Source organism: Capra hircus, chromosome 5 (genome assembly GCF_001704415.2).
Source record: "Capra hircus breed San Clemente chromosome 5, ASM170441v1, whole genome shotgun sequence".
Taxonomy (NCBI): Eukaryota; Metazoa; Chordata; class Mammalia; order Artiodactyla; family Bovidae; genus Capra; species Capra hircus.
In genome coordinates this window covers 58,981,404-59,053,492 of record NC_030812.1, presented here as the reverse complement: position 1 = coordinate 59,053,492, position 72,089 = coordinate 58,981,404, and the positions used below count along the sequence as shown (strand labels likewise).

The 72,089-nt window shown below is 42.2% G+C and overlaps 1 protein-coding gene and 1 non-coding gene across 3 annotated transcripts; one reads left to right on the top strand and one right to left on the bottom strand.

Moving 5' to 3' along the window:
• On the bottom strand, positions 32,593-32,664 carry TRNAD-GUC. Its single transcript has one exon. It is a non-coding gene; the product is annotated as a tRNA-Asp (tRNA).
• LTA4H (leukotriene A4 hydrolase) lies at positions 33,018-65,271 on the top strand. 2 transcript variants are annotated; one of them, XM_005680471.3, is made up of 19 exons: positions 33,018-33,312; positions 38,324-38,454; positions 40,253-40,373; positions 42,612-42,680; positions 45,452-45,556; positions 46,535-46,587; positions 49,658-49,730; positions 50,003-50,143; positions 50,972-50,995; positions 51,470-51,540; positions 51,964-52,075; positions 52,621-52,765; positions 56,006-56,109; positions 56,531-56,601; positions 59,260-59,314; positions 60,922-61,017; positions 63,484-63,566; positions 64,215-64,319; positions 64,984-65,271. In XM_005680471.3, exons 1-19 carry the CDS (start codon positions 33,154-33,156, stop codon positions 65,099-65,101), a joined length of 1,836 nt encoding a protein of 611 aa, XP_005680528.1. In that variant the 5' UTR covers positions 33,018-33,153; the 3' UTR covers positions 65,102-65,271. The 2 variants fall into 2 exon arrangements, with proteins under 2 accessions (XP_005680528.1, XP_013819443.1); XM_013963989.2 differs by having other exon boundaries at positions 33,056-33,312; positions 60,922-61,029.

Here is a 72,089-nt window from a genome sequence, read left to right as displayed (position 1 = left end):
GCACTGAGTGTTAGCCGCCCCGCCAGGTTCGGATTACCTCCGACGGCGACTGGGCCACAGCCTGCGGCCTGTATTTTCAGGGCTGCGTGGAGAGAAGGGGATGGCCGGTGACCCTGGAAAGGCTGTGCTGGGCCTGGGTGTGGTGGGAAGTCACCCTCCCTCTTCAGGGACAAAGCGTCCCACCCTAAGCCGGATGGTGGCATATCACAGCCCGGCCTCCCAATTTCACCCACCAGCCCCCCGTTTCCCATATCATCCGAGGTCACAGAGACCCAAGCCAACAGACGTGACTGCACAGCCCTGCAGGAAGTGAAAACTGTGAGAATAAGGTTGGGCCACCCCCCTACACAGCCCCGAGAAGCTGTCTGTGCACCCAGCCGGCCAGGGCTGCTTCCGGGCCGGCGTCCAGGTCTGCTCAGGAGACCCAGGTGGTGGTGTTGGAGTTGCCCCCCCGGCACCACCCTGCATCACACTTTCCAGGAAGGGGTGGGTGGGGACGGGTGGTAGGTGGGAACGTTGTCGGCAATGAATGTTGGTGTTTTTTGAGCCAGGGCCAAAGCATTGTGTGTTTCAGGGGGACTGGCCAACTGCCTCCACGAGGGAGACTTCCATGACAAGACCGCCGCCCCAGACTGGAGCAGATTTGTTTGAACTTTGCAGGGGTGGATGCGCTCAGGGATGAGTTCCATCAAGAGAGCCAAACCTTTATTTTTTTCTCCTTCAATCTTCAAGCGCATGAAGCACCAGGGCTGAATGGTGATCTTGATGATGTGGGAGGGTGCTATTACCAATCTTGTCAACTATTTGCCGGGGTTAGAAGTTGACAGCGATCTCTTTCTGTTTTATTGTCCTGGGGTCCAAATCTGAGCTGAGGCAAGTGGACTTTCAGAATGGCTGTCCAGCTTTCAGCAGGGGACCATCACCAAGCTGTGTTGAGTTCCTATCTACAAGAACTTCACACTGTGGCTAGACTTCCTCTTCCCATCACCTAGCCCTCATGGCCTAAGCTTAACACAGGAGAACAGAAGCAGGAGGAGAATGACAAAATCCAACAGGCCCACCTTGAAGCAACTCCCCAGGAAGTTTTCCACCAGAAATGGGTGAGGCCAAGACAAAGCACTTCTTAATGGAGCTAGGTTGCTGCTTCAAAGTGGGTTGAGCTCCACCCTTTTCATATTCCATCTGATCACAAACAACTTGTCTCCATTTGGAAGGTTTTATGCTGCTGGTGCAAATTATAAGGGCTACTGTGGCCACCAGCAGGGTATTAACAAACAAAACTAGCCACTGGTCATTTGCTACAAATTTGAGGCTCATGGTACTTGAAGCTGCACAATCATTTTGGGAGCCTGAATGTTCAGACGGGAGAAGACTAAAGTGGGGGAACGCATGTCCTAGAGGAGACCATACATTCTCCAAACTCGCAGCCTGGGTCATCTGTAATTCTAGAAATAGGATTTAGCAGATTTAGCACATAAAAATGCAGAACATCCCATTAAATTTGAAATTCAAATAAATAATGAACACTTCTTTTTTTAGTATAATTATAGACCAAATACAGCACTGGAGATACTTAGGCTTAAAAAGTATTTTTTCTTGATCTGAAATTCAAATTTGATGGGCACCTTGTATTAATATTTTCTCTGGCAACTTGAACCCAGGTACAGGATGCCTCCAGAAGCTTCTACTGAAGGCAGAAGTGGAAGGCAATCCTTTTCTGTGAAGTCTGCCTTCTTTATTTAATAGTTTAGCCTTTGAACTCTTCTAGGGGTTGGTTCTCAGACTCAAGAAATGTTTGTTTAAGGGATGAGTGATTTAGTATAGGAAACTCAAATGACCAATTATCACCAACTCAGTCAAAGGAACTCTTCACAAAAAAGAAATGTTGTTGTCCTATAATAATGAAATTACAGATGTTGAGAACAAACTTGTGGACACTGGGAGGAAGGGAAGGATGGATGAATTGATAGAGTAGCAGCAACATATACACTACAATGTATAAGACAGCGAGCTAGTGGGAAGCTGCTGCAGAGCTCAGGGAACTCAGCTTGGTGCTCTGTAATGACCTGGAGGGTAGGGGTGGGGAGAGAGGAGTTCAAGAGGGAGGGGATATATGTATACATATAGTTGATTCATGGATGAGAGAATTGGACTATAAAGAAGGCTGAGCACCTAGGAATTAATGCTTTTCAAATGTGGTGCTGGAGAAGACTCTTGAGAGTCTCTTGGATAGCAAGGAGATCAAACCAGTCCATCCTAAAGGAAATCAATCCTGAATATTCATTGGAAGGACTGACATTGAAGCTGAAGTTCCAATACTTTGGCCACCTGATGCAAAGAGCCGACTCATTAGAAAAGACCCTGATGCTGGGAAAGATCGAAGGCAGGAGGAAACGGGGAAGACAGGATGAGATGGTTGGATGGCATCACTGGCTCAATGGACATGAGTTTGAGCAAGCTCCAGGAGATGGTGAAGGACAGGGAAGCCTGGCATGCTGCAATCCATAGGGTCAGACACAACTGAGCCACTGAACAAAAGTTGATTCATGTTGTACAGCAGAAACTAACACAACATTGTAAAGCAATTATCCTCCAATTAAAAAGTAAATTAAAAAAGGAAATAGGAAAAAAAAATTAAACCTTCAAGTAACCTTATCTTGAGGGCAAACTGGTGCCTTAGTGATGCCCAGCCCAGCCCTTTCTACACCACAGGGAATGCATATGCAGGGCAGCCAACCGTGTTTTCTGTTTTCCTTATCCTATTAGCCTCTGCCTTGGAGCCTGAGAAAGGCAAGCCTCCCTTGCTCTCTCCGAAGTAGCTCCCCATTCTTTTATTTACAGTATTTCCCCTAAACCCATTTGCCTGAGAATCTGGGCCAATATTTGGTGGTAAAGGCAATTTAATTTTTTATTTAGGGCTAGCAAGGAAATGGCAACCCACTCCAGTGTTCTTGCCTGGAGAATCCCAGGGACGGGGGAGCCTGGTGGGTTGCCATCTATGGGGTTGCAGAGAGTCAGACAGGACTGAAGTGACGTAGCAGCAGCAGCAGCAGCAGCAGCAGCAGCAGCAGCAGCAGCAGCAGCAGCAGCAGCAGCAGCAGCAGCAGCAGCAGCAGCATAAAACTAGCCCTTTTAAAGTGACATTTAGTTTACTCACGATACTCAGCAACCACCACCTCGATCCAGTTCCAAAGCTATTTCATCACCCCAAAGAGAGCCCCAAACCGGTGAAACCACCCCAGCCACTTACTTTTGATCTCTTCAAAATGGTACACTTCCCTCAAGAGGCCAGGGTGAAGGAAGGAGGAAAAAGGCAGCAGGGACTCTCTGTGGAGTCCACACATGGGACCTGTTTACAAGTACGAGCCTCACAGCACCTTTCATTGGCTTATGAAATGGAAGGCTTCACAATTAAAAGGCTCCTGAGGGACAGGTATTAGGCCAAATGTGGCTCCAGATGAAGGAAGAGGGTGCCTGCTAGGCCAGGGTTCACCAGAGAGGGGTCAGGAGCTTCCAGGCTGTGAATCAATAGGGAAGGGAGTCACTGGGCATGGAAGGATGTCTTGTGAAAGGTGCAAACCTGCTTCTTGGGGAGAAGAGGGAGCAAAGGGTTCCTAGGAAGGGGCCCAATTGGTCTTGAGCTTCCGGGTTCAGTGGGAGCAAGTGAATCACTCAGGGGAGGTGCTGGGTCTCCCCTCGGCCAGTAAGTGCTTTGAGGTTTCCTGATTTACTGAGGGAGTTAGTTCCTTCTCAGAGGAACCCTTGACTCTCTCCTCTTGAGAGGGGCTGATCCTCCTTATTGTTTAGAAAATCTGGTGCAACTGCATTTTTTTTGGAGACAACTGCTCTTTCCTGCAGTGACTTGCAGCAGTTTTATTACCCAGCTGGGTCTTACTTCCTGTCTTCTTTCGCTGTCAACAGGGGTCCCTCGCTCACTGCAAAACCAGAAGCTTCCCAGCTTTGAGCAGAGGTGGAAGGATTGGCCCCTTTGTTCAAGATACAGGGGTCAGGTAGTGAGCTCATGTCCTTTTTTGTAGAGGATGCAAGACAAGGAACAGCCAAGAAGAGGATCATCCTGAGACTGCTGGAACTGCCAGGGTGGCACAGAGTATAACAGTCACTCATTCAACACACACGCAGTGAGCGCGTGTTTGCCTGAGGTGCTGCACTAGAACACAAGGGGTAACCGCTGAACTTTGGGTATGGTATCCTGCGTACCAGGCACGGTTCAGGTTGCTTCACTTTTACTAACTCATTGAAGTACCACCATCCTGCGACTGTTTCTGTTAAAACTGGCTTGCCTGCAACATGGTTCCTCCTGGGGCCAGGCCTTGTCTACCACCCCAAATGAAGCTGAGTCCCCCTAAAACTGAGTTCTCAACTTCCCTGGTGGTTCAGTGATTAAGACTCCACACTTCCACTGCAGAGGACATGGGTTTCATCCCTGGTAAGGAAATCAAGATCCTGCTGCCATGTGGAGCAGCCAAAAAACAAAACAAAACCAAGTTCTCTTGATGAGTTTATGATAAATCTCTCTATCCCAAACTGTATTCCCTTTCTTGTTCCGCCCCTGTTCCCCTCAAGATTGAGACGTATCAAAGAAAAGCTGGAGGTTTGAAACCCAACAGGGCCCTGCAGGCACTTCCTGGGTACAAAAGCTCCCCCGGGCGCCCCATTTCTTGTTGATAGAAAAGAAAGGGCTTTAGTCTCCTAGGCCTTCCCAAAGAGCAGGCTCAAGCAGCTAATGATTAGGACAATAGTCACAGGACTCCTAGTTCCCCTTGATGGGATACAGAAAGGCAATCTGATGCGTATCTTTGAGTTGTTCCGCAGAAACTAAGACCTTCACCCAGGTGGAGGAGGGTGACTACATGCTGACCACAAGCATGTGGACCCCAGATTGGTAGGAACCAGAAGGATGACAACCTAGATGCCCAAAAACAACACTCTATGACCTCACCAGTCACCAGTCAGAAGAAGGCCCATGAGCTGACCGCTCATCCTGACAGTCTTTAAAAACGCTCGCCTGTATACACTAACATATGTAAAATGGATAGCCAGTGGGAATTTGCTGTATCACTCCGGATCTCAAACCAGGGCCCTGTGACAACCTAGAGGTGTGGGATGGGGTGGGAGGTGGGAGAAAGGCTCAAGGCGCAGGGGACATATGTATACCTATGGCTGATCCATGTTGATGTATGGCAGAAACCAACACAATACTGTAATTATCCTTCAATTAAATAAATTAAAAATAAACCCTTGCTGAAAATCATCAAGAAGTTTGGGTCTTTGAAGCATGAGCTTGGAGCCCTTCAAACACTCATTGTCAGAGTTTAGTTTTCTGTGTCTCCCGGTACATGAATCCCTGCTTGGTAATAAAACCATCAATGAGAATTCAAACCCCTTCCTTCACTCTCCTGCATAAACAGTAATCACAGAATGCAAAGAAGTTGTGGTCACGACAGCAGAGAAGTGGAGGAACACAAATACACTCACCCCTCTGTGCACAGAGCTCGCCCCACAGAAACCTCCACTCTCCAAACATCTCTCTGTTACTCCCAGGGTCCACAGAGTTGGAGCATCTGTCCACTCCCTCCAGCCTATGCTCTGGACATTTTGCTGAGACATCAGAGAAGACACAGCATTTAAATGGATATCCTGAACAAGTACATCTACTTTGGACATCAGGCAGATGAAAAGGTGGAAAACCCTAGTGCAAATCACAAGGTTGTGTTTCCAAGAATAGAACTGGCCCAGCCTGGAAGGTAACCCCTTCACCCTGTGTACGAGGGGGATGAAGGATCCCACAATGTAATTATACTCCTTTCTAATAAGATAATTTGTTAACAGTTTGATTTTATGCTCATGAGATTTCTTTCATACTAACAAACCCGTAAATTAGAAAAGTCTTCATTGCATCCTGTGGTGAGAATCAGGAAACAGGCATTGTGCTTTACTTTTCCATTGTGCTTAAATAGAATTGTGTTCTCTTTTACTTACAATCCATCTGAAATTCTGTCTCACTTTTAAATGCATTCTTGAATACCCCGTCCTCTCACCTTGTTTTGGGGTGTGTGTGTGCGTGTGTGTGTGTGTGTGTAACTCAAGTCTTTCAAGGAAGGATTAAGGAGTCGTGCTAATTAGCTTCTGCCCTCCTACCCCACCGCTCCCCCGGGGAGCAGGGGTGGCTCTTAGAATCATAGAGTTAAAAGGAGTGAGATAATGAGAGAGTCGATGTTGTAATATTGCTTCCCTGAAAAGCTTCAGGAAGGTGAGGGGACTAATTGGGCTGGTCTGGCAAAGAATTCAAGAGGAGTCTAAGAGGAGGAGTGGGAAGCTGGGAGGAAGTGAATGGAACTTCACCTCCGCACTTGCCCTTCAGAGATTGGTGCACAGATGATAGAAAGCAGAAGTCCTAGCGAGAGAGCAGAGGCCTTTCTCTAAATTGTCTGCCCAGAGGGAAACAAAGGGATTTGCCATCACCTCCAGGGAAGAGTCCTAGCTCTCCTTTTAAGATCATTGGTGATGGACAGGGAGGCCTGGCGTGCTGCGATTCATGGGGTCGCAAAGAGTCTGGCACCACTGAGCGACTGAACTGAACTGAACTGAAGGAGTTCGTTAGTTGCTCAGTCATGTCCAACTCTTTTGCGACCTCACGGACTATAGCCCACTAGGTTCCTCTGTCCATGGAATTCTCCAGGCAAGAATAATGGAGTGGGATGCCATTCCCTTCTTCAGGGGATCTTCCTGACCCAGGGATCAAACCCAGGTCTCCTGCATTGCAAGCAGATTCTTTACCATCTGAGTCTCCAGGGAAGCTTGCCCACCTTGAAAACCTGTTAGTATGAGCTTAGTGGCTTCAGGGAGTGTTCAGGCAGTGCAACCAAAGGGCTGTGGCTGTGGCTTTAGTGGCAGCAAAGTAGGAGGAAATAATTGGTGTTAGATACTGGGTAAGCATCCCCTGATCTGGAGTGATCCAAATGCTGGTTATGCCACTTTCTAGATATGCAACCCTGGGCAAGATACTTTCAACCCTCTGAGTTTCATTTTTCTTATCTCTTAAGTGAAACTATTAATACTATCTACCTATCTACTTCTTGGGGTTATTTTGAGGAATGAGGTATATTCCTTAGCCAAGCACCAAACACACAATTGTCTCTAAATAAGTATTAGCTGTGTTACAACAAAAGAACCATGGACTGGGAGTCAGAAGTTTCTCATTCAACGAACATTCGTTGAGCATATACTATGTGCCAAGCTCAGTTCTAGATATCGGGCATTCTGGAGAGCTAGATAATTAAGACATATACTCTGTCCTTAAAGGGGCAAGTTCATCATTTAGTGGAGTGGTGCTGGGGTGGGGGTGGTGAGTGGGAAGATGAATATAACCTAGGTACAGGTTCTGGTTTAGGTCTACAGTTTTCTTTTCAGCTTTTGGATCAATGCCTGGCACCATGCTTGAATACAGGCTTAGTCGCTCAGTCTTGTCCAACCCTTTGCGACCCTTTGGACTGTAGCCCACCAGGCTCCTCTGTCCATGGGATTTTTCTGGCAAGGATACTGGAGTGGGTTGCTATTTCCTTCTCCAGGGTGTCTTCCTGACCCAGGGATTGAACCCATGTCTCCTGCAGCTCCTGCTTTGCAAGCGGATTCTTTACCCTCTGAGCTGAAGGAAGCCCATACCTTATTGGGTATGACTTCAGGGGAAGCCCATATAGGGAAAGCCTGGCATCATACTAGATGCACAACAAAATATTTGTTGAATGAATGTCTCTATACAGTGAGAATAAAAATTGTGATTCACAAAAATGTTTTGAACTACAAATTCAGATTAAATGTCAGTGAAGTCAGGGACATTGATAATCATTAGTCATTAACAAAACAGTTGATTTATATACAAATTAACACTCTCAAGGTTCCTTCAAGTGCTTGGAAGCCATTTGACTTCTTAAATAGATTGAAATCTTATTTACATTATTTTCCTAGTAAACTCTTCCCCCCGTGGACTGGAAAAGTAAACTCTGAACAAATTCATATCCCAATCATGGCAAATATAGGTAGGATCCAAAGGAATTGGATTCCATTATGTAATTGTTCTGTAATTTCTTTCAAGTTGTGTGAAATTTATTGAATTCATCTACAAAAATAGTCAGATTTGTTAGAACTTGTTTTGGCTGAAGAAGTGGAAACAGAGTAATAACAAGTGACAATATAACAAATTCTAAAAATTATTGGTGACAAAATTGAGTCTGTTCTTCCAATTTGCTTGTAATTATTTTATTCTGACTTTTACAATTTGTATTTTTTTAGAGCCTCAAGCTGTTTCCACTTAAGTTACCTCTAAATCTTCCAGTGTAGCTGTATTTAATATAAGTCAGGGGGCAATTGAAAGTTTGAGAGAAAACAGAGACCCAAATTAATGTCATACTATAGAGGAGAGCTGCAGGGACTGTTATCACATGCCTCATTTCTCTAAAACATTTAATTTAAATCTGGGAAAATATAAAAAAGCAAAGTGTTTGTTGAATGCCGGAGGCCAGAAGTGGAAAAAGCAAAGGTAAGCTACACAGAGAACTGAAGTTGGCAGGAAATTGCAAGATGAGATTTGGCTTGAAAATATAAGTTTATTTACCGAGAAGGAAACTATGAAAAGATCAAAGTACCCATTCCCCTTGCACATTCTCCCAGTTGATTCTGGGTATGATTTGTGAGATTAGGGTAACCACTACTATATTAAAACTAGAGGAACTTTACATTTTCCCCTTGTTGCTTTGCCTGAAATATGGGTCACTGCCCCCAGATGCACAGTGGTACTCAGTTTATAGCTTCTGCCAATTAGATGAGCTTTTGCATGCGTGGATAACTGCATTTCCTTTGTACCCTAGGCTTCACTGATATGTTTTTTCCATTAAGAAGATCTGTTGAAGTAAGGAGCATAAATCATAATCACTAAGAGCATTTTTACATATTCAAAACAAAGTAAAAGCTAGTACAAGAGTTAAGTTACACAAATAAGCAGGTCTAATGGAGTTTCTTCCTCATTAAGTCAACTGTTAACATCATCTGGTTTGGCCTCAGAGGATAAGTGAGGAATTCATTATAAGTCTCTGGGACAAAAGCCTTTTACGAAGAATTCTTCACTGATGGAGTTTATTATACATAATGGAAAATTTGGGGAGATCTGCCACCCAGAGCCCCATCTTTGTGGCCACAGCTTCTGTTGGGCATCTTCTTTGTGACCATAGCTCTCGCTGGTCCTCAGTGACACCTTGTCCTTCGGGCCTCATGGTGGGATCAGCTCCCCTCTACTGTTAATCACTTAAAGCCTCCTCACTCTTTTTCGTGCCCTTAAACCTGTCCATACCTGCATAAGACATAATCTATTAAACTCTTGATACTTAAGCCCTATATGCATGCCTCTTGTTTCCAGCAGGGACTCTGACAACCACATTCCTTGTACTATTTCCTATTGATATTCTAAAAAATTCCCACTTACATGTTCAGGTCAGTTGCTCAGTCGTATCCGACTCTTTGTGACCCGATGAACTGCAACACGCGAGGCCTCCCTGTCTATCACCAACTCCCAGAGTCCACATAAACCCATGTCCATTGAGTCGGTGATGCCATCCAACCATCTCATCCTCTGTCATCCCTTTCTCCTCCTGCCCTCAATCTTTTCCAACATCAGGGTCTTTTCAAATGAGTCAGCTCTTCACATCAGGTGGCAAAAGTATTGGAGTTTCAGCTTCAACATCAGTCCTTCCAATGAACACCCAGGACTGATCTCCTTTAGGATGGACTGGTTGGATCTCCTTGCAGTCCAAGGGACTCTCAAGAGTCTTCTCCAACACCACAGTTCAAAAGCATCAGTTCTTTGGCGGTCAGCTTTCTTTATAGTCCAACTCTCACATCCATACATGACTACTGGAAAAACCATAGCCTTGACTAGATGGACCTTTGTTGACAAAGTTATGTCTCTTCTTGTTCCTAGATCCAGTTTCAGTGTGTGTGTACTGGAGGGAAGGTGGTTTCCCCACACCAACAAGCAAGTCTCCAGACAGCCGCTGAATGTCCTACCATTCAGCTCAATTCTGACACTACCTAAGCAGAAATAGGATCAGGTCCCACAGGTTAAGGTCTCAGTCCCACAAGACTGACCACCCAGCTTCAGATGCCAGTGACAAGCCTGGGTTATCCCCTGGGGTTCTGACCAACTGGCTACAAATCAGTGGTTCCCCATGACCCCATCCTTAGATTTGATTAATTTGCTAGGGAAGCTCACAGAACTCAGAGAAACAGTTTTCTTACTACATCAAAGGTTTTTTGGTTTGTTTGGTTTTTGGCCACACCATACAGCATATAGGGTCTTAGTTCCCCAACCAGGGATCAAACCCATAGCTCCTTGGGTGGAAGCACAGATTCCTGACCACTGGAGAGCCAGGAAAGTCCCTACATCACAGGTTTATTATAAAAAGATATAACCCAGAAACAACCAGCAGGAAGAGATGCATAGATCCAGGCATGAGGAAAGGGGGCGGAGCTTCCATGCCCTCTACATGCCCCACCCCCCAGTCTCCCAAATGCCCACTAACCCAGAAACTTGCTAAATCTGGTCCTTTTGGATTTTATAGTCTTGATTGATTAGGTCACTGGTGACTGATTCACCCTCCAGCTCCTCCCTGCTCCCTGTAGGTAGGGATGGGACTGAAAGTTCCCATCCTCTGATCACAAGGTTGGTTCCACCGGTTCATCCGCAGGTACTTTCCAAAAGTCACTCATTCACATAACAAAAGAGACCTTTATTGCCGCACTTCGGAAATTCATAGGATTTGAGGAGCTCTGAGCCAGGAACTGTGGAGGAAGACCAAATGTATATAAGAAATATATTTTGGTGATATGAGTGACCAAATAAACATTTTCCCTGTAAATTGCAATAATCACAACTGCAAAGTTGATAGTATTTATTATCTTACAGCTTTGGAGGTCAGAAGTCCAAAATGAGTTTGACTGAGTTAAAATCAAGGTGTCAGCAGGGCTTCATTCTTCTGGAGCATCTAAGAGAAGAATCCATCTCCTTGCCTTTTCCAGCTTCCAGAGACTGCCCACATTCCTTGTCTCATGCCCATTCCTCCCTTTTCTAAGCCAGCAGTGTAGCATACTCATATTTCTCTTCCTCTCGCTCTTGACTTCTGCTTCTGCTGTATATTGCCTTCTCTGACTCTATCTTGCTTCCCTCTTTCCCTTACAACATTAGATCAGACATGAGTGGGTCCCTGCCCTGTCCTGGATAGAGTCATCTCCCCCCTCACCCACCCAGACACTGGTGATCAGAACACATCCAGAGACTCTCCCTCCTGTAGCCAAGGACCACCCACTAGGTGTCCAGCCACATCAAGACTGAGCAAGATAAAACTTACCAGCACAGGTTGGCACAAAGGCACCAAGGCCTAAAAGGTAACTCAAAGTAACCTGGGGTTGGTTCATTGTGCCATAATTATAATACATTAGCATTGTGGTTTTGTACCCCCCTCCCCATGGGTTTTGCTTGGGTGTTTATGGTGAGTGCCTGTGCACCAGGAGAAAAGCTATATAACCTAAGACTGTCAATCAATCTGTCAGTCAAATGATTCAGGACACAGGGAGCGGCCACCACTCTACAGAACCCAGCCCTACCCCGCTGCGAGGCTGCCTCTGATTTCCAGACAGCTCACACTCATCCTTTCTCAGGAGTGTGCTTCAGCTCTGCTTAATGAAACTCTTGCTACTTAAAGACGCTCTATGTCTCTCAATTGAATTCTTTCTCTTTGAAAAGACAAGAACCAAGGACTTGCTATTCTGCTGTTGACAGTAAGGCTTCCAGAGATTAGGTTGCGCCTGTCCAAATAAGCCAGGATAATCACCTCATCTCAAGATCCTTAATCTGCAAGTTAGCATATTCACAGTTCCAGGGATTAAGACATGGACATCACTGGAGCAGAAAGAATATTATTCTATGTACCACATCTTCCTTTAAGGCAAAGGGTCCCTCTGTTTTTCTTTCCCATACTCTATTCCCCTATACTCTATTTTAGTGATACCTATCTCCCTCACAGCATTCCATTAAATTTTATCAGTCCTGTGTCTTACTTTATCTCAACTCTGGGAGACTAGAAAGTATGAGGAATTAACTAGTACCAAATGGCCCAAGGGGCTTCCCTGATGGCTCAGACAGTAAAGAACCTGCCTGCAATGCAGGAGACTTGGGTTCAATCCATGGGTCAGGAAGATTACCTAGAGAAGGAAGGGAATGGCTACCCACTCCAGTATTCTTGCCTAGAGAATCCCACGGAGAGAAGAGCCTGGTGGGCTACAGTTCACAGGAGCAAAATGAGTCAGATAGGATTTAATAGCTTTCTGTGTTGCTTACACCTCGTGTTTACATTTTAACCCAATTGTTAATGCCTCAAAGAAGAGAATGATGATAATAGGGCTTTCAGATACTCGGTGAGGAGACTATACAGATGGTATTTTAGAGTCCACTTGACTGTCCTTCAAAGCTCAGCACAGGATGTTGTCTTCCTGGAGATTAGGAACTTCTGCAGGAGTAAGACATTATTATCGAATTACTGGCTGGGAGTCTGGGCTCCGGATTCAAACCCTGCCTGAGTTTAAATCCTTTTCTTACCATTTATTATCTGTGTGATCTTGGGCATGTCATTTAAACTCTTCATGTTAGCTACAACACAGGCTATGCTGCTAAGACATCCCAAAATACATTGGTTCAAGCAAGATAGGAGGTTAGTTCTTATTCACATAATAATCTGAAGGTAGATTTAGGGTAGGCATGTGCCTTTGTCCCATAAACTTATCCAGGGACCTACGTTCCTTTTCTGTTCTTCACAGTCTTGTTCTTACAGTCAAAGCTGGCTTACTACTGCCCCACCCTTGTCTAAGCCTGGGGACGGAGAAAGGAGGACACAGACAGCAAGAAGCTCCCTTTCAAGAGTGGGAACCCTGAACTGCAGATGTCATTTCTATTCACATCTAAGTGGCCAGAATTGAGTCAAATGAGACTATTCTTGGGGAGCCCTGGGCCCAACCAAAATTCCTGGGTTCTATTATTTCAAGAAAGAGAAGCTGGAAATGAGAAGTCTCTGCCATGTTCTCTGCAGCTTAGTTTTGTCATCTACAAAATAAGAGCATGGTTTTAATGTTTAATACATAGAGAGGGTCTAGAACTGTCTGCAGCACATGGCATGTGTTCAGTAAATGCTAGTTTATATCATAATACTATATGCCTCCCTCCCAGCCCATGTTTGGTCCTAATGTCTGCTCCAAGGTAAGAGAAGGCCTTGAATGATCCAAGGATGTTGGAGGCTAATTCCATGGGGTAACAGTCTCTTGGATGTGGAAGGACTGGCTGGTTTAAAGGAACCAGGGCAGGGTGCATCATCTGGCACTCACAGAGAGCCCAGTTCCCCCAAGGTACCGCACAAACGTGTGCTGTGATGAATTTCATCATCTCTCTATGAACACGGAGCAGGTTCAGCCTGAAGAGGAGAGCAAGGAAGGAGGGAAGCCAAAGAAACAGAATGACGCTGAGAAGGAAAGGAAGACAATGGAGGAAAATGAGGAAAGCCAACCCTTAGTGTGAATTAGAAAAAGACTCCCCTGTCTATGTTACACCATTTGTCTCAGTTCAGTTCAGTTCAGTTCATTCGCTCAGTCGTGTCCGACTTTTTGCGACCCCATGGACTGCAGCATACCAGGCCTCCCTGTCAATCACCAACTCTGGGAGTCCACCCAAACCCATGTCCATTGAGTTGGTGACGCCATCCAACCATCTCATCCTCTGTCAGCCCCTTCTTCTCCTGTCCTCAATCTTTCCCAGGATCAGGGTCTTTTCAAATGAGTCAGCTCTTCACATCAGGTGACAAAAGTGTCGGAGTTTCAGCTTCAACATCAGTCCTTCCAACGAATACCCAGGGCTGATCTCCTTTAGGATGGACTGGTTGGATCTCCTTGCAGTCCAAGGGACTCTCAAGAGTCTTCTCCAACACCACAGTTCAAAAGCATCAATTCTTCGGCACTCAGCTTTCTTCACAGTCCACTTTCATATCCATACATGACTACTGGAAAAACCATAGCCTTGACTAGATGGACCTTTGTTGGCAAAGTGATGTCTCTGCTTTTTAATATGCTGTCTAGGTTGGATAACTTTCCTTCCGTTAATCTCAGCATAGTCATAATATATGAATATATGTTAAATATGATATGAATGGTGCCCCCCCTAGAGGTATTCAGTTTACAACCTGTACAACCAATCCTAGAAAACCCATGCAAAGCTTGAGGGAGGGCGAGGGTGAGGATAGGAAATAAGAAAGGAAAGTCACATGGGTAACAAATACAAGAACAGAGGAAATGGCAATGCACTCCGATATTCTTACCTAGAGAATCCCCATGGACAGATGAGCTGGTGGGCTACAGTCCATGGGGTTGCAAAGAGTTGGACACGAATGAGCACATATGCACAATAATAGAGGTTAGAAATAAATGTGATGTTATGGAAGAAAGTGAAGAAGAACTAAAGAGCCTCTTGATAAAAGTAAAAGAGGAGAGGGGAAAAAGTTGACTTAAAGCTCAACATTCAGAAAACTAAGATTATGGCATCCTGTCCCATCACTTCATAGCAAATAGATAGGGAAACAGTGTCAGACTTTATTTTGGGGGGCTCCAAAATCACTGCAGATGGTGACTGCAGTCATGAAATTAAAAGACGCTTACACCTTGGAAGGAAAGTCATGACCAACCTAGACAGCATATTAAAAAGCAGAGACATTACTTTGCCAACAAAGGTCCATCTAGTCAAGGCTATGGTTTTTCCAGTAGTCATGTATGGATGTGAGAGTTGGACTATAAAGAAAGCTGAGCACTGAAGAATTGATGCTTTTGAACTGTGGTGTTGGAGAAGACTCTTGAGAGTCCCTTGGACTGCAAGGAGATCCAACCAGTGGAGATCAGTCCTGGGTATTCATTGGAAGCACTGATGTTGCAGCTGAAACTCCGATACTTTTGCCACCTGATGTGAAGAGCTGACTCATTTGTAAAGACCCTGATGCTAGGAAAGATTAGGGGCAGGAGGAGAAGGGGCTGACAGAGGATGAGATGGTTGGATGGCATCACCAACTTGAGGGACATGGGTTTGGGTAAACTCTGGGAGTTGGTGATGGACAGGGAGGCCTGGTGTGCTGCGGTCCGTGGTGTCGCAAAGAGTTGGACACGACTGAGCAACTAGAACTGAACTGGTGGACTGAATTGTGTCCCTGTCCCCCACTAATTTGTATGCTGACTGCATTTGAAGATATGGCCCTTAGGGATTATGATTTAATTATGATTATGGTTAAATCAGGCCAAAAGGGTGGAACCCAAATCTAATATAACTAGTGACTTTATGGGGTGGCGAAGAGTCAGACATGACTGAGCGACTTCACTTTCACTTTTCACTTTCACGCATTGGAGAAGTAAATGGCAACCCACTCCAGTGTTCTTGCCTGGGGACGGAGGAGCCTGGTGGGAGGCCGTCTATGGGGTTGCACAGAGTCGGACATGACTGAAGTGACTTAGCAGCAGTGACTTTATAAGAAGAGGAAGAGATCCCAAAGATCTTTCTCTGTGTGCACGCACAGAGAAGAAGCAATCTGCAAACCAAGAGAGAGGCCCCACTGGAAACCAACGCTGTAGACACCCTGGCCTTGAACTCCTAGCCTCTAGAACTATGAGAAAATAGATGTCTGTCACTAAGCCACCCAGTCTTTTGTTATGGTAGCTTGAGCAGAGTGATACAGTAGGAAAATGAGAAAAGGGTCATCACAGTAGAGAGAGGGCAGAGATTATAGAAAAAGCAGGGGCAGGAGAAAGAAGAGGCTCAGTTCTTCATACTGTGCCTCTGGGACTTCAGGAGGGAGGTTCAGTGAATCTCCTAGAAAGCACAGCCCCTGGGTGTTGGTTCCGTCTCTATTTGTAAGGCGTTACTGCCACCCCATGGCCACATACTTAATCCAGTCATTCACTCATTCAGCTAATTTCTGTTGAGCCCTTGTTCTGTGACAAGAGAATATGAGTAAACACTGATTAACACCTACTATGTGCTAAGCTCTGTCTCATTGCTTTGCGAAGAAAAATTATTTAAGCTTCACCACAACCCTTTGGGTACTATTATCTCTTTCCTGGAGGAGGAAACTGAAATACTGAGAAATTCAGTAACTTGCCCAAGAGCCTTTAGCTCATAAGTGAGACTGTCATCTTGAGCCTGGGAGTCTGGCTCCAGAACACTTTATAGACATGTTCTTGGCCCTTAAAGTTTTTTCTTATTAAGAGATAAACAATCTAGAAAGGGCAGAGGAACCAGATATCAAATTGCCAGCTTTCACTGGGTCATAGGGAAAGCAAGGGGATTTCAGAAAAAACATATACTTCTGCTTCATTGACCACATGAAATCCTTTGACTGTGTGAATCACAACAAACTGGAAAATTCTTAAAGAGATGGGAACACCAGACCACCTTACCTGCCTCCTGAGAAATCTGTATGCGGGTCAAGAAGTAACAAAACCGGACATGGAAAAATGAACTGGTTCAAAATTGGGAAAGGAGTACGTCAAGGCTGTATATTGTCACTCGGCTTATTTAACTTCTATGCAGAGTACATCATGTGAAACGCTGGGCTGGGATAAAGCACAAGCTGGAATCAAGATTGCCAGGAGAAATATCAAAAGCCTCAGTTATGTAGATGATACCATTCTAATGGCAGAAAATGAAGAGGAATTAAAGAGCCACTTGAAGGTGAAAAGCAGAATGAAAAAGCTGGCTCAAAACTCAACATCTGTAAAACTAAGATCATGGCATACGGTCTCATTACTTCATGGCAAATGGAAGGGGAAGAAGTGGAAACAGTGACAGATTCTATTTTCTTGGCTCCAAAATCACTGTGGACAGTGACTGCAGCCATGAAATTAAAAGACGCTTGCTCCTTGGAAGGAAAGCTATGATGAACCTAGACAGCATACTAAAAAGCTGAGCAATCACTTTGCCAACAAAGGTCCATATAGTCAAAGCTATGATTTTTCCAGTAGTCATGTATGGATGTGAGAGTTGGACTGTGAAGAAGTCTGAGTGTTGAAGAATTGATGCTTTTGAATTGTGGTGCTGGAGAACACTCTTGAGAGTCCCTTGGAGTCAAGGAGATCAAACCAGTCCATCCTAAAGGAAATTAGTCCTTCATTGGAAGGACTGATGCTGAAGCTGAAACTCTAATACTTTGGCCACTTCATGAGAAGAGCCGACTCATTATAAAAGACCCTGATGCTGGGAAAGATTGAAGGTGAAAGGATACAGGGCAGCAGAGGATGAGATGGTTGGATGGCATCACTGACTCAAGGGACGTGAATTTGAGCAAACTCAGGGAGACAGTGAAGGACAGGGAAACCTGGCATGCTGCATTCTATGGGGTCACAAAAAGTCAGACACAGCTTAGTGACTGAACAACACAACAACAGCAACAACATAAAATTCTTACAATAAAAAATGTCAGCATATTGTTTTATTCCTTATAGATTCTATTGTTGCTTCACTGTCAAGAATCTTCCTCGTCACATTCAACTGACTCATTGTGTATCCGCTGGGTTAGGGCACTGGTCCAGACGGGAAGAGTTTTAAAAAATAGAAAGTCCACATTCCACAGGAGCTATTTTAGCAAGAGAGAGAGGGATGGGTCAAGAGATAAGTAGAAGGCAGAGCAGGAGAGGGGAGGGAGAGAGAGAAAGAAACTGGAGAGTTGAATTATCTAACAGGGCAGCCACTAGTCACTGCTTACATTCTAGCTAATTAAATTAGATTGAATTAAAAATTCAGTTTCTCAGTTATACTCAACACATCTCAGGTGCTCAATAGCCACATGTGGCTGCTGTTACTACATGTGGCTACCATCATGGACTGCATAAGTACAGAACATTGCCATCATCACAGAAAATTTCACTGGAGAGTTGTGCTGCAGATCCCTTATCCTGGAGAGTGGGGTCTTCCCCAGGGATAACCTGAGCATGGGTCACACAGTGACCTCACAGCTGGGAGCCTGTAGATCAGTGACAAAGTCGGAGAACAGAAGAGCAATAATCTCAAAGCAAAATAGACAGTGCCCCTCCTCCTCCTGACCCTACCAGGCTTGGGCTGAAAATGATGTCAAATCTCAATAGAACTCCTTTTTAAGGTGATGGGATAGAAGAAAGAGGGGTCCTGCTCCTCCCTTCCACTGGGTCCTAGAGCTGGTGGGTGGGTCTGTTGTTCATCCCTTCCACAAGTCTTCTTCTTGGCTGATGGATCCAGAAGGTAAGTGAAACCTCGCCTCCCAATCTCCACTTCGCTCAGGGGTCTTTGCTTGCAGTTGGTACTCCTTTAAGTTGTCCAGAAGCTGCCTGTCATTGCAAACTGAGCTGTTTAGGCCTCTAAGCTCTGGCCGTGCCCTTATGAAGACCTGACGGTGCTTGTTTCGGAACAGCTCTTTTTGTGTGTGACCATCATGTTTATTTGCCCATATGTGAGCCTCTGATTCTCCAGTGTGAATTTCCCCACTTGTGATAAACTGGTGGAGATAGATGATTCAGACAGGCTGGTAAAATCCAATTTTAATTTAGTCTAGAGAGAACCTTAAAAACAACACAGACACAAACACACAGAATTCGGTAGCACCTAAGCCAACTATTGCTCTGCCCCACTCTGCATCACTGCCTCACTAATTCCTTGTTTGGCATCTGTCCCTTCTCTTTCAATCCCACTCCAACCTGAGTCCCTTGATCATATCTTGCACCAAGTTCATTATCTTCCCTAAAGATGTCCCTGCTCTAGAACTATATTCAGTATTTCATAAGAGCCAATAATGAAAAAGAATCTGAAGAAGAATATATACATATGTGAAACAACTACATTTTAATTAAAAAAAAATGTCCCTGCTCTAGGCTCAGTCCCCTTCAAAACATTTTTCAACTAAATTCATTCAACAAATACTGAGCGTCTACTGCCCTCAAAGAATCATGGTCAAGTAGGGAGACATATTCATATAATGAAATAGATAGAGACATGTAGATATATAGTGGAATATATCTGATGGTTAGTGTTCCTTTGGTTGCAAATGATAGAAAACTCCAACTGGCATAATATGAAAAGGGACTTCATTGGCACATGAAGTCCATGAGTATATCTTGGATTTCAGTGGGTGTGATCCAGGAGGTCAAACAATGTCACCAGCAGACCTCTTCTCTTGCATTCCTTTCTTACTCTCTTTATTCTGGTGTCATTCTCAAACATAGCATGATGACAAGAAGGCTGCCGGCAGCTTTGGGCTTATGACGGGGATGTCTAATGCAGCAAATATTTGGTTTAAAAAAAAATACAACAACAACAACAACAAAATAAAGCTTTATCTTTCATGTGATCACTTATACAGATGACATTTTATAGCATATATAATCCCATTCCTTCTCATAAATGAATTGGCCTCTATCCAGTCACACCGTTGTCAAATGTGTTATCCCACGGTTACGCACTTTATAGGAAATGTAGTTTCTCATTCCGGCTTTTGTTTCCTAAGATCTAATCTTGCAGACTTGTTTTAGCAAAATGCTGCTCAGTGGAGCCCACCCAGCCTCATGAGACCACAATCTGACCCAAACAACCACAGAGAAAAGGAGCTTAACAGAATGTACACACAACCCACTCTGCCTGGGTATGGTTTGTAAATTTCAGGCTCTGAAATTGGGTCATTGGTCTTGTTATTTGTAGTCTCTGTGTTGTGTCTTCTTAACTAATTAATAAATATGTATACATTAGGGACTTTGGCCAGATGTTCTGATTATATTTTTTCTTTGGAAACTCTCCAAGCTCCACCCTGAAGAAACAAAGACCTTCCAAATGGTCTAAGCAAAAGGAAATATACCTTATTTGCAAGGCTTGGTGCAGTGGGAGAAAGAAAGGAAGTCAGAAAAAGGCTTGTGGTGTAGCCAGGGTACAGGGCAGTGCTCAAAAAGGATGTGCTCTGGGGTCTCACTGCCTGGGTTTGAGCCCCAGCTCTGGCTGTTCCAAACTGAGTGACTTGAGCAAATTACCTCTCAGAGCCTCGTTTACTCTGTAAAACAGGGGCGATAATAATGCTGACCTCATGGTAGTAGCCAGTCCCCAGCAACCCCCACCTCCTGCTTTTCCGGCTTTGTGCAGTTCCCTCTATCGTATCAGGGTTTTCTATGTGACCAATCAAACATTGCAAAGTGTTGGTATGTCACTTCAAGGCTCAACGATGCTAGCTTAAAGCTAGGAAGATAGCTGTCTAGTAGCTGCTAATTTCTCTTCCCCTAAGAGACAGGAAACCTCAATGAGTCCCTGCCTTGGTCATCAGACCAGAGTGGAGTGGACCCTCCCAGGGCACACAGGCATCTTGTGCAAAATGCAGTGGGCTCATTCTTTGGAAATGCATCCAGGGGTTCAAGAAGTGTGAGCTATTTTTCCGAAATTGCCTTTGGTCTCTGATTTTGCTCTTAACCACCAACCTCACTGGGAGTCCTTTCCCTTTCAACCTCCCTTCCAAACTTGACACATTCATCCAGGAAGGGGTTTCCAGAGTGGGCTGGACACACGCACATCGCAATCATGTGGGTTCGGGCGTCAAGCAGTAAATCTCGAATATTATTTATGTATTTGCTGTTTCACAGGCATGACTTCTGAGATATGATCATAAGCAATTATATCCTGTTCTTCTACTCTTCCTATAACTTCTTTCAGTGGGTAGTATCGCCCCTGTTAAAACCTCCTGCAGCCTCATGACTTTTCTAGACACTCAAGCTACTCAGAGTTCTAGAATCACATTCCACAAATTGCAACCTCAATGCAGAAGGTAGAATGTAGCTTAAATGAGCACCAGGAAAATGACAGAACTAAAGATTCTCCTACTCCAGGATAAAGTGGACACGTTGATCTGATGAACAAAACAATGATGATTAGTCAGATAAGAAGGTAGCCCCCCACCATGCCAAATCAACATTATTAAGATGGCTATTTTATTCATATTCATGGTCATTAACAATGAACCTTGCCCTTGATGTATTTCGCGCCTTTGTTATTTTTTAGTCACTAAGTCATGTCTGACTCTTTTGAAACCCCACGGACAGTAGCCCACCAGGCTCCTATGTCCATGGGGATTCTCCAAGCAAGAATCCTGGAATGGGTAGCGTTTTCCTTCTCCAGGGGATCTTCCCAACCCAGGGATCAAACACACTCTCCTGCACTGGCAAGCCGATTCTTTACTACTAAGCCACCTGGGAAGCCCCATTTTGTGCCTTAGATATTCATTAATTATATTAACACATGTAGAGAAGTTATGAATATTTACTGAAGGTGTGTCCCAAATTTTTATTGTTATTAGTAATTTAAAAATTTAGAGATCCCTGCTTTACGGTTCAATGCAAGCCTCACTGCTTCCAGGAAGGTGCCCACCGATCTTCCTATTGGATTCTACAGCATTTGCAGGCTGGTCCACCTGAGTGCCCTTTTATTAGTCAGCCTCCCACACTGGTCTTTGGCGGCTTCACTTTATCATCTCCGTTTTCCCAATAGGTGTATTAACTTCCCAGGCACAAGCAGGCGTCCGTGAGGCTTGATGCCCATGAAAGCTGGCTGATGATGTTGCCATGTTGTGGTTATGCCTGCTGCGAGTGCCCAGGTTTAGGAGTTCCGTGGTCTCTCCAAGTGAAGACCAAGATGTTGGGGGGATGTGTGTGCATGCTCAGACTGAGCAGCTGATTGAGTCAGTCGTGTTTAACTCTCTGCAGCCCTGTGGACTGTAGCCCACCAGGCTCCTCTGTCCATGGGATTCTCCAAGCCAAAATCCTGAAGTGGGTTGCCATTTCCTATTCCAAGGGATCTTCCCAACCCAGGGGTCTAAACTGAGTCTCCTAAGTCTCCTGCATCGGCAGGCAGGCAGGCAGGCAGATTCTTTACCACAAGGGCCTCTTGGGAAGCCCTAGGGGGAGGGAGTGAGGAGAAGGAAAATGGAAAAACACAGCAAAAGAATCTGGATGATCTGCCCTGTTTGATTCCTTAAAGATCAGAAAAGGACGGCTTTAAGACTTCCATACATCAAATCTATCACAAAATACCACTTAATTTCTAATTTTATATTATTCTAGTTTAATATTCTGCTCAGAAATAAACAGGAAGCATTTGAGGACTGAGAGATTGAAAAATTCTGGGAACCCAAACCGTCTTAGAGGAAGCAATCGCCTCTGCTTCTGTGACTGGGGCTTTTGTTTCTGCCCTTCTCCTTGTTCCTCGTCACCCCTCCATCCCCACCCCCATACCCTCGCTTCTTTACTCAGTCCACACCTGCTGAGGACCCAGTATGCTGTTTTGTACTGGTGCTTCAAGACAGTTAAAGTAGGCTTGGAAGAAGCTTGCCACCTTTATTACTTTGGGAACAGAGGGAGAGAGGTTGAAAAAAACAAATGCAAACTAACTGAAGGACAAGAAATATATACAGTTGATTCCCCTTATTTGTAGCAATTACGTTTCATAAAGTCACCTCAAGTACTGAATTAGTGAATCCTGGTCCCTGGCTCCCAGGAGAAATACAGTAGGGTCCCGAGAGCCTTGGACCATAACATTTTCATCAGTCAGTCAATAGGTAAGCTTGCTTTATGTGTGTTTTTGTCTAAAGGTACCTGTACTCCTACAAATACCATACAGCTTCATTAACCCTGAACTAACAGCTGACAGCATGTGAACTGTGCTGAGCGAAGACCTGAGTGAAGCTAACCTGTGTACATTGCCTGTGGGGCACATCACAGCTTTCTCATGTTTAGGGACACTAGACACCATTCCAGCATGAGCTTGGAGGGCTTCGTTTTAAACAGTGGAATCACCAACAAAATGCATGAAAATGTGAAAAACGTGTCATTAAATAGCCTACGAAACTGACACATGTTCACAGTATAGCAACAGAAGCAAGAAGGCTAAGCTCAACCTCAGCTGCACAACTTGAAATTTCCACAGCTCTGGGCATACACAGATGACCACAAGTGTTGATTTGTGGGTAAAAAATAAATTCTAGTGAGTAGACAAATTCAGAAACATGAAATCTGCCATTAATGAGGGTTGACTGTGTGTGTGTGTGTGTGTGTGTGTGTGTGTGTGTGTGTGTGTGTGTAAAACTTGCATTGAGAAAATGTAAGGACCCAAAGAAAAAGGAAAATACTTTGGGAAAATATTCGTGGAGGAAGCGGGTGGTGAAGAGAGGTGAGAAAAGGGGATTTTCTAGGAACCTGATGAGGACAGCTAACCATGGTGAAGTGTGTCTAGGAGCCAAGAGGAAGCGGCTTGAAAGGGTGGTGGGAACCAGATGGAGGAGGAAGTCCACACCTCAGCTTGAGAAATAATCAAGGCACCTCTGCTGGAGAAGGTGAAAAGCAAGTCAACTATGGGAGCTTACTTGAGTTGCTCAACTCCAAATACTAAGTAAGAGAGGCCTTTCAAAAGAGATGACAAAATAAGAGTTACTTCCTCAAACAGATTTGTAGATGAGAAAAATGTTTAGAAAGAAAGCCTGTGAGAGGATGGGGGAAAGTCTTTGGTCAACACATATATCACCAGCAGGTAGTAATAGCCTGCTCTGTTGGCAAAGCAAGAGAAAATGGGCTCAAAGTCAACCAATAAGAGGCAGAAATACTTTTGAAAGCATGCTTTAGAAAATGCTTTTGAAAACACAACCCTGTAGACACTTGTCAAATCCCACTCATTCTTTAGAACAAAAGGTGGAAGTACCTGTTCTGATGAAATACCACTGGCTACTTTGTCGGAAAAGTATAACTAGACCTGGAATCTCTGAGTCAGGAAAAATTCCAGTAGAGCTGAACTTTGCAATCAGTCACACCTAGAAAAGAAACAGAAGTGACTGAGGGGACAGTGAAGTATGATTTGATCCAGTACTTGTGATAGCAACCATGGTTCTTGGCCTTCTCCAATCAATAGAAATTGGCTAGAGGCCAGACAAGAAATTCAGGCAAGGATTTCTGGCTGGAGGGGTGGCTTAGCTGGTTTTCCAACCCCTTAGGTAGTATTGTATGCAGGGGGGACATTCCCAGTACCCATATTTTGTACCCTGCTCTTCAGAAATGTCTTTGTATCTTTTGCTCCAGAATTTGCCTCAACTGTGTGCACGGAGTTAATTTTAATTTCCTGTAGTTTCTTTGTATTTTGTAGCTCAAGGAGAGGCATGTACAGGTGCAAGCTTTGCAGCATTGCAGCAAAGGGCCCCAGGTTCCAGCCTGTCTCACTTGCAAAGAAATCTTTTTCTTATAACTGGAAAACACCTTTCCCCATGCCTGATCTATGAGTTGAGATCCTGGGTTGCCCCAATGACTGATTTTTGGCTTGGTACAAGGGTCCCAAAGGAAATTTCTGGAAAAATGCTGTCCAAACTTAAAAGCAGCACATCAAAACTTAGCTATAATGTGTTCACCAGAGACATGTTCTGGAATTGTCCCAAGCAGTATTAAGTCCCAGAACTGAAAATCACTCTAATGTGCATCCATAGTAGAATGGATAAGTAAATCATGGTCTGTCCACACGTGTCATACCACACAGCAATGAGAACTCACAACAGTGTGGAGGGTCCACAAATGTGAGCTGCAGAAGTCAGGCTCAAGAGGACCTCTCCTGCATGTTTCCATTTGGCTCAGTGGTAAGGAATACGAGTGCCAATACAGGAGATGCAGCTTTGATCCCTGGGTTGGGAAGAGTCCCTGGAGAGGGAAATGGCAACCCACTCCAGTATTCTTGCCTGGGAAATCCCATGGACAGAGGAGCCTGGCAGTCCCCAGGGTTACAAAAGAGTCAGACACGACTTATCAACTAAACAACAAAAGGAAATATAAAGAGCTCAACAGTAGAAGGAATGAGTTATTGCAATTCAGGCAGCAGTTATCCCTGGGGAGTGAGATTTATAGAGACTGGAAGGGAATTTGACAAGGCATCTGGTGGCGGGGGAGGGGTGAGTGGTCAGGCTCTGTGTCTCATCTAGCTGCTGTTTGCACTGGGTGTGTTCAGTTCAAGTTCAGAGGGTAATGTACTTATTTTCTTAATTGAAGTCTAATTGCTTTATAGCACTGCGTTAGTTTCTGCTGTACAATAACAAGAACCAACTATATGTATGCACATATCCCCTCTCTCTTGAGCCTCCCTCCCACCCACCCCATGCCACCTCTCTGGGTCATCACAGAGCATTGAGTTGAGCTCCTTGTGTTATACAGCAGCTCCCTACTAGCTATTTATTTTACACCTGAACATATAGTGTATGTATGTCAATGCTACTCAGAGAATAATATACTTACGAGAGGTGTGCTTTTAAGAATGGAGAGTTTGCTTTAAGAAAAGTGTTTTTGAAGTGTTTACCATTAGCAAGCGGGTGGTAAGGGCACTCCCTGTTGCAAGCAAACACTCTGCCTTTTGATATCACAGGACGAGGAAGGGCTCAGAGGGCAGTGAGCCCTTTTTGCTCCAGAGTCAACACAGATCAACACACCGAATGCAAGGATGCCTGGAGCCTCATATGAAATCTCATTCATTCATTCATTTACACAGGTATTTATTCACACTACACACATGCTCAGAGAGAGAAAATACACCATCTGGGACTTAAGTAAACAGACATTTATACACAAGGTGGGAGGTGCTGTGCTGGGGGTGACAATAGGGTGTGAAAGGAGTATTGACTGGAGGGTTCAGGGCTGTCAGCTCCAAGAGGAGGGGTCTTGCCAAGTTTGATTAACTCTGGAAATGAGCTTCCTTGACTTCCAAAGTATCCTTTGAGCCTGTAATATGTGCATGAGTCACCTGGGGAATCTTGTGAGATGCAGAGTCTTATCCTGTAGGTGGGAGTCCGGGGTGTTGTGGAGCGGTGGAGTGGTGGCTGAGGTCTGTTGGTGCCGGAACCACTGTGTGAGTTAGGAGGGTGACCAGCAGTGACTCTCCAGCTCCAGCCCAGGCACAGCTTGACAATCTATCTTTTTCAGGCTGGTCCCTCTGAGGGCACAAGCAGAGAAACAAAAGATGGATCTAGGTGGGAGACCAGCTCCCTGGCGAGGTTCTCCAGACCCTGCCTGCCAGTCAGCCATGTGAGGGCCCTCCTCTGCCCCCTAGGTCTCTTCCTCTTTTCCCTCCAGTCTGGGTCTGGGCAGGAGTCTAAGGGAATCTCTTTCCCTTAAGGAACCAGTCAGTCCTAAAGGAAACCAACCGTGAATATTGATTGGAAGGACTGAAGAAGAAGCACCAATACTTCGGCCACTTGATGCAAAGAGCTGACTCAGCGGAAAAGACTTGATGCTGGGAAAGATTGAGGGAGGAGGAGAAGCAGGCAACAGAGGATGAGATGGTTGGATGGCATCACCACCTCAATGGACATGAGTTTGAGCAAATTCTGGGAGACAGTGAAGGACAGGGAAGCCTGTCATGCTGCAGTCTATGGGGTCACAAAGAGTCTGGACACAACTGAGCGACTGAACAATAACAAGGGAACAGGTGGTTGTGATGCCCTTCACATCCTGCCAGTGAGTGAGAAAATCGAGGAAATGATTTCAGCCACCTTTAGCTCCCAAAAGAAGGGCCCTGCCATGGAGCAATGGAGGTGGGTGGGCTGGAGGTGGAGGGGGTGGGGGTAGGGGTGGGGGTAGGGTAGAGGCCTCCAGCTCCAGGGAGAGCAGAGGTCTCCAGCAAGGTGTATTCAGCACTGCTGAAGCAGAGCAGGCGGAGGTGAGACTGCAGGGCTCCCGTGCTAGGGAGCTTCATAGAAACAAAAGTCACAGAAGGCTATTTCTGGTTCCATTTGCATATTTGAGTTCTGGTGATAATATAGATATTAAAATATCTACAAATAATCTTTTTTAATAAATAGGTAGTATGTTCACATATATCAAAATTCAAAGGCTTAACTGGTTACTTGGGCTTCCCTGGTGGCTTGATGGTAAAGAATCTGGCTGGATTGTAGGAGACCTGGGTTCAATCCCTGGGTTGGGAAGATTCCCTGGAGAAGAGAACGGCTGTTCACTCCAGTATTCTGCCTGGAGAATTCCATGGACAGAGGAGCTTGGCAGGCTAGTCCATGGGGTCGCAAAGAGTCAGACACAACTGAACGACTTTCACTTTAACAGGTTACTTGTTTGAAATACCTACCTCTCACCTCTGTTTTTTAGCCATCTCATTTCCCTCCCTCGTAGCAAACCATGCTATGAGTTTTTTGAGATGCTTCCAGAATACAAGCAAATTTTACCTATATTCTCCTTCCCCTTTTATATAAAAAGAGGCAGTCATCCATAATCTTATTCTGTCAGACTCCCTGATCACGCCCAACCCCTTATCTTTTCAGCTATGAACTTTGATTTCAACTGCCCGTGGCTCCCCAGGAACTCCCGTCCCCTGTCTCTGCCTCTTCATGGTCTCACACCTCTTGCGTCTGTTCCTTGCTTCACTAAACCACACCTAGGCCACATCTACCAAAAAGTAGAGAACATCTAGAGCAAACATTGATGGGAACTTGAAGGCTTTTAAACAGGGTAGTGAGATGATTAGAAAAAATGTTGCAGCAGAAAACACAAGATAGAAGAAGAAAGCCTATCTTGATCACTTTTTTCAAACTTATGTAATAGCTCAAAATAAGTGGTAACAAATGGATGGACAAGGGTAAGTGTCTGGGGCAAAACTGAAAAACTCATCCAACTGAAACAAGGTGTCTTGGTAAAGACTGAATTCCCAGGAGATGACAGAAAACCCAAAATAACTGTCTTGAAGCAGAATTTTATTGCTCTTTCAGGGAAAAGAATCTAGTCCACAGGGGCCTTCCATGATCACCAGACAACTGGCTACTTACAACCCACGCTTTCAACCCCTTCTATGCTGCAGCTCCACCACCTTCAAGAACGGTTCCAACCTCATGATACAATATGACAGAGTGCCAGACAAGTCTGCATTCCACATAACAGAATTTAAAGAGTGCTTTTTTAAAAGTCTTTGTTAAGGACACTTTCTTAAAGTCGTAATTGACAATTCTGCCAGAACTTAGTTACATGGCCATGACTTCAAAGAAGGCTAGAAAATGCAGTCTTCTGAGAGGCCATGTGTCCAGCTAAACATTGAGGGTTTTACCACTTAAAGATGAAAAGAAATATATATATTGGGGAATGGCTAATGTTCTCTATGTGTCAGATGTATAATCTTGAGAGGAAAGAAGCAAGGCAAACTGTTAAGGAGTGTGTGCAGCGTTGAATTAACTTTGAGAATTCTCTACTCCCAGAATTTTTCTTTCCAATACTTTGGCCACCTGATGCAAAGAGCCGACTCATTGGAAAAGACCCTGATGCTGGAAAAGATTGAGGGCAAGAGAAGAGGGTGGCAGAGGATGAGATGGTTAGATAGCATCACTGACTCAGTGGACGTGAGTTTGAGCAAACTCAGGGAGAGAGTGAAGGACAGGGAAGCCTGGCGTGTTGTAGTTCATGTGGTCCCAATTTAGCGACTAAATAACAACAACCAGGTAGAGTCATAGAGCAGCAGAGATGAAATACCTACTGTTTGTAATGCTCTGTAAATATGTGTGCATTTCTTTTCATAGAACTTTACATTAATCATCCTTTTCATCCTTAGTAAAATCTCCTTTTGATGGGAGTTTGGGATTAGCAGAGGCAAACTATTATATGTAAGATGGATAAACAACAAAGTCCTACTGTTTAGCACAGGGAACTATATCCAAAGTCCTGTGACAAATCATAATGGAAAAGAATATGAAAAAATATATATATACACATATATACATATATGTGTGTGTATACATATAACTGAGTCACTTTGCTGTACAGAAGAAATTAACACAACATTGTTAGTCAACTGTCAGTTCAGTTCAGTTGCTCAGTCGTGTCCGACTCTGCAGCACGCCAGGCCTCCCTGTCCATCGCCAACTCCCAGAGTTTACCCAAACTCATATCCATTGAGTCGGTGATGCTATCCAACCATCTCATTCTCTGTCGTCCCCTTCTCCTCCTGTCCTCAATCTCTCCCAGCATCAGCGTCTTTTCAAATGAGTCAGCTCTCTGCATCAGGTGGTCAAAATATTGGAGTTTCAGCTTCAATATCAGTCCTTCCAATGAACACCCAGGACTGATCTCCTTTAGGATGGACTGGTTGGATCTCCTTGCAGTCTAAGGGACTCTTAAGAGTCTTCTCGAATACTACAGTTCAAAAGCATCAATTCTTTGGTGCTCAGCTTTCTTTATAGTCCAACTCTTACATCCATACATGACTACTGGAAAAAACATAGCCTTGACTAGATGGACCTTTGTGGGCAAAGTAATGTCTCTGCTTTTTAATATGCTGTCTAGGTTGGTCATGACTTTCCTTCTAAGGAGTAAGCGTCTTTAAATTTCATGGCTGCAATCACCATCTGCAGTGATTTTGGAGCCCCCCAAAATAAAGTCTGACACTGTTTCCACTGTTTCCCCATCTATTTGCCATGAAGTGATGGGACCAGATGACTTCAATAAAATTAAAAAATATAAAATTAGGACTTCCCTGGTGGTTCAGGGGTTAAGAATCTGCCTTGCAATGCAAGCAATACTGATACAATCCTTGATCTGGGAAGACCCCACATGCTGCAGAGCAACTAAGCCCAGGTGCCACAACTGTTGAGCCTGTGCTCTAGAGCCTGAAAGCCACACTACTGAAGTCTCCTTGCTTAGAGCCTGTGCTCTGCAACAAGAGAAGCCACCACAGTGAGAAGCCGGGACACTGCAACGAACAGCAGCCCCTGCTCACTGCGACTGGAGAAAGCTTGCATGCAGCAACAAACACCTCCCACAGTCAAAAAATAAAATAAACCTTAAAATATATATATATATATATATATATATAATGTAAATCTCCTGTTGCATATACACCCTCATAGTATCCTCATTTTAGAAAAGCAATGGAAAGCTTCATTTAAAAAACTCAATCCATCGTTAGATATGAATGATACTCCTATTTGTGAATTGCTATTATTGTACACTTTATATTTAGGTGTCTGTGGGTATCATAGAAAACAATTATATTTGTCTTTTGATTAATCTATTAATCTGTTTGAGGGGTTCATATGTGGTTGTCTGTGGATATCTCTTCTTGAACACAGAGGCATAAACTCTGTGCGTTCCTGGTGATTAATAATGGAAGATGATGATATTGACATTTTCTTAGTAAAACAAACTATCCTTTCTCCACTGGGAAGATAATTTGATTGTATATTCTTTTGCTAAATCAATTCTAGTGCATTGTATTTGTTACTCTAGATTTGGTGACACCAGGAACACTTTTTAGGCCTCAAAATGCGTTCGCAAATGCCAATCATGCCATGGATTCTTAGGCTCTATGGAGTTAGGATTTATGCATGTGTAAGGTATTGGATTTCATAGTTTGAGAGGTTTCATTTTGTTTTCCTTTGGCTTGCAGGGGCCAACACAAGGATACCCTACTGAATAGCCTCTCTATCTGTGGCTGGGGCCAAATTTAATTGCTAGATCACTTTGATACAGATCGGAGAGATGTAGTGCTCTCCAACTGCTCAATTCAGCTTCTCTAGAAATCCTTTCACCTTTAAACATGTTAAAGTTTCCCTCTCTCTAAAGACAAAACAACGTTTTCTCAGCACAATACTCCTATACTCCTTCCTATTCCTCATTTTTCTTCCCTTCTCACATTGGCCACAGGTCTCGAGAGAGCAGCCTCTGTTCTATTTCCCCTCTACTCTTTTTATTGCTCAGTTGCTGCTCTCTGTCATCCACCTTCAACTAAACCACAAAAGTCAACAAAACCACCATCTTCCTACCTCCATCCCATTGCCAAATTCAAGGAAGACTTTTTACTTCCTATTGTAATGGCCCTCTAGGCTGTATTTGACATTGCTGGTTGGTTCTTTTTAGTTTATTTCATGAGTTCCTTTTATTCTAGCACCACCATCCCCCACCTTTCAAAAAATGCAACTTTATTGAAGTATAATTGACAAATAAAATGTTAAGATATTGAAAGTGTGCGCGTGGTGATTTGGTATACATATACACCGTGAAAGGATTCCTCCTATCCTCTAGCTTTTTTCCTTAAATTCTGGCATGCTCCAAGCTTCCCAGCTGTTTTCACTGCTCTTTTTACACATGATCCCTGGGCCGAGTTTACTCACTGTCATAGTTTCACTCATCACATGATGATACTCTCATATCTACCTGAACCTTCCCCAGAATGTTTCAAGGATGCCTCCACTCTGACTCCCATGCACTCTCAAACTCCATTTGTCCCAAGTTAAACTTACATCTTTCCCACTTAAGTCTGTCCTCTTCCCATAGTCTCTACTTCTGGTTAACGACTACCCAACCACTGAAACCTAGAATCTGACAAATCATCTTAGGCTCCTTCTTAATGTGACACCACTTATCTCTCTTAAGTATTCCTTCCATTCTTTCCTCTCCATCTCTACTTATTAGATACCTATGTCAGGCCCCCAGCATCTTCTTCCTGAACTATTTATTTTAGCAGCAGAAGTGAAGTGAAAGTCACTCAGTGGTGTTCCACTTTTTGTGACCCCATGGACTGTAGCCCCCAGGTTCCTTTGTCCATTGAATTCTCCAGGCAAGAATACTAGAGTTGGTTGCCATGCCCTTCTCCAGGGGATCTTCCCAACTCAGGGATTGAACCCAGGTCTCCCACATTGCAGGCGGATTCTTTACCATCTGAGTCACCAGGGAAGCCTGGCCATTTCCAAATCTCCTGACTCTGGTTTTGATGCCTCATCCCCATTTTCTGGGGCTTCCCTGGTGGCTCTGACTGTTAGGACTCTACCTGAAATGCAGGAAGTCCAGGTTCAATCCCTGGGTAGGGAAGCTCGCCTGGCGAAAGGCATGGCAACCCACTCCAGCATTCTTACCTGGACAATCCCATGGACAGAGGAGTCTGAGGGGCTACAGTCCATGGGGTCGTAAAGAGTCAGATAGGAGACTAACACACACACAGTCATTCTCTGAATGCTACCAGTGTTCCTTTAATAACATGAGTCTGACCATGTCATTCCCTTGCTTAAAATTCTTCTGTGAGTACTCCATTCATGCATTCAAGATTAAAGGTCCAGCTGTTCAAAGTCCTTCGAGACACATTCTTCTCCAATTTTCCCAGTTTCAACTCTGAGGTTTCATTTTTTAGGCAAGTCATCCTTCAACCCCTCCTCACATTCAGTATGCCCCACTTCTGTATCCCCTATGCACCCACTGCACACTTTTATCATAGAATTCTCTCACTACAGTATACTGAGGTAATCGTTCTAAGATTCTAAGATGAGAATGTGGTTTATTTTCATTTTGATCTCTAGGGCCTGGAAATGTACATACGAGGTTGCTGACATGGAAAGCAGACACAAAACGGTTTTAAAATATAAACCTTGATGTTGACTCTCTTTCACGGTAGCCTTTGAAATGTTTGCCTGAACCCTGCAAAGAAAAAAGAAAAAACTTCAATGCCTCCCCGTCGGGGAATCGAACCCCGGTCTCCCGCGTGACAGGCGGGGATACTCACCACTATACTAACGAGGAATTGCATGAGAAGCCTACCTCTGACAGTTCCCTTATCTCTTTTTACCCCGCCCCTCTCATGACCCACAATCATCAGTAGGCCTGGCATTTCTTCTACTGCTATTGCAACTTCCATTGAAGTTGAATGGAACTAAAATAAAAGCCTTCACTTATTTCCATCTGCTTACCCTTCCTCTAACTTCCATTCCCCTCCTTTTCTCCCCTCCTCCCACTTTGGGAGAAATATCGATCCACTTCTACACCCCTTGACACACACACACACTCCCAGAGAGCAAAGCGCACGCCTTGTCGCACTGCACCATGGGACTTGTAGTTCCACCAATGCCACACCCTACTCTTTGCTGACTTCAAAGAACTTCCTTTCCCAGCGGACGCCGCGAATTCCTCCTCCTCTCTTTACCTCACTCTCCCTTTCTCTCGCGCTCAGCGGAGTAGTCTGGTTGCTGAGAGCTGGGGTGCAGGTCGCGTGCATCGGGACTCCTCACAGCCATGCCCGAGGTAGTGGATACGTGCTCCTTGGCCTCCCCGGCGTCCGTCTGCCAGACCAAACACCTGCACCTGCGTTGCAGCATCGACTTTACTCGCCGGGTACTGACCGGGACCGCCGCGCTCACCGTCCAGTCCCAGGAGGACAATCTGCGCAGCCTGGTACGGTGGGACATGCTCCCGGGTGCCCGCCTCTCCCTGGCTACACGTCTCCCGTCTTTCACCCCGCTTCGGCCCCTTCCTCGTGCCTGCCCCCCGCCGGCTTCACGCATCCGTAGATGCTCCTCCGCAGCCCACAACCCTTGTTGTACACCTCCTCTTGAGCCTCCACTCATTTCTCAGTGCCCAGTCTTCAGCCCCCTACGCATCCATCCCATACCAATCCCTCCCAACCCAACTGGAGTCTCTGCACTCCTTCGTTACCCACTTTGTATACCTGCCTTCTCCTGCACTGCTTTCCCCCAAAGCCTCCTTCGCAGTTCCTGGGCACATCCTGGTGCCCATTCCACGCCCCGCTCCTCACCCAGCCCTCAAGATTCATCTTAGCAGGAATTCTCCTTTCCCCGCTAATCCTAGCTCCCAGCGCTAAAGCCGCCCCCTGTAGTCTCCCCATTTCCTCGGCCTGGAGCCCAGAACTCCCTCCTCAGGCCCCAGAATTCTTCCAGTCCCCAGCCCACTTTCCTCAGTCCACACCCTCAGCTAAGTCTCAGGCCCTCTGTCCTGCAGATTCTCAGTCCCACCTCTCCCTCCCAGGCCCCTTTATTTCAACCTGCAGATCTACAGGATATGACCGATTACCATCTCCCTGCCAGTTCTAAAACCCCCTAGAATTCCGAGCCCTGCTGTAATACTTTCAGTCTCTGTTTTATAACTCCAGGTGCGGCTGTCTCCGATTCATGGTTCCTCCTACCTTTGCTTCTTATCACCCTTCTCTGAGAATAATTTAAGGAGGGGTGGGACATTCAAGCTTTGATTAATAGTTGGTTCCCAGCAGCAAGTAATATTGCACTTTCTTAGAAAATAAGGACTTCTCCAAGCTCTCTAGCCACCAGAATGATGAAAAACTTGATTGGCTTTGTGAAGTGTTATTATTTTATCTGTACAACATAGCCTATTTTCAGTGTTCTTACTCAAGCTGTCTGATAATATTTGAATTTCAAAGATAAGGATTTTTACAAAAAAGAGGAACAAGAAAACTAGCCACATATATTGCATAGTGTGGTGATAGCTACTGCTGCTGCTGCTGCTAAGTTGCTTCAGTCGTGTCCGACTCTGTGCGACCCCATAGATGGCAGCCCACCAGGCTCAGCCGTCCTTGGGATTCTCCAGGCAAGAACACTGGAGTGGATTGCCATTTCCTTGTCCAATGCATGAAAGTGAAAAGTGAAAGGGAAGTCGCTCAGCCGTGTCCGACTCCCCGAGACCCCATGGACTGCAGCTCACCAGGCTCCTCCATCCATGGGATTTTCCAGGGAAGAGCACTGGAGTGGGTTGCCATTGCCTTGTCCAGGTGATAGCCACTACAGCCCAGCAATAAGCAACAGAGAAGGTATATTGTAAGCTTGATAGGGGGAAATCTGTGGGATCCACTAACTGGGTTTATTAGTAAGTTTAGATAAGAGTTGGTGGCTTTTATGACTTTTACCTGCTTGAGTAATAGACCTGTATTTTGAGTTCATTGATATGAATCAATAAAGCTCCTAAACTTCTTACTTTGTTATTTAACATTTTCCTAGACTAATTCTGGTTTGAAAAACCGGTGGACTCCTCTATGTATTGTAGTCCCCAGAAGTACTATAAAGAAATAAATAAATCAAAGATCTTATAAGCAAGATCACAACTATTTCCTTATAGGCTGTACTTTGTCTGCTTGAAATGCCAGGCTGTCATTTATTTTTGCAGACAGCTTTGCCCAGGCAGGATTGGCTGAACTGAAGTCCTCTTTCAAAGCAATCTCTCCTTTTAGTAAAAGAAAGTGAATTTTGATAGTTTGTCACTGCTTAATATGACCTTGCACTCCTATTTATAAAAATTAAACCTTTACCTCTGTTGCCTGAGTAAGCTAGAGTTAGGACGCTTAAATTTTATGTCTGTTCAAAGTTCCAGTCTAAAAGCCTGCCTGTTCTTTTGCATTCTGCAAATTTCAAGAGAAGATTTTTAGATTGCTAATTCCAACTAGCCAACTATCCAGTTTCCTTTGTTTTTCCTTCTTATTTCTATTTTTGATCAATTGCTTAATAACACTTATCAAAGAAATTTGAAGGGGAATTTCTTAAGTAATTTGGTAATGCTAGCTGAGGTTGGGACTTGAGATACACAGCTTAAACATTGCATTTCCTATTTTCTCTTGGTCCAGGACTTGTTTCATGCATTAATGGGCACCTGCTGTTTCTCTGGCACTGTGTTAAACCCTGGGAATGCAAGCCTAAGTAACATTCTTTTTCTTTTGAAGAGCCCTCAGTCTAATGGATAAAACAAAACCTTGTAATGTGGCACAGTAAGTGCTGCTGGAGAAAGCTGGGCCAGCTGCTGTAACAAACACAGAGGATACTGAAAAGGTTTCACAGAAAAATAGTTAAAACAGTCTTCTGATTCAGAACAGACTTGAAAAGTTTAGGCAATACAGAAAATAGAATATGTTCCACTGGGAAATGACCCAAATGATTCACCCTTATGGATATAGTGAAGTGAAAGTCACTTAGTTGTGTTCGACTCTTTGTGACCCTGTGGACTGTAGAGTCCATGGAATTCTCCAGGCCAGAATACTGGAGTGGGTAGCCTTTCCCTTCTCCAGGGGATCTTCCCAACCCAGGGCTTGAACCCAGGTCTCCCATATTGCAGGCAGATTCTTTACCAACTGAGCCACCAGGGAAACCTTTATGGTTATAAAAGTAGTATAAACATAAGTAGTTTATATACATAAGATACTCCCATCAAGTTTTTACAACAAATCAGATATTCAGAAACAAGTACTGGAATATGAGCAAAGGAGTACCTTTATTATTCTTAAGCTATAAAATCCAGTATTTCTGAATATTCAAGAGTGGGAAGATAATTTAATTTAGAGTAAGGGCAACCATTGAGGGACTCCCCAGAAATAGGGAGTACTCCAAAAGAAATAATAATTGCCCATTGGAAGGAAAACTGATGATACTCATAACAAATTTGGCTGCTCTTAAAAAACAAAGAAAAAGAAAGGGAAAAGATAATAAAACCAGGATGGAAATTTCTTCCCAGCCAAAAACTCTTGATTCTAGATAAGAGTAAAATTGTTGAAATTTCCTCAACTTATCACCCAGTTAACTGATCCAAAAGAGAGGGGACTGGAAAGTGACTGTTTCTTGGCAGTCTAACTCCCCATGCTATTCTAGGCCAGATTGCAAGGGAAAGATGTCAGAGGTAGGAAGGTTAGATAGTGAGCAGTTCTGAAAGTCCACAGGGCCTGACCTAGGGTGGTGGTAGAAGGAAAAAAAAAAAAGTATGAGGACAGTGTGAAAGAAAAATTTGTTAATTGGCTATGTGGGATTGGGAAGTGGGACCAACTGGATTATTTGAATGTTTCAAACCTTGGGTAAGTTGAGGAGTTCCATCAATGGACTAGAGACAACAGGAGAGAAAGCAAACTTAGGGTACAGAAGGGTGGCTTTTTAAAAATCTTTAGGAGCCTACTGAATATGAGATGCTATTTCCCATGGAAATGTTAACCAGGCAGTTAGAGATACCTGCTGAAGTCCTGGGGAGGGGAGGCAGCTGCGAAAGAGATGGGTAGTCACCTGTACAGAGGTTCCAGGTGAAGATGTGAGAATGAGCAAGAACTAAGGGCTGAAGAATACGGTAAGTAAGCTGAAAGCCCAAGGCTAGTGCATGGGGACATATCTAGATTTTGTAGTTAGAAAGGATGGGGAGGAAAAAAGTATTAGACAAAGAGGAGAATCATTGATGTGTGAATTCAAAGCAGCCAAGGAAAGGGCTTCAAACAGATGGTACAGTCCACTGGGGCCATTAGCAGCAGAGTCCAGGCTACTGAACAGAAAAGACCTATTGATCAGGAGGACTGCCCTTCTTGTGGCACAAAAACTAGAAGTCAGACTGAAGAGGAGAAAGGGAGGATAGATTGATGAGAAAGTAGAAATAGCAGCCATAGATAACCCTTGGAGTTTAAGGAAGGAAGGAGAAAAGTAGAATAGTTATCAGAGAGGGCAGAGGATTGAGTGAAGTTTTAAAATTAATACGGGAAGCTGGAAGCTTTAAGTTGTTTGGAAACAGGCTTGTGGCATAGGAAGATTGAAAATTCTAGAACAAGAGATTAGTTGAGAGATAATGAAAGGGTATGGGTTCTAGAGCTTAGATAGAGGAATATCGGGATGGAAAATCCTCAGACACTTGTTGCCACTCCCTTCCTGCCCAAAGCAGATAATCTGCCTGGCAAGTAGATATGCACTCCCAATCTCCCAGTAGCGGGGGTCCCCAACTTCCGGGGTCTAATGCCTGATAATCTGAGGTAGAGCTGATATAATAATAATAAAGTACACAATAAATGTAATGTGCATGAATCATCCTGAAACCATCCCCACCAACCCCCCTGGTCCATGGAAAAATTGTCTTCTGTGAAACCAGTCCCTGGTGCCAAGAAGGCTGGAGACCACTGCTCTGTAGGGCCATTTGGTCAGAGTTGCCGTAACCGGGTTGGACTTCTCTAGACACACAAAGCAGTGATGTACAGTCTGCTTATTTGCCTAATAAGCACCAAGATTTGTTTTAATTTTGGGATCTATGAAAGTAGTACAGAGCAGTAGGACGATATGAATTGTAGGAAGAAATACAAGGTAATATATATTGAGGAGTCATGATGAAAGACAAGTTATAGATGAGATTTTTCATAGTAGAGAAGTTTTAGGAGACAGAAGCAAAGGCATTTTCATTTAGATCTGACTCTTACTTAAAGCCAGGGCTTCCCCGGTAGCTCAGACGGTAGAGGGGAAGTTTAGAGAAGGTGGATTGGGACCTGTGCTAACTGCCAACTCCTTCAATTCCTGTCTTTCACTCTGTATCTTACTCTGTCTTAAAGCAACTAGTTCCAATCTGAAACTGTAGTAAGGCTGTAACTATCATTTAGTTTTTCCAGTGCATAAAACAATTTTCCTATCATCTAAAAATACTGATTTATTTCTAGATTCTGGATACAAAGGACCTCACAATAGAAAAAGTGGTCATCAATGGACAAGAAGTCAAATATACTCTTGGAGAAAGACAAAGTTACAAGGGATCACCAATCGAAATCTCTCTTCCTATTGCTCTGTGCAAGTATGGATATTCTCATCTTTCTCTTTTATGGCTAAATAAGGGGAATATGTATTTTTATTTTAGTTTTTTTTTCATTTCCTATTTTTAGTTTGTGTGTATGTAGTAGTTGGTACACTCCTCCTACCAATCTGCTGTTCAGATCGAAGCTTATAGTGAGAATTATATATTCCTAAGATACTAAAGAAATTCACTGTATAAAATACTCAAAAATAGGACTTGATAACTGTTACTTCTTCACTCATCATGTTAGTAATACCTAGAGTGATGGTGGGAATGCCTTAAGGAAGCATTTCAGGGTCACCTGGGAAGCTCTTACAAGCTGTGTATTTTTCACCTCCTCGCTGGAGGCTGGCCAGTTTTATTAATGGAATAACAATGACAAACACGTAACCATTTCTATGTACTAATCTTGGGATAAGTGCTGTAGATGTATTCTTTCTTATAATCCCTGTAGTAACCCTTTGTGGCATGATCTACATTATACAAAGGGTTACTATAAGGGTTTGGGCTTCCCAGGTGGCCCTAGTGGTAAAGAACCTGCCTGCTTATGCAGGAGATGTAAGAGATGTAGGTTCGATCCCTGGGATGAAAAGATCCCTTGGAGGAGGGCATGGCAACCCACTCCAGTATTCTTGCTTGGAGAATCACATGGACAGAGGAGCCTGGTGGGCTACAGTCCATGGGTCACAAAGGGACATGACTGAAGTAACTTAGCACGCATGCGCTATAAGGATTAAAGACTACATCTACAGTGCTTATCCCAAGATTAGTATGTAGAAATGGTTAGGTGAAATGGTTATGTGTTTGTCATTGTTATTCGATTAATAAAAGTGACAAATGAGGAAAGGGAACCTCAGAGAGAGAAGGTAACTTGTTCAAGAAAGTTAGCCAGAGCTGTCATATTGGGACTATATCCCACTCCTTGGTATATTGGGGAGGGAATAAATGGTGGAAAACCATTGGCCTAGAACAAAGTCAATCTAATCCCACCTGGTAGCAGCCAGTGTTTTCATATCTTCTCTTCCCATTTAAGAAAAAGAAGGGAAACACACATAATTTGTGAGGTATGTCATTAACCATATTCCACAGATGAAGCAACTATGGCATAGGAAGGTCAAATAATTTGCTCAAGTTCATAGCTCAGCCAAGTTCACAGTCAGTGGTAGAGTCAGGACTCAAGCGCAGCCACTGGTCTCCAGGGCTCCTGCTGTTTCTTCATTAACAATGCTGCTCAATCTATCTGGGTGAAGGACCCAGTTTTTGTTAGTTCCAGTCCACCACAGGCTAATACTTGTGTAAAATGCAGTAAAAACTAATTACTAGGAAGAAGAGATTAAATACAAACACATGCTTTTATCATAGATTTAACAGACATGAACATTTACTCTCAAGTTCTTGACTTAACTCTTCCAGCAACAGTTTGCAAACTAGCACTGCCCTGTGCTATGCTCTGCCACCCCTGCAGTGGTCGTCAGCATTCCAAAGTTATTTCTTCTACCTTCCCACCACTGTAAAAGATTACCTGGTATCACAGAAAAAAAGCTGGGGTATTCACCTAGTATTAGTTCCTCTTACATCTTCATAAGCAGTTACCATGTAGAAAAAAAGACTCACAGGCTGACATTCAGGTAAGAGCATGCAAGGCAAACATTCCTAGAAGTTACTCTCAAGCAGTAATGAGACCTCATAAAATTCTGTTTATATTATTTGGTGTATATCATGTTGTTTATGTATTATGAATTAAAATTTTAGTTAGATTGAATTGTATACTACTAATGTATTTGTTCCTTTCATACAGAAATCAAGAAATTGTTATAGAGATTTCTTTCGAGACATCTCCAAAATCTTCTGCTCTTCAGTGGCTCACTCCTGAACAAACTTCTGGGAAAGAGCACCCCTATCTCTTTAGTCAGTGCCAGGTAAAAAGGACTTGGGATGGTTTGTTATTCCCAGCTCATGCAACTGACTGAAGCAAAGTGGACAGTGGTCTTACAGATACTGGGGTCTTACCTAAGATAGTATTTCATCTTATAAAGACTACGTACATTTTCATTTATCTCTCTCACCATTAATACATTTGTATATTACTTTTAAAAAAAACTTCCTTTCATTTGAAATATGTCTAGCTAGGCTGGACTATCTAGGTCATATTATTAATATATTCATATCCTCAACACCTACCATAGAACTTGGCATAGAGTGGGCACTCAATAAATGGTCTTAAAATGAAAGGAAAACACTGCTAAACAGAATATGTACTGGTTATGAAAACTGCTTAACAATAAAGGGAAGGATCAGATTTCCCATTCCTCTCGAGATACCATTGTCCAGAGATAACAACTGAGTTGGTCTGTAGCCTTTCCAGATTTTTCTTACACATTTACAAATGTACACATTATGTATATATATTAATGTACCATTAAGATGATATGATTTAGACTATATCTATTTTCTGTTTAAAAACTAAAAATAAAGAACATACTTAGAGATAGTCTGTCATAAGAATGATACGTGTCAAACTCCTGAAAGAAACAAAACTAATTCTTTTAGCAATCAAATAGTTTACAATGAAAAAAATTTACTTCATTAAACATTGACTATATTTCTAAGCATTGTGTAAGGTACTCTGCATATTTAATCCTTTAAATATTCCTCTGTGTAAGGCACTATGCTAGGCTCACATTTGAAAACAGGTCTGTCAGAAAGGAAGCAATGCTGGCAACGTTTACTTTTTATTGCCAATTGAAGTTTTATTTTTTGTCTAAGAAACCCTCAGTTCACTACTCTGGAAGAGATACCATGTTCTAGGCAAGAATGTACCAATTATACACTCCATCTCTTATCTGATTTTCATCAGTAATTGTTACGAAATGTCCGTAAAGATCTGTGAGTCACAAGAATGTGAATTTTGAACATTCTATTCCATTTCTTGTTGGAAGCAGTTTTCGAAATGGAGGAAAGCGATTTCAGTTAAATTACTACAGTTGATAGGAAGCACATAGACATGATTTTGTTTGATGAGTTTGCTTATAGCTGTTCTCTATGCATATTTTCCTGGGTTTGGTCTTATCCAGTGAAATACACATAAACCTCACCCCTGGCATTGTGGAGTCACATAACCAGGGACCTTTAAGGAAGCCTGAATACATGGTCTTAGAACCTTGTTTGGGGAGAGCAGACTATCTGGTTCTTCTATTCTACTTAATCCAACTAGAGGTGAGGTCACTTGGACTCCTGTATCTTTGGGGAATCTATTAGATCTGAAGTAAAAAGAGCTGGTGTCTGGAGGATAGAAGGAAGTTTGCAGAGGTGTGAAGTATGTCTGGGATTTGTAACAACCTCCTAGAGAGAGGTGAGTGTCAGTGTCCCTTCCAGCTCAGTGAGGCTGGGTTCCCTTTGCTCACCAGCAATAGGTGCAGACTTATCTGACAACAGGCCAGAGTATGAAATAGTAGGTACCCTGGCCATTCTTCTTGATGGAATTGATCATTTTGACAGATGGATGCGGAAGCAAAGAAATGCTTTACCTGTTAGGTGAATGAATATGTCTAGATGGTGTTAAAAGAGACTTCTTTCTCCCTCCTGTCTTCCTAGTGTTTGCTTTCAAGGCTTGCCACAAGATCAAAATGTCAAGACCTTAACCACATTGTCCAAGCTGTGTTTCTCAGGAAACTGGCATCCCATTAGACTGTCATAATTAACCAAAAGAAAGTGGGTTTTGTGTTGAAATAAGTATAAGAATTTGAACAGGTTTCTTTATTCTGGGTCTCTGCAGAGCCTTCAGAAAGCCAGCATTCCTGGTGACTCTCCCAGACAGGCATGTAACATGCCATGGTCCTCAAATTTACTTCACTAAAGAGCCCTTTTTCGACAGGGTTCCTAACAACTTCTCACTGGGCGCTACTATTGCCCAGGAATCATTGTTTAACGTTGCTTCATGCTCCAGCTGAAATGTGAGGGTGGGGCATACATTAAAAGGGGAAATTAGATTTTTTTATCCACAGATCTCCTTTTGCTACTTGAAAAGAACTGAAGAAATGTGAGACATTTTTACTTTTAAAAAGAACGGATCTAAGACCAATGCTGCAATTGTAATGACTTCTTAATGACTTATGAGTCAGGGAAATAGCTGTTTCTTTTTTCCCTCTCTCTCCCAGGCTATCCACTGTAGAGCTATTCTTCCTTGCCAGGACACTCCTTCTGTGAAATTAACCTACAGCGCAGAGGTAACTATTACTGAAAGTATTAGCTGAATTAATTGTTCTGTATGAGTATTTTGATAGGGACTACATTAAATCTATAGATTGCTTTGGGTAGTATGGATGTTTTAGCAATATTAATTCTTCCAATTCATGAACACAGATTATGTTTCCAAAATGAACCACATAAGTCAATAATGATAAGCAGAGATAATAATGTTCTTTTAGCTAGCAATAGTTTACTTATTAAATTCTGCCTGAAATATGTTAGAAAAATGGATCTCATTTTGAACCTCTGTTCCAAAGGCAGTTTCAAACATAAATGTGGAAAAGGGAAATGAGTATCATTCTGGTTTTTAAAAGAATTCAGAGGCTTTCCTGGTGGATCAGTGGTGAAGAACCAACCTGCCAGTACAGGGTTCGATCCCTGCTCCAGGAAGATCCCACATGCCACAGAGCGCCTAGGCCCGTGTGCCACAACTATTGAGCCTGTCTCTAGAGCCGGGAGCTGCAGCTAGACCAATGCTCTGCAGCAAGAGAAGCCACGGCAGTGAAAAGCCCGCATACTGCAATGAACAGTAACCCCCTCTTGCTGCAACTAGAAAAAAAAAACCTATGCAGCAACCATGACCAAGTGCAGCCAAAAATAAATAAAATAACATATACAAAAAAAGAATTCTAGGCCTAAAATCAAGAATTTGGGAGCAACTCTTTTCAACTTTGAAAAAATTTGTAGGGTTAAATGCTCTATAAATGTGCTTTGTGCATATCACTTCAGTCGTGTCCTACTCTTTGCAACCCCATGGACCATAGCCCACCAGGCTCCTCTGTCTGTGGGATTTCCCAGGGAGGAATACTGGAATGGGTTGTCATTTCCTCCTCCAGGGGGTTTTCCCGACCCAAGGATCAAGCCCACATCCCTTCTGTCTCCTGCATTGCTGGTGAATTCTTTACCACTAGCACCACCTGGGAACTAGCCATGTAAATATCTATCTAGGAAAAAAAAAAAAAAATCTATCTAGGTATCCTGATGGGCGTATATTACAGACTTATTTGTATGCATTTCCAACTTATTCTTGTAGGTACTACTAACCCTTTTACGAAAAGGTGGACTATAATTAATAAATACTATCCCAGAGGCTAGACTTACTCAGACCAGGCAAATGGAACTGAGGACCATCTAGTATTTATGGAAACTTCTTGATTCCCACATTGTCCTACCACCAAAGCACCCTGAGCATAACGCTGCAGAAACTACAGTTGGAGGCCAAGAATCCCAGGATCTGGGATCTTCTCCACCACTGAATAACTGCATGACCTTGGGCAAGTCTTGTGACCTCACCACCTCAGCTTTCTCATCTGGATGACGTATCACTGCCTAAATGAAGGGAGGAAGTGGAACCACAGTAGTGTCTAGGCTTTTAGCTCCAGGATCTGTGGCTATAGCAGTGCTGGTTCTGGAGCTCCTGATTCTGTGCTCGCTGCAGTAACAGCTTTGAGGGCTGGGCCAGGGTTCGATCCCTAGGTAGGGAAGATCCCCTGAAGAAGGGAATGGTAACCCACTTCAGCTTTCTTGCCTGGAGAATCCTATGGACAGAGAAGGCTGGTGGGCTGCAGTTCACAGGGTCACAAAGAGTCAGACACAACTGAGCGACTAACATTACTACGTGCAGACAGAACAAGAAAGTCCAGAATTGTTGGAATGGATGCTTGCTAAGTCACTAATACTCAGGGGATGGTCCTTTATTCTGGCATTCACTAGAAGTAGCACTTTCAGAATCATGGAGCTGGGGTACACACATCAATGACCATAGGTTTGCTCCATAAGGATCTTCTCCATACAAGGTTCCAGAGAAAATTATTTCACCTTTCTCAGCAATAAGCTTAAGTTCCTCACACTCAAGACCCTTAAAAAGTAGAATGTGGGACTTCCCTGGTGACACAGTGGATAAGAATCCACCTGGCAGTGCAGGGGTCACGGGTTCGATCTCTGGTCAGGGAAGAGTCCACATGCCACGCAGCAGCTAAGCCTGTGCCACGGCTACTGAGCCTGCATGCTGCAGCTGTGAAAGCCTGCCCGCCTGGAGCCTGTGCTGCACAACCAGGGACGCCACTGCAATGAGAATCCTGCACCCCGCAACTAGAATGGAGAGCAGCCCCACTTGACGTAACTAGAGAACGCCTGGCACAGCCGAAAATACATAAATTAAGATATTTTAAAAGTAGAATTTTGTAACTCTTAAGTTTATGTTTTAAATGTTAAAATTTTCAGAACTGTATTCTCTGTTCTAAAGTGAGTATAACATCCTTTTGAATCTCCTGAGGGTATAGAGGGGATCAGGCCTGGTGCCTGCCATTGCCAGGTGTGGTCAAAAAATTATTAACATAATAAAAGTAAATGATTAAAATAAATAATGTACGTTCTTTATAAGTAACATAAATTTAGGTTATTTAGTCCTCGCAACAATTCTATGAAGTATGACCTTCGTTGATTTAGGAAATGGAGGCTCAGGAGGATTATTTACCCAAGTCCATGCAGTTAGTAAATGGTGGAGCTGGGATTTTAATCTGGTTTCTGCCAAATGCTTTCAATATGAATAGGTGAATGAATAGGTGGATATTTCACATTCATTTTAAAAGAAGCCAGTTTTACATATTGCTAATTCTGTTTATAAAACTGATAACAAATGGCTGTATTGGGTTCATAGTCTACTGGATCAAGAGTCAAGAAGGCGGAAGAGGTTATTTTACATAGAACATTTTATTTATAACTGGTAATGACTTTTCTTCTCGATTAGGTGTCTGTCCCCAAAGAACTGGTGGCACTTATGAGTGCCATTCGTGACGGAGAAGCACCTGACCCAGAAGACCCGAGCAGGAAAATTTACAGATTCAGCCAAAAAGTAAGATCTTAGGGTCTAGATTTTGTGTTTTAGTTGGTGGTGAACTCCAAATAGCTTCTTCCCATTTGGAAAGCAAAATGGCTTTTGAAATATTTCAGAGTTTAGAATGCAGCTTCTGCCTTTTTTCTTTTGCTCTTTTGAAATATTTAGTTCTGCTTGCAACATTGTATTGAAGAAAGAAGCTGCTGGGAGGGTATGGTAGGGGTGTGCCTGATGCCATTTTTGCTCATCTCAGTCAGTAGCAGTTTTCTTGTTTCTCAGTTACTTTGACCTGCCCTGGTACCGAACTGTGGGTATGTATTGGCATAGTGTTCACAGATGGAAGAGCTATCTTAGACCAAAAATCCGTTACAGTCCTTTAAGTTACAATTCCTAGGTAGCTGGTAGTTTGACTTCTTTCTTTGACTCTTAATGAATTGTGTGTGTTGTCTCTGTGTGTGTGTACATTAATGCTTTTAAAAACCATCCTCCTTAGCAGAACTTGTAATTGAATCACAGTGGACAATTTTGTCCCCACACCAGCTTCTGGGATTCCAAAACCTTTAGCTGGATTATTTTGTGTCTCTCAAATATGCCAGGAGTGATTTCAAAAAAGCAATTTAAAACGAAATTTTTTAATTCAAGAAGAAAGGACCAAACAAAGAGGAAAGCATAGTTGCCTTCTTCTATGTTAATTTTTGTGAAATGCTTAAGATGTACCTTGTAATACTGTGCAGATATTTTTCACATTTCAGAAGCTTTCCTTCCTTTCCCAAAAGGGAAATAGATGTTTTGAAAGTTTTTATATTATAATTTTGAACTGCTAGACCCCTACCCCTCAAAAATGGGAACCACTTGAGAAGTACCAAAAGAAAGCAATCTACACTAATGTTTGGAGATTTGAAAGGAAACTTTCTTTTGAATATGAATTGCCTTATTCTGCTAACATTCTAGATCACTAATTCGAGCATGTGCTGTGTGTCTTGTTTGCCCCTTCAGGTTCCAATCCCCTGCTACCTGATTGCTTTGGTTGTTGGAGCTTTAGAAAGCAGGTGAGCTTTGGAACAAATTTTGAAGTATACACAAAGATCAAACCTTAGGTGTCTTGACTCCCTGTCAGGATTTATTGTTAGATCACTTTTGTGTTTCCCAAGATAATAAGCTGACAGCTCTAGAAATATTCAAATCTAATCATGAAATGTAAATCACGAATTAATTTTAAATTAAAAGATCTTTACCAGTCACCCCTTGGACTTTCCAAGTATTAGAGAATGAGCATACTCTTACTGTTAATCTGGTGTCTAAAACAAGTTTAAACAAGTCAATCCTCATAACCTCCATTTTTTCATCTTTCAAATTACGACATCCCCCTTCCTACCTCATTGGGTGATTATGTGCAATAAATGAGATAAACTATTTTAAAGCTCTTGGAAGCCTATGAATATTACAGAAATATAAGATATTTTGTTAAAGTTTTATCAGCAGCTGCTGCTGCTGCTAAGTTGCTTCAGTTGTGTCCGACTCTGTGCGACCCCGTAGACGGCAGCCCACCAGGCTCCCCTGTCCCTGGGATTCCTCAGGCAAGAACACTGGAGTGGGTTGCCATTTCCTTCTCCAGTGCCTGAAAGTGAAAAGTGAAAGTGAAGTCTCTCAGTCATGTCTGACTCTTCGCTACCCCATGGACTGCAGCCTACCAGGCTCCTCCGCCCATGGGATTTTCCAGGCAAGAGTGCTGGAGTGGGTTGCCATTGCCTTCTCCATACCAGCAGCTGGAGTGCCCTTTTGTTAATTTCTTGTTTGTTTTTCTTTCTAAACAACTGAAAACTAAAAATGGCTGTATAGTAATCACATTCTTCAAATTGCCAGAAATGTGGGCATGTTGGACATGTCAAGCAAACACAGCTTCTGGTCCAGCTCTCGAAGTTAACTATGAACATCCCTGGGTAGCTCACTTCTCAGGTTGAGCATCTGTGAGCATCAGGATGAATACTCACCAAGACATACTCACATCTCACTTCAGAGGCTGCTGAAGGTTTTGGGGTTTTATCTTCGTCACCTAAAACCTAGAAATAATCATATGTACTTCAAAGGATTTTTGTGAGGATTGATAGACCCAACATGTGTAAAGCTCCTGACATATAGGAGGCACTCGCTAAATAATAATCATCATTGTCATAGCAGTTGCCAATTAGCAGGTCTCATTACGTACCAGCTCCAATGCATCAGGCTTCCCTTGTGGCTCAGCTGGTAAAGAATCTGCCTGCACTGCGGGAGAGCTGGGTTCAATCCCTGGGCTGGGAAGATCCCCTGGAGAAGGGAAAGGCTACCCCCTCCAGTGTTCTGACCTGGAGAGTTCCATGGACTGTATTGTCCATGGGTTCACAGAGTCAGACACGACTCAGCGACTTTCATTTTCGCTTTCCAGTGCATCATCCTCTTGAATCCTCACAACTCTGTGAAATGAATACAATTACTCTTTCTCATTTTACCAATAAAAAAACTCAGTGAGTTTAAATAACTGGCTTAGAGTAGCATAGCTAGAAAATATCAGAGCTGGGATCCATTCTAGGCCATCTGATGTTGGAGCCCCTGTAGCTTAGAACTTTGCTGTCTGGAGGAGCAGCCACTAACCACATGAGGCTTGATGTGCTGAAAGTGTAAACCACACACTGGATTTCTAAAGACTTAATATGAAAAAAAAAGAATGCAAAATATTTTACTGACAATCTTTTATGCTGATTATATGTCAAATGATAATATTTTTGATATATTGGGTTAAACAAAATATAGTATTAAAATCAATTTCACCCTCTTCATCTTGCTTTTAAAAAAAAATGTGGCTACTAGACAATTTAAAATTACGCACGTGGCTCACATTTGCAGCTCTCATTAATTTATACTACATAGCCCTTGTTACCATTTCTACTCACAGTGGTCTATAGACCAATAGCTTTGGCATCTCCTGGGAGTTAGTTAGAAATGCAAGGACTTCCCTGGTGGTCCAGTGGCTAAGACTCCCATTTTCCCAATGCAGGGGGCCGGGGTTCAATCCCTGGTTGAGGAACTAGATCCCACATGTTGCAACTATGGCCTAGCACAGCCAAATAAATAAATATTTTTAAAAAGGAGAAAGAAATACAAGTCCTTGAGTACTATCCCAGACCTACTACATCAAGCTTTGTATTTGCACAAGCTCTCCAAATAACTGTAAGCACATTGATGTCTGAGAGGCACTGCCCTAGAATCCACTGCCTTTCTGGGGAAGAATATCAAGGCAAAGTCTTATTGTTTGGGATTTGCATTGCATACAATTTTCAAGATGAAATTTAGATGAAAAAAATGTTTTTTGAGTTCTAGTCCTGTATGTGATATATAGTTATATTTGTTTCTTCCTTTTATTTAAATTGTGGTTTTAAAAGAGAAACTCAAAATTACAATAACTAGCTTTAATATATAGTTCAGTAGTCACTTGTGTCGTTATGAAACAAATCTCCGAAACTTTTTCATCTTGAAAAATTGAACCTCTGTACTCTTTAAACAACAGCTCCATTTCCACCTCCTTCCAGTCCCTGGTAACCACTGTTCTGTTTTCTGTTTCACTGAGTTTGACTGGTTTAGACACCTCATAAAAGGAATCATAGAGTATGTGTCCATCAGTAACTGCCTTATTGCACCATGTTACAGCATTTGACAGTATTTCCTTCTCTGTCTATTCTATAAAAGCGATCAACCTTTAAGTGCATAACAGAGTTTACATCCACTCCTATTCTAGAATAATCTCTTATTGAGCCGTGACTAGATTTCTACAGTTGTAAGAGTGAGGGAAGAAACTAGATCCCTAAGGGTCTTACTTGAGCCAGTGAGCTAACCTTTGGGGGCACGTAACGTCTAGGTTTTCACGTGGCTCAAGCTGCTCCCCTTTATAGACAAGCAGATTTACTGCCGCATGTACAACAGGAGGTTTGTACCTCAGAAAGACCACTTAGCCTCACCCCCTTCCCATAAGCACATGGTAAATCATACTCCTGTCAGGATTTGTGTGCAGACACTTTAAATCTTTCCTAGAACCAGGTGAGTAATTTGGCCTGAATTTCATTTTTATTGAGCCTTTTCATTTTGCAGGCAGATTGGCCCAAGGACGTTGGTATGGTCTGAGAAAGAGCAGGTGGAAAAGTCTGCTTATGAATTTTCTGAGGTTGGTCATAAAGTTACCCTTTTTAAATAATAGTGATAGATGGTAGATTTAAGATTTTGAGTATGAAATGAATGGTTTTAAGTAATGTGGTAAAAGAGTAGAATAGTGTATCTTATTTTATATGAGTTTGCAGTTGATGTATTTTTGGGGTATCGTTTTCATTTAAAATAGCATCATTAATTCATAGCCTTCATAGAAGGCAATGCGTACTTTTAAGGAATTTATTATGGCAATGATTAAGATGTACAAATATATATGCATTCATTTTCCAGACTGAATCTATGCTTAAAATTGCAGAAGATCTGGGAGGCCCATATATTTGGGGGCAGTATGACCTGTTGGTCCTGCCGCCATCCTTTCCCTATGGCGGCATGGAAAACCCTTGCCTCACTTTTGTAACTCCTACTCTGCTGGTAAGTGTAAATTTTTCTTCATCTAAAGTTGAATTTGCCTCAAACATAAACCTAAATAAGAAGAAACTTTGGCTCCTAATAATTTTTTTAAAGTCTTTTCTCTTATTTATGTAATCTTTGTTTCTGATTTTATTGTTTCTTGTAGTTACTATCATCATATCAACTTCTAACTTGGCCATTTGGGAGAAAATAATATAGGTTCAAGGTGCTTTGGGATGCTGGGACTGGAGGGTTGTGGGATAACAGTCTATTGATGGATTGTGTATCCAGAGAAAGAAACGATACCATTTACACTTGGCATGTAGGTTCTGGTTAAAAGCAAAACAAAACTCCATTTACCATGACTAGGGAAGAATTAGCCCATAGTATATAGCTATATTTTATATGCCTTTGTAAGCTACTTGAAATCCTTCCTAAAACCAAGTGAGTAATGGATTGGCAACTAAATAAATAAAACACACCATGGTAGATACAGGACACTACAAAATTTTCTTAAATATACTGTGGGTATTAAGGAGAGAGTGAAAGAAAATAAGGGTACATTAAAAAAATGGAAGAGGAGAAATGTTTCTGGGAAATTAGAGACAAGTATACCTCCTGGTATTGGGAAAATTCCCAAGATTAAGGAGAAAAAGAATAATGCTATTTTTTAGTCCTGCATTTAAAAAAAATTTCCTCAATACATGTTGCTTTTGAACTATTTGGAGTACAATAGCAGAAATACAGTGAACCATAAATGCCAGACTATGTCTTGACATAGGCTGTCATTTAGATATAGTCTGTAATTTGATTTCTGAAATACTAAGGTAATTTTCTTTATTTTTTTAGGCTGGTGACAAGTCACTCTCCAATGTAAGTTAAAATGTGTTATCTTGTTGCAAGACATTACTACATTGTTTTTTTTCTGAAACAATTTATTTTTTAACTGAAGGATAATTTATGTACAGAATTTTGTTGTTTACTGTCAAACCTCAACATGTATCAGCCATATACTATGCTGTTAATTGCCTTAGATTTAAGAACATTTTATGGTTTGATCTCTTCATATATTTATGAAATATTTTTTAATGGAGTGATGTATCTATTTAATATTTTTTAAATAATGTTGAATTTCCATTTTTTTAACTCTACAATACTTTATGTTTGGCTAAATTGTGTTTGTTTTTTTGCTGAACTGAATAATTCCTTGAATATCTCAGTTAATGTAAAAAAACTGAAACTGTGGAAAAAATGAAATAAATTGAACAACATGGAATTGAAAAAAGTAGAATGCTTACATAATTAATTATTTTAGATTAAGATAATCACTTCCACTGTTTCCTTTAGGTTATAGCACATGAAATATCTCATAGTTGGACAGGAAATCTAGTGACCAACAAAACTTGGGATCACTTTTGGTAAGATTTATTATTATTCCTTCTTTATTGGTTCTTATTTTTTATTTCTTTCCCTACCTTCCACCTCTCTGGATTGTGTATATCTTTGTTATCATCTCTTTACAGGGTTGTTTTAATTCTGTAATATTTGGCGCAGTGTCAGATAGAATAGAGGTTTTCAGCTGATGCTATTTAGTTCATGGTGTGGTCACATTTTAACACAGGACACATAAAACCAGAGCCTGCACTGCCATCTTCTGGGCTAGGCTTCCTATTGCTCTGAACCAACTGCAAGGAAGCCATGCAGAGCAGTCTGCTTAGAGTGGAGTATTCACACTTTACAATTGTTTTGCTCTGTAGAAACACCAAAAAGAAAAGATCTTGTTGATCACATGCCTTTTTTCCCCAGCCATGCCAGTGTTTTTATTCTTTAATTTTTTTCAGGTTAAATGAAGGACATACCGTATACTTGGAACGCCACATTTGTGGACGACTGTTTGGTGAAAAGTTTAGACATTTTCATGCTCTGGGCGGATGGGGAGAACTCCAGAATTCGGTAAATGAGTCATACTTCTAAAAGCATCCATCCCAGGTTGTCTAAGTGAAACTCAAAGATTCAGTTTGTAAGGCAGCTTTACTTTACACTGTACGAAATGGCAATAAGAAAGTCATTTTTACCAGTGTGGGAAAGCAAGCAGATGCTGGTATTATGTTCTCTTGTTACATGTTAATCCTTTTCCTGTGTATGGTTGTGTTCATGACTAATCAGAGCTTACTGGGGGTTTACAATGAATATATTCAATGACTTTGAATTTTATTTGGTGTATTTATGTCATTTTTAAATGCTCTCTCCTGAGAGCTGAACTTGCTAACCAGGCACTGAAACATTGTTCTAGTCTAGGCAAGAAATATTACAGAATCTTACACTAGTAGCCATTCCATTAATTGATTTCCAGAAATGTGTGCTAACCACTCTCTAAATTCTCCTAAAATTTAGATTCCCCTAAAGTTATGACACTGAGTAAAGTAACCCTTCCTTGCTGGCTTGTCTGCAAGGTGGTAACCAGACTTCATACTTGAACTTTTCTCTGTGTCCCACAGATAAAGACTTTTGGGGAGACCCATCCTTTCACCAAACTCGTGGTTGACCTGACGAACGTAGACCCTGACGTGGCGTATTCTTCAGTTCCCTATGAGAAGGGCTTTGCTTTACTCTTTTACCTTGAACAGCTTCTTGGAGGACCAGGCAAGTAGTTGGCATTTTCTGATTTTTTTTCAAGAGTAATAAAGTTTCTAACTATTGTTTTTGTTTTATCTTATCCTTCCAGTTCATTCTTTATGTAGCTGCTGAAGAAAGCTATATCATCTTCTGACATTACCTCTCTATTTGAAACCTTGACTAGCCCCTCCATTCTGAATTGTACTGCTTCACTTCAAAGGAAAAAAAACCTCTTCAATATTTTAAAAATTAGGAAAATAGCTTATGCTCATTGAAAACACTTAATGTGGCATAGAAGGTTATAGGGGTGACAAGTGAGAGTCCCTCAGTTTAGTGTCTATGGCTCCAGATCTTTTTCTCAGTGTAAATGAATAGACAAGTACATATACTTATTTTAAATACAGAAAATGGATCATTCTATGTATTTGTTCTTCATTTTTTTACATTTGTTTTTTAATTCAACAATGGTTCACATATATCCTTCCATAACAGAATTTACAAATCTATCTTATGCTTTTTAATACCAGTTGTATGGAGTCTATGTAACCTTCCCCATTGATGAGCATTTAAGAGTACTCTCTTTTGGAAAAGAATATGAAAAAGAATATATGTATACACACACATATATGTACAATTGAATCACTTTCCTGTATAGCTAAAACTAATACAACGTTGTGCCAGGATCCAGCCCCGGTGGATCCAGGGAATTCGAAGCGGGGACGGCATCGGCATCTGAGGAATTAACTGCTTAATTAAAGATATGGAGGGAGATTAGAAAGAAATAGTGTAGTAGGAAAACAAGTGGAGAAAAGAGGTTGAATAACTTGGTTTACATAGAAAACCAATAAAACTCCAAGACAAGGAGTTTGCACCACCTATGTAGGCCACCGGCGCCCGCTTGAATAGCAGAGGGTCCCCCACCTTGGCTTCCCTCTCACGTGGGTCTTAGAAGTCAGGGCAAGTAAGTAGACATGGCGAGCCTCCACGCTCCAGATGGGAATTCAGCCAGAAAAGAAGAGAACGAGAAAAGACCACACGGGGGAAACCAGTCTTTCCAGGAACCGGTCCGTTTCTTTATTTTCCAGGTCCACTTTTATACTTTTAGTTGTACATACAGATAAATGTGTTCTCAGCATATCTTTGTTCTTACAAGGGTCTTACATTTGTTTCACAATATCTTCTGGTCTGGAGACCGATTAACATTTTATGGCCCCACCATTCTTTCTATTGATAAAGGTTAATCGATCAGAAAACTTGTTTCTCCTTAAGATCTATTTAGTCTTAAGATAGTGATAAAGTTGCATTTTTACATAGCAAGGACACAATGATTTGTAGCAAAGAAAGAGGAGTACAGTGATCTATAACAAAAGAGAAGGTTCATTAACTCAAAAGTCTAGTATTGCTAACATCAAAACGACTATACTTCTTTTTCTATATTCCAATTACATCGATTAACATACTTCCAGGTGCCTAAGGATATGGATGCCTGGCGGCAATCATTAACTCAGCAATGAAACCCTTCACCAACATGATTTTTATCCTTAGAAAAACCCTATGCTAACTAAGACTTTCAAAATATTCCAAACTCTCTGGGTTGTTTATGGTTGAGAGGTGGTAACCAATCATGTAGGTAGTAGCAGGAGTGTGGATAATCCTGTCACACAAGCTAGTCTGCCAGCACAGAGGTTTTTGGATGGAAGCACCCTTGTCACGCCCAGGAGATTTATTAATAGGAGTCCTAAGTTAACTCCTTTTCAGAGAGAGGTGGGGGGGGATAGCCCCCCGTATAATGTCAGAAGAGTAGGCGAAAAGCACAATGCAGTAAGGCAGGCAGACTCTGGTTTTGGGGCAGATGCACGAGCAGATCCAGCGAGGCTCCTTTAAACAACCCAGAGAGTTTGGAATATTTTGAAAGTCTTAGTTAGCATAGGGTTTTTCTAAGGATAAAAATCATGTTGGTGAAGGGTTTCATTGCTGAGTTAATGATTGCCGCCAGGCATCCATATCCTTAGGCACCTGGAAGTATGTTAATCGATGTAATTGGAATATAGAAAAAGAAGTATAGTCGTTTTGATGTTAGCAATACTAGACTTTTGAGTTAATGAACCTTCTCTTTTGTTATAGATCACTGTACTCCTCTTTCTTTGCTACAAATCATTGTGTCCTTGCTATGTAAAAATGCAACTTTATCACTATCTTAAGACTAAATAGATCTTAAGGAGAAACAAGTTTTCTGATCGGTTAACCTTTATCAATAGAAAGAATGGTGGGGCCATAAAATGTTAATCGGTCTCCAGACCAGAAGATATTGTGAAACAAATGTAAGACCCTTGTAAGAACAAAGATATGCTGAGAACACATTTATCTGTATGTACAACTAAAAGTATAAAAGTGGACCTGAAAAATAAAGAAACGGACCGGTTCCTGGAAAGACTGGTTTCCCCCGTGTGGTCTTTTCTCGTTCTCTTCTTTTCTGGCTGAATTCCCATCTGGAGCGTGGAGGCTCGCCATGTCTACTTACTTGCCCTGGCTTCTAAGACCCACGTGAGAGGGAGCCCAAGGTGGGGCACCCTCCACTATTCAAGCGGGCGCCGGTGGCCTACGTAGGTGGTGCAAACTCCTTGTCTTGGAGTTTTATTGGTTTTCTATGTAAACCAAGTTATTCAACCTCTTTTCTCCACTTATTTTCCTACTACACTATTTCTTTCTAATCTCCCTCCATATCTTCAATTAAGCAATTAATTCCTCCGTCCCCACTTTGAATTCCTTGGATCCACCAGGGCTGGACCCTGGCAACAATGTAAATGAATGATACCTCAATTAAAAAAATAAAAACTTATTTGATTAGATAAATAAATAACTGTACTGTCTTTTGGACTTTGACTTAATAGACTTTGAAAGCCCGTCCTCATCTGGATCCATCCTGCCTGTCCAATTTTATTTTCCTCCTCTCTAGTCATACTCAGATCGTTGCTTTTAGAATTTATGTTGTGTATTCCTTTTCTGTGTCTTATGTCATCCTCTTATCTCTAATTAGGATTTCTCTTCTACCTTCCACCAAATTACATATGTTCTTCAAGGTACAACTTAAATTCTACCTCTACTTTTGAACATTTTGACATTATTCTATCCTTGTAGCCCTCTCTGCTTTTCCTTTTCTCTGAGTGTTCTCTGAGGTTTGGTACAATGTGCCCAAAAAATATATTAACCAATTACTTATCTATTAATTGACTTTTTCTTTTTTTTCTTCTTTTTAAAAAACCTTAGAGGTTTTCCTAGGATTCTTAAAGGCTTATGTTGAGAAATTTTCCTACAAGAGCATAACTACTGATAACTGGAAGGATTTCTTGTATTCCCACTTTAAAGATAAGGTTGGATTTTAAGACTTTTCTTATTTTGCATGTCTAATCTGTCTTTATTTAATAGCTATTTGTTAGGCCGATTTGAGTTACCTGATAGTGGTACTGGCCCAGAATTTAAGACTCAATCTTTCATTGAATGTTTTCCTATTTAAAATGTGGTCTCAACAGGATGAACTAATGTATAGAATTTTCCTATATCAGAGCAACCTGCAATAATATGTTCAGAGATTTGTGTGCTTACTTGATTTTCTTATTTATTTAAAAGAATACTGCTGATTAATATACATTTATTTCAGAGAGACTTAAAAATTTTCTTGCACATCAGTATAGACCAAATTATATGTTTGAGGACCTAAAAATCTGTTTTAGATTTTTTTTTTCAATAGAAAAGATTATTCTGTAGCAAACTGCGTGTGCCTTCTCTTCTCAGGTTGATATTCTCAATCAAGTGGATTGGAACACCTGGCTGTACTCTCCTGGACTGCCCCCTGTAAAACCCAAGTAAGTGCTTACATTCTAATGCTTTCCTTCTCATTCTCTGAAATCCTAGAGCTCCTCAAAGTATCTGAGAGAATTTTATGCCTTCCTTAAGCTATTACTAGTTTGTAATAAGAGTTGAGTTCTTAGGTGTTAGAAGCTTAACCCTGGGGTCAAAAAAGTAATTTCCGTGATATTATAAGTATAAATTAGTTCAAGTCATTGTGGGTAATTACTGAGAGGGCTTCTCTGGTGTCTCAGTGGTAAAGAACCTGCCTGCCAATGTAGGAGATGTGGGTTTGATCCCTGGGTTGGGAAGATTCCCCTGGAGAAGGAAGTGGCAACCCACTCCAGGATTCTTGCCTGGGAAATTCCTTGGACAGAGGAGCCTGTCAGGCTATAGTCTGTGGAGTCGCAAAGAGTCAGACGTGACACAGCAACTAAACAACAGCAACAGTTATTTAGTGCCTCCTTTCTGCACAAAGATGGTGAGAGATACAGAAAAGAATAAGATACTACCCTTTTCTTGAAAACCTTTGCAATAAGAAAAATAATACAAAAGCCTTATGTTCATTATTACAATAGTGTCATAAATTACCATCCCCACTTCCAGAGGAGGTATATTAGGCTTAGCTAGAGTAAAGTGTCTTGCCAAAGGTTGCACAGCAGGTAATGAGAGTTGAGATTTAAACCTTGGTTGCCATCAACCCATTATACAGCCTTTTAAACAAAGCACCCTCCTTAAAGCAGGGGCCTGAATCCTGGTCTTCCAAGAGTCCTGTTCAGGGATGCTGACTATTCCGTGTTGCAGCCAGGAACTTGCTGTTCCCTCTACCTGAGTACTCTTTACAGTTAATTTCAGTCTCAACTCAAGAACCACTTTCTCATGGGAGCACTCCTTGACCTCTCTAAGTCAAGTCTCCCATTTTGGGTTTCTCAGTGCTGTGGATCACTTCTTCACAGTTGTTGCCACGATTGTAATCTTAAATTTATTTGTGTAATTATTAAGTCTTTCTTCTTCACTCCACTGAAGCACCAGGAAAACAGGGCTCATACCTGGTTCACCCGTTACTTTTCCTAGGACCTTTCCCTAAGAAAGGGTTGCTTTGCCTTCCTGGTCTAATCCTTATTTAATTTTTTTTGTTACATTGAGAAGGAAGTTTCAGGCACCAAGAAACAGACCAGCTGAAGGTTGGTTTGTTTTGTTGGTTTTTTTTTTTACTGTCCTGCTATTTCTTATGAAATCAGTGCTAAGTCATGTTCTAATTGAAGGTAATTTACATCCTGAGCAGTCAAGGACCTCTGGTCCCACTTTGGGCTCGAGGGCAGTCAAAAGGGCCTGCCCGCTGCTCACAGCCTGACTACGTCATGAAAATAAACTGGCAACTAATTCAAAAAAGATCACTGCTGGGAACTCTCTGGTTGCACAGTGGTTAGGACTCCACGCTCTCATTGCTAAGGGCCCAGGTTCAATCCCTTGTCAGGAAATTAGAATCCCACAAGCCATGGGGCCACAAAAGAAAATGCAAACATAAAGAAGGTCACTGCTTTGACCCTTTTATTATCTTGCCCCATGGCACAAACTCTTGAAAGCAAATTCAGTGGTCACTTCTAATCAAAACTTACCTCATTTAGGCCCTGCAAGACAGGTACCCCTCTGTGTTTTAATAGAAACATTTCACATCAAGCAAGCATGACTTACAGACAAAGAGAGATGTTTTACAAGAATTTCACACACATTACATGGTCTCTTCCATTGTTGCAAAATGTATGATTTGTTTTCCAAGCTGAGGACGCATAAACCTTAACATAAGTTGCTTTGCTTAATGGTCAGGGTTTGTTAATTCTGTTTTCTTCTGAAAAGAGAGGAACAAAATCACAAGATTTCAGAGTCTCCCAAGGGTGTCACCATTATTTCCCCATCATCTAGAATAGTGCCTAGCACATAGCAGTTACTGGCAGATCTGGTGGATGATTAGAAGGTTGGAACCATGGGAGGTAAAATCCACGACAGCAAGGACCTTGTGGTGTTTGCCATGTCGTCCTGTGTACCCTCAACTGCTCCTGCCATCAGAAAACACTGCATATGCTCAGCCCAGCCCCTTCAGCACATACTACTGAAGCATGTGACAGTCTCTGCTACGATGTTTGCCATTCTCTCCAATGCACGATCCAGTGTTGGGGCTTCCCTGGTGGTCAAGAATCCACCCTGCAGTGCAAGGGACAGCGGTTGGATCCCACACGCCTCGGGGCAAGTAAGCCAGTGCGCCACAGCTACTGAACCCAGGCTCTAGAGCTTGTGCTCCACGACAAGAGCAGCCACTACACTGAGAACCCCACATACCACAGTGAGAAGACCACACAGAGTGATGGAAAGTAGCCCCTGCTTGCTACAGTGAGAGAAAGCCCCTGTGAAGCAACAAAGACCCAGCACAGACAATAATAATAAATAAAAACAAAATAATCCAGTGCTTCATTAATTTGGTATCTACTTGGATTTCTGTGTTCTTAGAGGATATCAGTCATATTTAAATCAGGTAGATTTCCTATTGCCGTCACTCTGGGGTTATTTTCAAAAGAACTTTGAGATTTAAGTATGTTCTATAATTTCAGAATGGCATTGATGCAAAAGCATGTGGTTTTGGATAAAATATAAACTCTAATATTTTTTCATTGTTGCAGTTATGATATGACCCTGACAAATGCTTGCATTTCCTTGAGTCAAAGATGGATCACTGTGAGTAGTAATGTATGGTTTTTGCCTTCTTTTTGAGTTGTACAAATATGTCTCTGCTCAGTGAAGTGGGGGCGTGGTGCTTTACTTATGAACTCATGTGCTCGGAAAGGCTATTCATTCAGTCTGGTTTGTCCAAAATAATATATACCAGCCCCCAGTGTGTAAAGTTAAATTTGAGGGGAAAACAAATGGATGTTGATGATATTGGTTCTGATTTTCTTGATCTTAAAAGGGAAAGGGGAATATAGGCCTCTTAGGGGAGAGGAAATGATTTTTAGGAACGATGAATATAGGGGCCCTTAGAAGAAGAGATAGGGAGGCATAGTTTCCCCCAAAGTTTGGGAATGGAGTGTAAGAGAGGAGTAGAAAGCTCCAGGTATTAGGAGAACCAAGGGAAAGCCAGCAAAAGGAAAAGAAACCAAATCAGGAGTAAGGCAAACCAGGAAAACACCACAAGAAACCATGACAAAGATACTCTGGTTTTAAACAAAATATGAACATAAGAAAATATAAAATTCAACAGTTTCCCGTCAGAGCAGAGGCTGACTGTGCTCACATGTACCTCCTCTGTCCGCACTTTGCCCTCCCCACCTCATTCTTCCCTCTACCCACCTGGCCCTGCCATGGAACCGTGACCCTGAATTTTGGTTTTATCTTTTCCCTGCTCTTTATGTTTTTACCACTAATGAGTATATCCTAGATAGTTTAAATTTGCATGTTTTTAAGCAGAGAATGAGATCTGTAACTTCTAATATTGAGATCAGTTTCTAAAAAGGGAAGCAGTTCTGATATTAAGGGCATTTTGAAGGGGAGGAAGCTGTAAAATAATGCTTTTATACAAAGATGTATATGCATACATTAAATTTTCAGGAGGGATATACAAGGAACTATTAATATAGGTTTCTGAGGAGTGGGACTTAGAGACAGGGAGCAAAAGCAGAGGAATTTTTCATTTGGTCCTATTTCATTTTTTTTTCCAAACCTTTGCATATATTTCTTTTAAAAGAAACCCTAGTTTAAAATAATTTGAAACTATTTTAAAAGATTCTAAAAATACCCATTTCGATAAGCTTTATTAATATTCCTTAATCATTTCCTCAAAGATAAATCACAGTGAATCCTAAATTGAAAAGTACAGAAGCACTTTTTTTTCCTTGGACAGTTTCCAAGATTTAAGCAGGGGCAAAGAGAATATGTGGAGATGAAGGGAAAGATCTGTTTGTGGCCTTATGTGTTCCTTAGTGTGGTATTTTAAAGAATATGCAATATAATTTTTTACCCACATGTTTGAATTGGCCTGTAAATTACCTGCCATGTATTTTGCAGTGTTTCTTTACTTTGGAAATCTATATAATACAAATGGCAGAGGATGTCAAAAGTTTCCTCCACTCCTGACAGTCTAATTTTTCTTAAGTAATATAGATCTAGGAATCATATCAGCTCTTTAACTTACACTGATGCCATCTCAGAATGATTTAAAATAGCTAACGCTTAATTTAATTTTTTTATAATCTTATGTATTTCTTTCTTAACTTTTATGTCAGATAAACCAATACATTTTGCGGAGTTGTACATGAATGTAAATAATCAGGCAACATTTATTTCAGGCCAAAGATGATGATTTAAATTCATTCAGCTCAGCAGACCTAAAAGACTTCTCTTCCCATCAAGTGAATGAATTTTTAGCACAGATGCTCCAGAGTGTAAGTACTAGTGTAAGTACTAAAATATTAGAAATTAAAATGGGGATAAAGGCACAGTATTGGAAAAGTATTAATGTGGAAACTAACAGAAAAAAATGATTTGTTAAAATTCATTTGTTTACTTAAAAACATTTGTTGATTGAATGCCTGCTATGTTTAATACAGTGCTGAATATAAAAGTATGTAAGAAAGAAATATCCCATGTCCTCAAAAAGTTTATAAGCTACTAGGAAAGGTCACACATGCAAAATTTAGCAGTAAAAGGAGGAATTTTAGGTGTCATTTGTAAAAAAAGGGAAGGAGGAGTCCCTTCCAACTGGGGTAATCAGGAAGGATTTGAGGGGACTGGGGATTGATCTGAGCAGAACAGTCAGCAGGCGGGTAGAAATTCAAGTCGGAAGGAGTAGAACATGACAGTGTGGCTGGTGTTGCAGGAGGAGGAAGCTGTGGGTTTGGGAAAGAGGTTAATGGAGAGAACACAAGAAAGACTGCTGGGACCTGATGTGACAAGTCTGGAATGCCAGGCTAGGAATGTTAGATGTGATTCTAGATAGGAGCGAAGGATTTCACATTTTTAATGATGAGTGATCTGATGCAATGGTGATTATGACGACTATTCCTCTGATGCTGGGGAGGCTGGATGGAATGAGGAATGCTGGCAGTGAAGTTAGTTGGGAGACTCAAAGGAGCCCGGGACAGGAGGGAGGGAGCTGGTGGGAAGGGAAAGAACAGAAGAAGGAGATCACAGGATGGAGCAGGGGGTTTGAGGATTCACTGGATTAGGGGTTAACAGGAAGAAGTCCAGGCAGATTTGAAGGTTTCAAAGCCAGGGGATTGAATGAATATGCACAGCTGAGAGGAGATGCTGTAAGTTGAGTGGGACACAGTGAGGTCTTTCTTATTATAAGACAGGTCCTTAGACCTTAGAGTTAACACTTCTAAGGACCTTGAGAGGGATGGAGACTTTTGAACAGAATTTCCTGTGGAATCGATACAAGATGAATAGCACTTTACAGCAATGGGCGCTTTAGAGCATTTTTTAGTGCGTGAGGCCATCCTCACACACTTCTGTAGCCCCTCCTGCCCTGTCTCCTGGAACTGCGAAAAGAGAAATGATGGGATGACTGGGGAGCAGGCACGTCAAACACTGGGAGAGGAAGGGCACTGAGGACAAGACCTTAACCCGCTGGCCAGCCTGGCTTGACTTGGAGCCGAGTTGAATTGAAACAATTCGGGAAGGGTCTCGCAGTCAGTGAGAGCAGAGATGGTTAATGAGTGGGAGTGAGGTTCTGTAAGATAAAGTCATGGCTGGAGCAGAGTTACCAACTACCTCATGGTTCCCCAGCCTGCATCATGCAGGCACCACGGACTCTCCGCTTGACCAAACTGAACTCTTCTTTCTCTCCTTCACCAAACTTGTTCTCCCTTTAGGGCGGGTTAACCTGGGCACAGGGGCTTCCCAGATGGCACAGTGGTAAAGAATCCACCTGCCAGTGCAGGAGATGAAAGAGATGTGGGTTCAATCCCTGGGTTGGGAAGATCCCCTGGAGGAGGAAAGGGCAACCCATTCCATTATTGTTGCCTGGAAAATTCCACGGACAGAGGAGCCCAGTGGGCTATAGTCTGTGAGGTTGCAAAGAGTCAGACATGAGTGAGCACACTCTCACACACACAACTTGGGCACAAGAGTTGATGAACCCCCTGAAACTGTACGCATAAGTTTGTGTTCATATATGTACTTTCCCCTTAAGGAAAGGGTACATAATAGTCATCAGATTCTGAAAAAGGCCTGTAAGATAAAAATTTAAAAACTGCTATTTTGTAGGGATATGGATAATTTAAAAGGGATTTCAGAGGAAACATACAAAGATAACACTGGGGGAACTCGGTGAGGAAGAAAATTAACTGTGATTGAATCTGGAGAATAGAATAAATTTAAGATATGTAAAGTATAAGGAAGAACTTGAAAGATTCTGGAAAGGGTCTGAAAGTTACTATTTATATACATCCAAAAGTCTCAAGAGAGTACTTCTCATTTAATTCTCTGTGTATCTTGCAAATTAAATTAACCCTTGGCTCTGTAGTGCTTCCCTGGTGGCTCAGATGGTAAAGGATCTGCCTGCAGTGCAGGAGACCTGGGTGAGGAAGAGCCCCTGGAGAAGGAAGCGGCTAACCACTTCAGTATTCTTGCCTGGAGAATTCTATGGAGCCTGATGGGCTACAGTCCGTGGGGTCGCAAAGAGTTGGACACGACTGAGTGACTGACACTTTGCCTTCTAGCAGGACATCTGTATTCAGAATAAGTTGGCACAAAATTTATCTTAGTGTGCATTTGTTTGTTTTTATCTAACTTATTGCTGTATTATACACTTGAGGATTTTAATCTGGCTAAGAATTTCTCTCCCACTCCTTTCTTCCAAGGAATCCTGTTGAAATGATACATTATACTTCTTTATTTTGCTCTAGGCACCTCTTCCATTGGGGCACATAAAGCGAATGCAAGAGGTGTACAACTTCAATGCCATTAACAATTCTGAAATACGATTCAGGTACATCATTTTAACTTGTCTCTGTGGAAGAAAGTGGAAAACTAGTTTAACAGGTAGAGAAAGGGGAAGCAGCATATGAGACATACATGAGTCTCAAGAAATCCTTGTTAAATTTACTGCATCTAGATACAGAATTATAGTGGTCTTTAAGGAATAGTTGCAGTGTCTGTAATATGATCATATTAATTTTTGTTAGAATTTTCTGTAAGCTTTTCTTGCCTTTAAAAAAATTAGAATTAAGGATCCAGTGGTAAATCAGCACTCTTCCACAACTAACCAAACGGGCTCTGAAATGGGAACATCCAGAAATCTTTGATTCTGTCCATCTTTCTTAATTTAAATTTGGTAGTATAAGCCTGAATCAAAGTTTAATTCCTTCATAAATTACATATGTTAGACCCATGAGCACCTACATAATCCAAATTCTAAAACATGATATTTTTCAAGAACACACTCTTCTTCCTTCTCTTCTCCAATTATTGAATGATATATATAAGGATTTGAGATTCTCAGAAGGACATAATATAAAGTGGTGTACAGTGCAGCTATAATGGGATTATTTATCATTACAAAAGTTTTCAGATATGCCTGTCATATCCTGTTTCCACCTCATTTCCCACCCCATACCCCCTAAAATCCTCCTTTTAGATGGTTACGACTCTGCATTCAATCGAAATGGGAGGAAGCAATTCCTTTGGCTCTAAAAATGGCAACTGAACAAGGAAGGATGAAGTTTACACGGCCCTTATTCAAGTAAGAACCAAGCCTTACTGTGCTTTGATTTTACATTAAGAATGGGAAAGAAAAATCTTAAACAGATATTTTTGTTGTTGCTATAATACTTTGTAAAGTGCAATCTAAAAATAATATTTTTAAATTTGTTAAAGATTATAGATATAATTTTGGAATAGGAGTTAACATTTCTAAATGTTTTAAATTTGAGATGATTTTGTAGCTTTTTAAAGATTATCTGTTATGGGCCAGCCAAATAGGATTAGATGCTGCTGAAAGGAAATAAATTGAAGGCAATCTTATATACACAGGAAGATCTTTAAAATCAAGTAGAAGATCATTGGTGAGTAGGGAAGCACAAGAAAAAAGTGTCTGAAGTTAAATGCAAGAAAGATCAAGCAGGTAAATCCAAACCTGTTTAATTCAAATGTTGCAATTAAGTAGAAGAATAGGTTGCTTGACATTTAATAAAGGAATGCTTGGTAAAATTGAAAAAAGTTGTTATCTTGGCCACAAGATACAATTTAAAAATACCTCAGTGAAATTATTTTGACTATGAATTTGACAGGAATTCTGAAAAAAATATAACCTGACATATCTATTATTAATCTGTTTGCTTTGCAAGCATAATAAAATTTGCCAAAACAAGTCAACAAGTCATTATCTTTTTTTTTTTTTAACACAGGGACCTTGCTGCCTTTGACAAATCCCGTGATCAAGCCATCCGTACCTACCAGGAGCACAAGGCGTCCATGCACCCTGTGACTGCCATGCTTGTGGGGAAAGATTTAAAAGTGGATTAAGGACCTGCCCATTGGTGATGTCAGATATTTCTCTTTTTAAAATCAAATTCATAAAAAAATACAACACTTCAGCTCACATTGTAATTAAAAATGTCTTTTAGTTTTGGTTTTTTATTGTTTTGTCAGTTATTTTTTTCGTAAATAAAGCTGAGCTACCTCCCCCAGCTGCACCCCCTGGTGGCGTATTCTTTGTACAGTGAATTTTAGCAAAGCTTAACCTTTTGATTTATAAATGTCAGGTGTTTCAATTATTTCATATTCATTTTCTCCCTATATGGTCACAAGATAGACATGTCAACATATTATTATTTACCTCTTATTTTAAGCTCTCTAATTTGAGTCTTCTGCACACCAAAAATTCAGCATAATTAAGATTTTTCTTTTTAAATAAACTTACACATGAATACTTGGTTAGATTTACTCATCACCCAGCTGGTGGACATAGGATCAACTCCCTTACCAAAAATGTATAAACTGGTGGGAGCACTCTGCTCCCCATACCTGGATCCCCTGCTGGCCTGTTCTCCTGTCTGTTAGGGTCAGATGGTCAACCTGAATACCCTGCTTCTTCCCTCAGGTATTACCCGACCATCTTTTCAACCTGCCTCATCTCCTTCAGTTCAGTTCAGTTCAGTCGCTCAGTTGTGTCCGACTCTTTGCGACCCCATGAATCGCAGCACGCCAGGCCTCCCTGTCCATCACCAACTCCTGGAATTCACTCAGACTCACGTCCATCGAGTCAGTGATGCCATCCAGCCATCTTGTCCTCTGTCGTCCCCTTCTCCTCCTGCCCCCAATCCCTCCCAGCATCAGATTCTTTTCCTTAGTGATCAGCAAACATTCTCCACCAACAAACAGCATACAGCACCGAGAAAGAAATAATTAAAAACAATGCAACAAGTTGATCCACATGAGAGAGTAACAAAATACCCCCATGAATGTAATCAAGTGCCCTAGGGTGCCTCAGCACGGAGTTTGGGAACCACTGTTAGGATGCTTTGATCGTAAGTGATAGCAACCCCGATGACTGGACTTCAGAAAGGGAAAAGGATCATTTTAAGAATACAGGGTAAGGGGAGGTTATCAGCATCTGAGGACAGACAGAAGGGCACTGACACCAGGACAGGAGAGACATCAGTACTCTTTTATCTTCCACTTCTATTTGCAAACAGTCGGACACAACTGAGTGACTGAACTGAACTGGCCCACCTTGTATAGTCCAGCCACCCCTAGCTTTACTGTTGCAGATAGTTCTTGCCATGTGGAGAGACTGTCTTAATTCCAAATTCCCATAGGTGAGACTCTGACCCAGCTTTGATCCACCCATGGCCAAATAAACTCTAGCAAAGAGGAATGGTGTCTTGAAGGATAAATGTAGGTTGGGGTATATCATCATTAAATACCTTCCAAAAGTGCTAATGTAAAAAGAGGGGGAAGGTCTTAAATTGAAGCAAACACCTTGGCCCTTCTTGTAATCCTGAGACTTCCCTGCTCTCACTCTCCCAAACAGGCCTCTCCCTTTGGGCATGTTTCTACGCTGCAGTGTGATTCTGTTTTCAAGGTCTTGCTCTCACTCATCTCCATGCTGGGACTATCAGAGGACAGAGTTCAGCTCACATTCATGGTATATAGTCACATTCTATGTGACTGTGTGCATTCTCAGTTACTCAGTTGTGTCTGACTCTTTGCAACACCATGGACTATATAGCCTGCCAGGCTCCTCTGTCCATGGGATTCTCCAGGCAGGAATACTGGAGTTGCCATTTCCTCCTCCAAGGGGTCTTCCCAACCCCAGGGATAGAACATGCATCTCTTGCTTCGGCAGGCAGATTCTTTACCATTGGGCCACCTGGGAAGCCCTAAGTGATTGGACTTGAGCAAATCCATGGACACAGATGATGCTTTAGGAGTCTTCCCTTGATCTATAAACATACCCCATACTCTAAGCTAATGTCCTTTTTCAGTTACACTGATTAGCGATACTGAACATGAATTGGGGCCAGGGAGGCAGGAGGGTGGTCTTGAACGTGATGGAGGAGGTAGGGGGCGCTAGAGACAAACGTTCATAGAGATTTACCTGGAGCCAGCTCAGTGGCAGCTACGCTTATTCAGCTAATACACTTAATCAGCTCAACATACATTTAACTCAGCTAATACGTGTATGGCAGCCCACTCCAGTATTCTTGTCTGGAGAATCCCGGGGACAGAGGAGCCTGGTGGGCTGCCATCTATGGGGTCGCACAGAGTCGGACATGACTGAAGCCACTTAGCAGCAGCAGCAGCAATAAGTGTATGTAGAATGTCTTTGAACTCAGCAAATACACTTACTCAGCTCAACATACACTTACTCAGCTAATAAGTGTATGTTGAATGTCTTTGTACCTGGCTGGGTTCATACATAATTTTTGAGTGAACAAAAATGAGTAATTTCTGGGTGTGGAGAAAAGAGAATCATCCAACGTGGGAATGTATATTGGTGCAGCCACTGTGGAGAATAGTATGGAGGCTCCTCAGAAAACTAAAAACAGAACTTCCACATGATCCTGCAATCCCACTCCTGGGTATATATCCAGACAAAACTATTCAAAAAGATACATGCACCCCTGTGTTCATAGCAGCACTATTCACAATAGCCAAGACATGGAAACAATCGGAATGTCCATCGACAGGTGAATGGATAAAGATGTGGTGCATACATGCAGGCACTTCCCTGCTGGCTCAGTCGGTAAAGAATCTGCCTGCAATGCAGGAGACATGGGTTTGATCCCTGGGTTGGGAAGATCCCCTGGAGAACGGAACAGCTACCCACTCCCGTATTCTTGCCTGGAGAATTCCATGGACAGAGGAGCCTGGTAGGCTACAGTCCATGGGGTCGCAAAAAGTCAGACACAACTGAGCAAACTTTCACTGTCTTTCTTTCACATTTGTATATAGTAGAATACTGCTTAGCCATAAAAAAGAATGAAATAATGCCATTTGCAACAGCATGGATGCAACTAGAGATTATCATACTAAGTGAAGTAAGTCCAAAAGAGAAAGATGAATACTATATGATGTCACTTACATGTGGAATCTAAAGTATGATACAAATGAACCTCTCCATGAAACAAACAGAATCACAGATAGAGTACAGATTGGTGGTTGCTATGGGGAGGTGGCTGGGGGAGAGAGGGAGTGGGAGGCTGTGGTTGGCAGATGTAAGCTGTTACATATAGTATGGATAAAAAAGGTCCTCCTGTATAGCACAGGGAACTATAGTCAATATACTGTGATAAACCATCACGGAAAAGACTTTTAAAAAGAATGTATATATGTATATACAACTGAATCATGGTTGCTGTATAGCAATAATTAACACTGTAAATCAACTATGCTTCAATTAAAAAAAATAACTTCTATATAATGCTAAAGAAGAAGGGAAGAAGCCCAGAGAAGGGCCATTTACCCCCACTGAAGGGTTTAGGAGAAGGAAATGGTAACCCACTCCAGTGTTCTTGCCTGGAGAATCCCAGGGATGGAGGGGCCTGGTGGGCTGCCGTCTATGGGGTTGCACAGAGCCGGACATGACTGAAGTGACTTAGTAACAGCAGCTTAGCAGAGGGGTTTAGAGGATGCTTCCTGGAGAAGAGAAGGCCTAAAATGAGATTGAAGAAATAAGAAATATCTAGCCAAGCAAAGAAAGATCACTCATGATGCAATGAAGATCTCGTGTGCCTCAGATAAGACATGATGCAGCCAAATAAAATTTTTTTTAATATATTGTTTTAAAAAGTCTCAATGATAGTCATCACAGACAATTTCATAGCATTTCCATTGTACCCGGTGCTGCTCTAAGAGCTTCACATGTAAGAACTCATTTAGTCCTCCAAACAGCCCTTTGAAATAGGTGCTACTATCATCTTCATTTTGTAGGTGAAGAAACTGAGGCCCAGAGAAGTCAAGTAACTTGCCCAGAGGTCACACAGTCAGGAAATGGCAGGGCTAGGATTTGAGCACAGGTAGGGATTCCCACTGGCAAGAGTGAACATTGACATTCTAGGAATCAGTTAACTAAAATGGACTGGAATGGGTGAATTTAACTCAGATGACCATTATATCTACTACTGTGGACAGGAATCCCTCAGAAGAAATGGAGTAGCCATCATGGTCAACAAAAGAGTCCAAAATGCAGTACTTGGATGCAATCTCAAAAATGACAGAATGATCTCTGTTTGTCTCCAAGGCAAACCATTCAATATCACGGTAATCCAAGTCTATGCCCCAACCAGTAATGCTGAAGAAGCTGAAGTTGAATGGTTCTATGAAGACCTACAAGACCTTTTAGAACTAACACCCAAAAAAGATGTCCTTTTCATTAGAGGGGACTGGAATGCAAAAGTAGGAAGTCAAGAAACACCTGGAGTAACAGGCAAATTTGGCCTTGGAATGAAGAATGAAGCAGGGCAAAGACTAATAGAGTTTTGCCAAGAAAATGCACTGGTCATAGCAAACACCCTCTTCCAACAACACAAGAGAAGACTCTACACATGGACATCACCAGATGGTCAACACCGAAATCAGATTGATTATAGTCTTTGCAGTCAAAGATGGAGAAGCTCTATACAGTTAACAAAAACAAGACTGGGAGCTGATTGTGGCTCAGATCATGAACTCCTTATTGCCAAATTCAGACTGAAATTGAAGAAAGTAGGGAAAACCACTAGACCATTCAGGTATGACCTAAATCAAATCCCTTATGATTATACAGTGGAAGAGAGAAATAGATTTAAGGGACTAGATCTGATAGATAGAGTGCCTGATGAACTATGGACGGAGGTTCGTGACACTGTACAGGAGATAGGGATCAAGACCATCCCCATGGAAAAGAAATGCAAAAAAGCAAAATGGCTGTCTGGGGAGGCCTTACAAATAGCTGTGAAAAGAAGAGAGGTGAAAAGCAAAGGAGAAAAGGAAAGATATAAGCATCTGAATGCAGAGTTCCAAAGAAGAGCAAGAAGAGATAAGAAAGCCTTCCTCAGCGATCAATGCAAAGAAATAGAGGAAAACAACAGAACGGGAAAGAATAGAGATCTCTTCAAAAAAATTAGAGATAGCGAGGGAACATTTCATGCAAAGATGGGCTCGATAAAGGACAGAAATGGTATGGACCTAACAGAAGCAGAAGATATTAAGAAGAGGTGGCAAGAATACACAGAAGAACTATACAAAAAAGATCTTCAAGACCAAGATAATCACGATGGTGTGATCACTCACCTAGAACCAGACATCCTGGAATGTGAAGTCAAGTGGGCCTTAGAAAGCATCACTACGAACAAAGCTAGTGGAGGTGATGGAATTCCAGTTGAGCTATTTCAAATCCTGAAAGATGATGCTGTGGAAGTGCTGCACTCAATATGCTAGCAAATTTGGAAAACTCAGCAGTGGCCACAGGATTGGAAAAGGTCAGTTTTCATTCCAATCCCAAAGAAAGGCAATGCCAAAGAATGCTCAAACTATTGCACAATTGCACTCATCTCACATGCTAGTAAAGTAATGCTCAAAATTCTCCAAGCCAGGCTTCAGCAATATGTGAACCGTGAACTTCCATAGTTCAAGCTGGTTTTAAAAAAGGCAGAGGAAACAGAGATCAAATAACCAACATCTGCTGGATCACGGAAAAAGCAAGAGAGTTCTGCTTTATTGACTATGCCAAATCCTTTGACTGTGTGCATCACAATAAACTGTGGAAAATTCTTCAAGAGAGGGGAATACCAGACCACCTGACCTGCCTCTTAAGAAACCCGTATGCAGGTCAGGAAGCAACAGTTAGAACTGGACATGGAACAACAGACTGGTTCCAAATAGGAAAAGGACTACATCAAGGCTGTATATTGTCACCCTGCTTATTTAATTTCTATGCAGAGTACATCATGAGAAATGATGGGCTGGAAGAAGCACAAGCTGGAATCAAGAATGCCAGGAGAAATATCAATAACCTCAGATATGCAGATGACACCACCCTTATGGCAGAAAGTGAAGAGGAACTAAAAAGCCTCTTGATGAAAGTGAAAGTAGAGAGTGAAAAAGTTGGCTTAAAGCTCACCATTCAGAAAGCTAAGATCAAGGCATCTGGTCCCATCACTTCATGGGAAATAGATGGAGAAACAGTGTCAGACTTTATTTTTTGGGGGGCTCCAAAATCACTGCAGATGGTGACTGCAGCCATGAAATTAAAAGACACTTACTCCTTGGAAGAAAAGTTATGAGCAACCTAGATAGCATGTTGAAAATCAGAGGCATTACTTTGCCAACAAAGTCCGTCTAGTCAAGGCTATGGTTTTTCCAGTGGTCATGTATGGATGTGAGAATTGGACTGTGAAGAGAGCTGAGTGCCAAAGAATTGATGCTTTTGAACTGTGGTGTTGGAGAAGACTCTTGAGAGTCCCTTGGACTGCAAGGAGATCCAACCAGTCCATTCTGAAGGAGATCAGCCCTGGGATTTCTTTGGAAGGACTGATGTTGAAGCTGAAACTCCAGTACTTTGGCCACTTCATGCGAAGAGTTGACTCATTGGAAAAGACTCTGATGCTGGGAGGGATTGGGGGCAGGAGAAGGGGATGACAGAGGATGAGATGGCTGGATGGCATCACGGGCTCGATGGATGTGAGTCTGAGTGAACTCCAGGAGTTGGTGATGGACAGGGAGGCCTGGCGTGCTGCGATTCACGGGGTCGCAAAGAGTTGGACATGACTGAGCGACTGAACTGAGCTGAGGGATTTCCAAGTGGCACTGGTGGTAAAGAACCGGCCGGACAATACAGGAAATGTGAGACCCAGGTTCGATCCCTGGGTTGGGAAGATCCCCTGGCGTAGGAAATGGCAATGCACCGCAGTACTCTTGCCTGAAGAATCCCATGGACAGAGGAGCCTGGTAGGCTCCATGGGGCCACAAAGAGTCAGACACAACCACAGTGACCTAGCACATACAAGGCACAGATACTACAAACACT

Coding starts and splice junctions, on each gene's coding strand:
- LTA4H (XM_013963989.2), top strand. CDS start 33,154: ATGCCCGAGGTAGTGGATACGTGCTCCTTGGCCTCCCCGGCGTCCGTC. Junction 52,076..52,620: donor GGGGAGAACTCCAGAATTCG/GTAAATGAGTCA, acceptor TGTGTCCCACAG/ATAAAGACTTTTGGGGAGAC. Junction 56,110..56,530: donor ATTCCCACTTTAAAGATAAG/GTTGGATTTTAA, acceptor TTCTCTTCTCAG/GTTGATATTCTCAATCAAGT.